The 72,089-nt window shown below is 32.0% G+C and overlaps 1 protein-coding gene and 1 non-coding gene across 2 annotated transcripts; one reads left to right on the forward strand and one right to left on the reverse strand.

Annotated features, from left to right (window-relative positions):
- Window positions 1-21,476: 21,476 nt before the first annotated feature.
- On the forward strand, window positions 21,477-24,996 carry LOC110110685 (probable mediator of RNA polymerase II transcription subunit 26b). The gene is made up of 9 exons (XM_020842282.2): window positions 21,477-22,396; window positions 22,524-22,592; window positions 22,759-22,841; window positions 23,402-23,454; window positions 23,555-23,667; window positions 23,799-23,826; window positions 23,912-24,237; window positions 24,321-24,399; window positions 24,486-24,996. The coding sequence occupies exons 1-9, from the start codon at window positions 21,950-21,952 to the stop codon at window positions 24,602-24,604; spliced, it is 1,317 nt and encodes a 438-aa protein (XP_020697941.1). The 5' UTR covers window positions 21,477-21,949; the 3' UTR covers window positions 24,605-24,996.
- Window positions 24,997-38,804: 13,808 nt separating this feature from the next.
- Window positions 38,805-38,911, reverse strand: LOC114579382. The gene has a single exon (XR_003700321.1). It is a non-coding gene; the product is annotated as a small nucleolar RNA R71 (small nucleolar RNA).
- Window positions 38,912-72,089: the final 33,178 nt, after the last annotated feature.

Consider the following 72,089-nt stretch of genomic DNA (forward strand, 5'->3'; position numbering starts at 1 on the left):
GTTTGCCAAATATTTTTGATGTTAAAGTCATTGTAATGTATGAATATAAGGAATTAAATGTATACTTTATTGAAAACTTACTGGACTCTCTCATTGATTATGAGCAAAATATGAGCTATATACATTCGGATTTAGGTGAAAAGAGAAAGGAGAGAATTGTGGTGCTGAAGGCCGGTGACAATGAGAGAAATAACTATGGAGCAAATGAAAACAATGACATTGCCTTGATGATTGAATAGTTTAAAACCTTCTTAAAGAGAAAACAAAAGTGTTACCATGATAGAAGCAAAGGTACAATAGGTAAATTCAATAAATTTCTTTTAATAATATTTTCTTTGAGTGTAGGAAGCTAGCACAATTAAGGTACGATTTCCCTAACCTCAAGAATCACCCCACTAAAGAAAAGGATGAAGAAAAGTTTCATTTCAAAACGGGCAAGCAAAGGATGCAAAATACCTTCTAGTCAGACTCAGCCTCAAACTCATCTGAACATGAACCTGAGGAGGAGGTAACAAACGTATGCTTAAAGAAAATAAATCAATTGTTAAATCTGATCAATATGAGGGGTGCTCTCACAAGAAGTCAAATGAGAGCATGTATACCTAAACAATGGTTGCTCGAGATATGAAGTAGTTCATTACGCTGGAGGACAGGAGTAGAGACAAGGTAACTTTGGGTGATAATACTACTTGAAAAGTTCTTGGCTCCGGTATAATTAGAAAATCCAATGATTTTATTATTTACAATGTTTTTTTAATATGAGGATTAAAACATAGTCTTCTCAATATAAGTAAATTATACAAAAAAAAAATGATTTGATATTAATTTTTTTAAAACATTGCCATATAACTTTAAATTATAAAACTATTTTAGAAGTTTAAAGAATTAATGATGTCTATATGCTTGCTTTATCTTATATTGATTCTACTGATGATATCTACTATTTAAAAATTATTTTGGATGAATATTGGCTTTGGATGGGATGCATTATTTTCATGAAAGGATAGTTATATTAGCTGCATTACTGTTAAATGGTGAGGCTAAGCGTTGGTGGCTTGGATAGAAAAAGAAGAAGTTTTAGGGTCATGCAAATATCTTGATTACTTAGGAGGAGTTTATAAAGATATTCAAGACATTGTTTATACCTCCATCTGCTAGGAGACATACACATAACTATTTTCTAAGATGAATTCAAGGGAGTATTTTAGTGATGCAGTGGGAGTCTTAGTTTACTGCTCGCTCTAGGTATACTCCATAGTTGATTGACATTTAGGTAGAGAAGTATTATAGGCTTTGGGAGGGACTTTAAGAAGCTCTAAGAAAATCATTAGTAACAAAGGATATTATAGGCTTTGCTTAGTTGGTTTAAAGGGTCAAGAGGATATAGGCTAATCTTGTAGCAATTTAGTAGTAATGGATTGCGAGCAGGAAGAGGTTTGGTAATGAGATAGTTTATAATAAACACTTTGTCAAGAAGAGTAAGTTTGGATCTGTTGAGTTCAAAAGGAGTCGATAATAATTTCTTTTAGATTAGATAGTGGTAGTGTTACCAGTTTTGGAGGCTCAATTAGTTTGGCACTACTATGCCAGTAGTACGGTAGAGAGAAATAGTGGTTAATACTATAAAGAATTAGGCTGGTTTTTTTCTTGTGGTCAGTATGGACACTTAATGGCTTAGTGTCCATAAGGTGGATTTTATAGACAAAATGATAGGAGGACTGATAGCTCTGGACAGTTGATAGTGGGTAGGCTAAGGACAATACTACCCTAATAACATTTTGAGGCATCCATTAGTTGGAGTTCTAGTCAATCAATAGGAGGTTAGCATTCTAGAGGTTCACAATGTGCCTTTAGTTCTGTTGCTTTGACTCTAGTACAAACAATTTATAATTCTATGTACCAAGAGGCTAGTTAGTCTCTAAATATCATGATATGTACAACCTACATTTCTTCATATGCTGGTTGTATTTTATTCAATTTTGGTGTCATTCATTCTTTTATGTTAGAGTAATATCTTGATTACCAAGATTTGTCTTCAGTACTATTACATATTTCTTTATTTATGGTTTTGGCTATAAGTTATAGTATGATAGTTAGTAGAGTTTATTTTTATGATTTAGATTTTTTGAAAGGGTTTGGTGATCTAATTTGAATTTATTACCTATTTTTATATTTATTATTATTTTAGGTATGAACTAGATGATTCAGTATAAGGCTCATATTGACTTTCTGAAGAATAAAATATATATTTGAATGGTGAGAGCTTTATGTTTCAAGGAATTAAGGGTATTATCTCTTGTCTATTTTTTTCCCTAGAAATGGATAGATTTTGGAGTAAAGGCAGCCCAATATTTTTAGCCTCTTCGAACGATGTGAGGATTACTTTGACATCAAGGAGTACTATCCTTATGGTTCAAGAATTTCAAGATGTTTTTCTTAAGGAGTTAGCTACTTTACCACTGGATACGGAGATATAATTCTTTATATATATATTTTTTGGATATTTTTTTATCTCTATGGCCTCATATCGGATATCACTCAAGGAACTTTAAGAGTTAAAGGTGTAGCTTCAAGAGTTGATTGACAAGGGATTCGTCCATCCTAGTATGTCTACATTAGAAAACATATTCTATTTATGAAGAAAAAGGATGGTATGATGTGCATGTGTATCGATTATAGGGAGTTGAATAAAGTTTTTATCAAGAGCATGTATCCTTTACTTAAGATTGGTAACTTATTTGATTAGTTGGCCATATGTTTAGTATTTTCTAAGATGGATCTACAATCTGATTATCATCAGCTGAAGGTGAGAGAGGATAATATGTCACATACTACATTTAGCATGAGGTATGGATATTATGATTTCTTAGTCATTGTTTGGAGTGACTAATGCCCTAATGTTATTCATTTGTGATAGTTTTTATACTTAAAATTTTGAATTATTTTAGATCTAATGATGAGATTGAAGTGCACTTGAGGACTGCTCAGGAGATTTTAAGGCATCACCAATTACATGCTAAGTTCTTAAAGTATATGAGTTCTGGTTGACTAGTATTTTGTTTTTGGGATGTGTAGTGAGCTGTGCAAGTATTTCAATAGATCCCTAGAAGATTCAATCTATTTTTAATTGGCTGAGGCCTATTATAGTTTCAGAGGTTCATAGTTTCTTAGGGTTGAGTGATTATTACCAAAAGTTTTTTCTGGGGTTTTCTTAGATTTTTTTTCCATTGATAAGACCAACTCAAAAGTCAGTAGTTTTCATATGCAATCTAAAGTGTGAAAAAAGTTTTTAGATGTTGAACTATAATTTGACAGATGCTCTAATTTTGATTATTTCTTCAGTTATAGATATGTTTCAAGTTTTCAATGATGCTTCACTTAAGGGATTAGGATGCATGCTGATGCAATGTGGTAAAGTTATTGCATACATATGCTGAAAGTTAAATCCACATGAGAAGAACTACCCGACATATGATATGGCATTAGTTAATGTTATATTTGCTTTGAAGATTTGTAGGATTTACTTATAATGAAGTTAGAAGTGGGATCCTCACTAATCATCAAATTTTGAAGTACATTTTAACTCATATGAATCTAAATTTGAGATAGAGGAGATAGCTATAGCTAATTAAAGATTATGATATATTTATTTAGTATCAGCATGGTAAGACAACTATAATAGCAAATACTTTGAGTGAGAAATTTTCAAGCACATCCTTTTCATTCCTTACTTTTATAAGCTTTTTGATTCAATATTTGGAGAAGATGGAAATAGAGATAACATCTGTTGATATGGATTCAAATTTGTTAGCTCAGTGATTATTCATCCTATTCTTTAGGAAATAATTCGGGTAGCTCAAAAGTCAGATTCAATGTAATTGAAATTGAGTGACCATTTTAAGTTTTGTAAAAGACCTAAACATTTTCAATAAAATTATTGTGTCATTTTTTGTAAGAATAGATTACAAGTTCCTTCTATTAGTGGGTTGAGATTTGGGATTCTATATGAGGCACACTATTCAGGCTATGCTATCCATCCAAAAAATAATAAGATGTATAAAGATTTAAAAGGCATGTTTTGGTGGTTTGGATTAAAGAAGGACATAACAGAGTTTATTTTAAAGCGCGGGACCTCTTCGTTAAGGAAAGAAGAGCATCATTGATTGGGTGGTCTTTTATAATCATTACCTACTTCAGAGTGGAAATGGGAAGAATTGACGATGGATATTGCTATGAATTTTCCTAGATTGAGATAGAGGCATGATGATATTTGGGTTATTATTGATCTAATGATGAAATTTATACATTTTATTTAGATGTGACAGACTAATCTGGTAGACAGGTTGGCACATATATATGCCAGAGATATTATTAGATTATATAGTTTGCCAAAGGTGATTGTATTTGATTGTGATGCTCGATTTACCTCTAGGTTATATAGAGGTATTTAGTAGGGTATTGGCATGAAATTATACTTCAGTATAACTTTTCATCCATAAATAGATAGACATTAAGAGAGGAATATACAAGTACAGGAGGATCTACCGAGATTCCGCATTTTAAATTTTGGGGGTATTTGAGAGGATCATATCCTATTAATTGAGTTTGCTTATAACAACAGTAATTAATCTAACATAAGTATGGCCCCTTATGAAACTTTGTATGGTAGGAAGTGCATGAACCATTTATCATTGACAGAGGTGGGTGATAGATATGTAATGGGTTCAGCTTCATGGATGACACTATAACAAATATACATCTAATCAGATAAATATTAGAGTCTATACTTGATAAACAGAATAAATATTATGATCAGAGGGGCATAATTGTTGAGTTTTATGTTGGTGATTTTATTTATAATAAAGTTAGCCTTAATAGAGGTGACATTTTATTTGGAAGAATAAGTAAGATAAGTTCAAGGTATATTCATCATTTTGAGAATACTGAGAGGATTGGTGTTTTACTTATATGTTATTATTTCTTGATCACATGTTAGATACACATAATTCATTCCATATGTCTTCTTTGAGGAAGTGGGTATTTGATTATATGATAATGATATTGAAGTTCATCCAAATCCACACTATATAGAAGAGCTTGATAGGATTTGAGTATATAATGTCAGTAAGTTGACGAGTAAATTGATTTCAATGGTCAATTGTAGTGGAAGGACAAGACCACCATAGAGGCTACTTAGGAGAAGGAAGCTGATATGAGACAATTATATCCTGATTTATTATGACTTATTTTGACTCAGAAATATTGAGGATGATATTTTACTAAGGAAAGAGTTATGATACCTCTAGATTCAAAGTTTTGTTCAAACCAGTCTGACCTAATTAGAAGTCATGCAACCTGTTAATTTTCTGCATTTGAACTCCTTTGGTCATGTTTGAGAGTGTTTTGTATGCATGTGAAGGTTTGCATGTATTTTATAGTGGATTTTAGGGGTTTAATATATATTTAAAATTTTATAAATTTACCACGGAGCACCTCGACCGTGTATTTTTGACACTCTAGCACTAAAGTCTCAAGAAAATGTTCATTTAATTCATGTGTGGTGTCATAGGTGGTGATATAATTCTTGTAGGGAGCGCCACGTGGCACCACTATGCTATAACATTTTTTAATGTTTTAATATCCAAATCCACTAATCAAACCCATTCGAATGTTTTGGCAGTGAGCCTAGTGAGAGATATAGAGGGATTTTATAGAGAGAGAAAGTTTGATTGAGCCGCTTTAGATGATTTTAGCCATTGGATGAATTCTAGAAGTTACTTGTATTGAGGTAGGTTGTATTTTGCCTATCTCAATTTTTAATAATTTGTTGTTTTTGGGTTTTTTTCAATCAAATTTATAATTGGCTTGGAAAAAAACTCAATTTTATTAGATTCTGGTAACTTTTATCTGTGTAATTTTTAAGATGTTTTTTGTATGAGTTTTTTTATCATTTTAAGTGTTTATTTTAGATTTTCCATAGGATGATTTTGAAAAGCAATGATTTTAATCGAATAAGAAATTTTTTTATATCTAAAATTAGTGCTTCAGTTTATCTAAAACTTTAGAGTATTTTTATATATATTCTCTCATAATTTGATTAATTTCAATTAAAACTTTAGAATACTTTTATAGATAATGAAATATGAAATTTTGCTCAGTAATATTTTTTATGATTACTTTTATAACCTCTAATGAAATTCTAAAATATAATAAATTATTCTTTACTGTAATTAATTAAAATATGTGCTTTTATGCTGGGTTGGGTGGTATAAGTAGGTTGAAGAGGTTTGGTATGAAAAGAGAGAAGTCCTAAAAGATCTGTTAAAGTATATATAAAGAATATTTTGGTGGCTAAGCATCATCTTCTGGTGTTATCTCCATGATATGATAACTATTAGGTGCTATATGCATCATGCTATGTTTTCAGATTTTGGTGCCAAAGGCTTATTATAAATTCTGTTGGGTGATATTTGCACTATGTTATGTATTCATATACCAGTGTGAAAGTGGATAGTGATATACAGTATTAGGTGCTATTTGCAATATGCTATGTGTTAAAGTATCAATGTGAAGGAGGATTGGGAGGTATAAGAAGGGATTTTGTGGTTTATTCATGTATACTAGAAATTTGAGCTTGAGGAATACTTTGACATTTGTTATAAGATATTGGATTATTTTCTTCATTTTAATATAATATGAGTAGTTACTTAAAGCATTCAGTATCAGTATATGTTTTAGTTTCAATTTTTTATATAGCACTTTAGTTCGTTGTTACAATATAGTATTTTCAATCCTTTTGATTTGATCTATTGATTTTTATTTTAGTCAATAATAGCTTATTGAGCTGTGTTAGCTCACTTCTATTTTTCCTTCCATTTTTAAGTTGGGAAAAAAGTAAGGAGCAAGCTGAGATGTTGATAGTAGGCCCATATCTACACTTTATGTACACTTTGGCTAGTTCAATTTTATAGGCTTAGCTTCTATTTTGTTGTCCTCTCGATTGCCAAGCGTTGTTATAGATAAACTTCAAATTATATATGTATTTTTGGATGATATAAAAGAAAATCATTTTTTGAGATATAATCTTTCACTTTATTTTATATTAAGTAGTGGTTCTATGATGTGTATAAATTAAAAGTTTAGTTTTTATTAGTATTTCTCCAACTAGATCTTAGGGTTAGTCTATGGTTCTTATCATGATTGAACACTGTTGCAACTCGAGCTTAGAAGTTTATGTTTTTGATGATAATAAATATTGTTGCTCACTTTTTGTTGTCTACCTGTATTTGTAATATATTTTTGTTTGTGTGTTTATTAACTTTTCAGGATTTTGGTGCACCATTCAAGACTCAAGATTTGGTTGATCAAGTTTGATTTTTATTTTTTCATTGTTATTTTTTTTATTTCTTGAGTCATGTCCTGTAAGGGTGTTCACTTTCTTATAACCTTGCACACACACTTGAAAAAATTATATCTATTTCAGAGTTTTCTATTTTTACTCACATCATACGGGACAATCCAAAAATTGGCTTGGACGATTAGTTAAAAATAGAAACCCTAATTAGGGCATCCTGGTTAAGGTAGCTATCATTAAGCGCATCATCTTGGATGATATTTATATCGTCTGGGATGATAGGCTCAAATAAGAAAGAATCTGCCACCAGATTTATTTAGGTATCTGTTATTTTTGGACACATCCAGGACATCATCCTAGAAGATGCAATGTAATTATGCCTAAATTAATATGGTAATTAAAGAAATAAAGTAAGATTTGATTGCTCGATCATATCGTCTTGGATGATTGGAGGATCGACCGGGATGATCAGTTCAAAAACCTTAGTTGTTTCTGGATGATCAAACATCTACCAACTTCTATTCAGGGAGATGTTATGGACGATATGTGTTTTTTAGTACTAATCATCCGGGATGATCGTGAGATTGACCTGGACAATCAGGTTATTTTTCCATCATTCAGATATCCATTTAGGGTGATGTTCTGGATAATATTCAATGATTTGTACTAATTGTACATGATGATATACTATCGTTATGGACGATATGAACAAAAACCTTCTGATCATCCTAAATCGTCTTGACTGATTGAGCTAAATTTGTACTAATCGTACAGGATAATATTTATATTTTCCTGGATGATAATGTCAATTTTTTTCTTTTAAGAGAAAATTTGGAGCTCTTCTAGTTAAGCCTTGTTAAAGTCTTTGAATGTGTCTTTGGCAGCCATTGAAGCTTCGTTCTTCTTTAGGAAACTTGAAGAGAGAATTTGAAAGGGAGAGAGGAAAGGGTGGAGTTTGAGAGAGGGAGAAGATCCGTGGCGAGGGTTTCAAGGGAGTATGGATGGGAGTCCACACGGTTGCTCCGGTGAGCTTGCATCTTAGTACCATCGGATTCAAGGTTCGTCTTAAGGGAAGTTTTGGGAAGAAGAAGATCTCTTTGGTGTCAAAGGGCATGGCTACTTCGTCGCACCGGGGAAGGTGGAAGTGATTCTGTAAGGGCTTCTCCGCCTAGCTTTGGAGGCTAAAGGAGAGACACTGAGTTTAGTGCAATACTCGGAGAGTGCCTCCAGGGAGTGGATGTAGGTCAATATTTGACCAAACCACTATAAAATTTGGTGTGTTCTTTCTAATTATTGCTTTTGCATTTAATTTTTGCACTTTAATTTTAGTGGTGAATCTTGGTTTGGTTGTGATTGTGCTCCAATATGACCTGATTGGTATCGGGTCATATTGGGTCGAGTTGTTACACTTTGTGGATGAGTTTATTCTTAGTGCATTGGACATTGTTAGCAGCTCTGCACTCTATTATTTGTTTTAACATTTATATTAGAAGAAGGAATGAAAATTTTCTAAAATTAGATATTTGGATTTTCATGTTATTGGCTAACACAATATAATTTGTTCAATCATTGGGTTTTGTCAGGTTGGGTTGTGACACTTGCACCCATCATGTGTAATGACTGTCACAATAAACCTCAAAATCAATAGTTTCATGAGCAGTACCAGTAACTTCTAAGGGTTACAAAAGAGTTGAGTTTTAAAGGTACTTTGATAAAAAAACCTATATTAGGAACCTAATCATATTGAGAATAAAGTTTGTTCTGAGTGATGGCCTTTATGATTTCTTTGTCGGAAACCAATACAATTTGATGATAATTTTTCTTTCTGAGAGCTTAAATAATATCACCAAAAGTGCAAGTTCCTATCTAGTGGCTACATTATTAAAAATTTTATGGAATACAATATATAAATGGGTTTTTAATAGATGTAACATTGTAACCAACATAAAAGCTATTTTAGACAGGAAAATCTAAGAAGCACTAGAGGAATTCCTAAATATAAGGCTCAAAGCTTGATCCTCTACCCCATTAGTCAATTTGAGCTACAAGTCCTTGATACTGATTTTAATGGTGATGCTAATTTAAAAGAAAGGACATAAATATGTTTAAAATTTGATGTTTTGAGTCTTCTATGTGAGCATGCATTGACAGTAGCTCAAGGTCGAGGTTTATGTTATCATACCTTATATTTGAAGTTCTGTACACAGGAAGCAAAGTTAGATGCATATGTTGAAAACATATAACTAGTAAAAGAAAGACAGTTGGAAGTTTTCAGATGAAATAAAAATAATTATCATATTGCCTCCATTAGTGAAGCCATGGAGTGGTTGCACAAAGAAAAATAGAAGCCTTTAGAGTGGGAGAAGGATGCGGTCAAACGTGAGGGTAGCCAATGTAGAGTTAGAGGCAATAATCAAATTACTTAAGGCCCAGCGCCCATAACTTTAATCACTATTTACTTGTATTCATCAATTGTAATTCTTAAAATATATAACTGAATGAATGGTCATTTAATGATGTATTTCTAGATAAGTTCACCATGTTATGTGTTTTGTGATCCATCTTTGTTGTACATACCCTAGTTGAAACTAGTTTGATCCTTATTCAATCTATGTTATGGTTAAATATTTTTGTATTTTATGCAGAAATTATTCTCTAAATTCGTTATTTTATGTCAAATATTAAGTGAACCATATCTGAACATGAAATTCTACTAGTTTATAAAATTTTCTAACTACGTCTTATTCAAACCTTATTCAAACCATTCAATTAGGATTGCAAGAATACTAGATAATGGGTCAATTTTTTATCACACTTGATTTCAATCTTAATTGATATTTGTTTAAACATAGCTCAAATGTTATTCAAATCGAGATAGATTAAAAAATATATATATTTTGAAGACTTGAGCGGTGTATTTTGGTCATTAGGGATTTGTCAGGCAAAACTTCGCAAGAAATGAAACATCAAGCATATTTTATAAACTCAGGTTTTGCATAAATGAGGATGCCTTGGTGGATGAGTGGCTTTAAGGTTGGAGTAGCTCCGGTGACAGATAAGATTAGAGAGAGTCACCTTAAATGGTTTGGTCACGTAAATATCGGCTTTTTGATGACCCAGGTGAGAGAGTAGTTGCATTTTAATTGGATACAATGGATCAAAAGGATTTATGTAGCTGACCTTAATTTATGGAATAAATACTTGATGTTGTTGTTGATACGATAAACTCAGAATTAACTTTATTCATTTGAGTCATATTTAAACTAATTGTTTTTGGTTGGTTTGATCCAGATTGAAAGACATCGTTAAATAGCTCCAGCTAAAGGCCAAGTTTTCTCAAATTTAATAAAGATCGTGTCACAATCTGAATTGAGCTTATACTATTTACTAGTGAACTTCGTTTTTACTTCTATTTAAACCTATTGAATATATTATAAAAATCGACGACAAATATATTTTAGTTTTGTAATATTTAAAGTATTGCAATATGAGAATCATAAATTAATTTTGACGCAATAGGAAATTAAGATGTTTGATATATAATTTCTATTTATATTCGTGTTGATAATAAATGAGCCAAAATAAAAATAATAAATTTAGATCTTTAATAAACTGTAGCTATTTCTGAACATGATCTTAACGTATTCCAGTTAACAATAATAATGGCAGACTATAGGAGCTTTTGAAGGCCTATAGTAAGATAATGGATGATAATGGCGTCACAAGTGTTCTTATAGTACTAATCAGGATGATAATAAAATTTAATCAATTTTAGAAATTTTCAAATTTCTTGTACATATTGTTAATCCATAAAAAAAAAAAATTAACCATAAAAATATATTGTAAGTGAGAATATGTGTACTAATGAATGTGAATAAAAATAGTTTACAACTATAGAGAGTGTAAATATTTGCAAGAACTTAAATGCAAAAATATAAAATTTGGGCAAGTCAAAATTGTATGTGATTAGGCACTGCCGTGAGGGATGAATTGATTTATTTAAAATATTTTTTTAAATAGTAATGATAATTTGCAGTGGAAATAAATTGAACAATTAACTTTTGAAAAATTTATTTTAAATCTTTAATTTCAATGACTTGAGATGAAGCAAGTTTAATAAAATAAATTCATAGGAAAATTTAATTTGAGCACTAAAAATATTTAATAGCATTTTTTTTTTTTTCATTTTGAAATGAAGAATGGTTTCAACAAAATTAGATCTAACCAATAAAGAAAAATTTGCAAGAAAGAAGATAGAGCAGAAAGAAAAGAAAAAGCAAACTATAATTTTTATAATGGTTTGGTCAACCTAACTTACGTTTACTTTCTCTGAGTATTTCACAAACCACTCATTCTCTCTCAGCAAGGCAGAGAAGTATTTCTCCTTCAGAGGGATCGAAGAACACCCTTATACCTTTCTATTCCAGAGAAGACATCCTCCTTTTGCACCCAACATAACAGAGATGCCTCACCACTTGCCTTTAGCTAGAACAAGAGTACCCTTTCCTAAGACTCTCACGAGCTTTTGCACCCAAGATCCTTTACTATATCACAATCGAGAAAATAAGGACATAGACTTGGAAGAACAACGATTGTGGATCTTTATCTCTTGAACACCCTTTAAGGAGATCCCTAACAATTACTCATAACTCTCTTACCTTCTCTTCCTCACACAATAGAGCAGGACTCTCTCAAAACTCCCTTGTTCTTTCCCAAGAAAGCCCGAGACATCCCTCTTCTATACCAATATTAATATAAAAGAGTATGTATATATTAAGTCATATTCAAACCCTAAAAATTGTGATATAGTTAATTTGACAAGCATATCGTATAGTCTGATCCAAGATCATATAATATGATCTAAAAACTATGCCAACTTATGAAACCAGATTGTCATGTCTGAATGAATTTCATCCAAACAAGTTTTTGCTTTGTTTGGATTGTATGATGTATATTGTATAGTATGATCTTCACAATAAAGGTGACTCAAAGTATTGGATCAGCCTGTCTGACTAGATTTCGAACAGACATGTTCTCTATTTATTAGTATTATATGATGTGCATCGTATAATACAAATCAACTCGAATTTGTACCATTGATTTTAGATTTCAAAATAGGTAATTCATTATACAGGGTGTTAATATTCATACTATTCAAACATGTCCGTCCAGTATGATCAATTTAAATTTTGAATAGATATATTTTTAGAAATTCAGGATTTAAATGATTTGAATTCAAATAGCTGATTGTCCAGTACGATCTGTATCATACTGCACAATAATTTATCCTAATTTTCAAGCTTACTTTTTTGTTAATTAATCTCACACGATTTTTAGAATTTACCAAAATGTCACGTAGATCATACAATACAAAATGGTTAGAAAATTAAATGTTTTATTAACTCTGTTTGATTTTATGATATCCCTTGTGTGTGTATGTGGTTGTTTAACCAACTTTATGTCTGAACATATAAAAGACTCAAGAAAAAAAAAACAATTATAAATTGACACACTCACTTTGCTTCTTGATCTTCATAGTGCTAACAAATTTTCTTTGCTTTAAACCTTTTTAGCCATAACAAGCCTTTTGACTTGAATTCGACACGTGTGCTTCCTACAATTAATTAAAAAAATTTCTGCACACATTGGTTGATTAGTAGTTAATGTAATCAACAATGTTTATAATATCAAAACCCTAGCCCACAATAGGCTCATAAGCAGTGGCGGAGCCAGAAAATTTATTGAGGGGGGGCCTAAAATATTTTATTAAAAAAATTTCTCAACTTTTTTTGTTCTGGCTTGAGACCGGCATAGACAGTTTTAATTTTTTTTTTCAATTATTATCCAAAAATGTAATTCTTTATAATATTAAATATAATTCTCAAGTGATCTGCTCCTACGCCGCATACGAGCAGAAAGGCCAGTCGTTGTAGCTGCTATCCATGAATCTTTGAATTTGAGTCTATTGGTTTTTTTTTTCCAAACCAAGCAACACGACACTTAATTTAGTTGTTTTATTTTATTTTATCTTTCTTATTTCGGACAATTTTAAAAACTACTTGTGTTTTCTATGGTTATATATTTTCGATGAAGAATCCTTTCCTTCACTGGGTGGACGATCACTATGCTTAATCTTTGTTCCATGCTAGAATATTTGTAGAGATGGAGTATTAAAATTTAATGTTTTAGATTTATATAAATATCTAATACTCACAAAAGTAAAAAAAAAAAAAAAAGTTGGAAGGGACACAAAAAATTTTATGAGAAAAAATAGAAAAGGAAAAAAATTCATAAGGCTTAGCTTAGTTGAAACTTTTTTACTGCAACCTATTATTGGTTACAAATAATGCCTCTTTTATAATTGAGGAATGTGTTGATATAATGATGAAGAAGTCTAGTGCAATTTTGATGTTGATTTTGAAAGTCAGAGTTTGTGTCAATAAAATTCAAAGGCCTTATTGGTGATGACATGCATCGACATTGTAAATCTCATCCTTTCCTTCACAGGGTGCACAAACACAATGCTTTCTCTTTGTTCTATGCTAGAATATTTGTTGAAGGAGTGAGAAGATTAAATGTTTTGGCTTTATATAAATATCTAGTACCCACAAAAGTTAAAAAAAAAAAAAAAAGTTGGAAGGGTCACCAAAAATTTATGAGAAAATTTAGAAGAAGTAAAAAAGAAAATCATAAGGCTTAGCTTAGTTGAAATAATTTTAGTGTTGCCTATTATCTGTTAAAAATGATGCCCTTTATGTAATTGAGGAAGGTATTGATACAATGATGAAAAACTCTAGTGTAATCTTGATGTTGATTTTGAAATTTAGAGTTTGTGTCATTAAAATGCAAAGGCTTTATTGGCGATGACGTGCATCGACACTATGAGTAACAACAAGCAATAAAGTCAGCTTGCATTAGCCTTAGTATTGACAATGTGCATCAATCTTATAGGTGATGGCTTCATCGATGATAAGCATCAGCTTAATAGATGATAGCGCATGTCAATTACGTGCATCGACCTTATAAGAAACTACATGTATCGAGTTTGTTGGTAACATTGAGTGACAAAATTTGTGGACATTAATTTCAGTGTCAAGAATGTGCAATAGTTTTATAGGATATGGCATGATTGACATTATTAATGACAAATTTATTAGAAAAAATATTAATAAGGTGAAGATAGATGGTTAGGAGACTATAGTCAAGTAATGATGGTCAATAGCCCATAGTTGGGTAATACTATTTGGAAAATAGTGGTTCAGAGATAGTAGTTAGGTGAAAATTGTCAAGAGACAATAGTCAAGCAATGGTATTTGAATAATGGCAGTAGGACAATGATTATTGAAAGACCATAGTCAGGTAGTCGTGGTTGAACGAAGGTGATTAGATGGTGTTGGTTATTGGTGGTAGGTGTTATTGTCGATTGTTGTATTGACAAATCCCTCTCCAACTCTAAGTTTAGATTTAGCTCCAAGTTCTCTTCAACTCTTCATGTTTAGAACGAAGCTCTATTTATTACTTTTACTTGAGTGATATTTTAATAATTTTAGTCAAAATCTTCATTTCACTCCATCAGATTGCCAATATTAATTCCTTTGATAATAGAGCATTCTTTTAGCATTTAAGTATCTTAGTGACTTTAAAATTCAAAGATTGTGGGCTTATTACATTTCTCTCATTGAAATGCATGATTTGACTATAACAATATAATATTTGGAGATCTTTTGATACTTCAATTAATGTCATGATATTTCTAACTATAATTCAAGTGCTCGATCTAAGCTCATTCGAAATTAGATCAGATCTCTTTTGGTGCTATTAGGTTTACGTACCTCATCAAGATATTTAGTCTGGTTATAAATATGTTGAAATGATGATCTCTAATTTAACTTAAGAAATTTTTGATCCAAACATTGTATTGAAATTCATGCTCGATTGAAAAGATTTTCTAATGATTTATCTTTTGAAACCTTATTTTTAGATGTCAAAGTCTATGTTATCTAGAAATATATATGAAATTTGCTACAAAATTTGGGGCCTAAGATATAATTTCGAAAAAAAGTTACAATGAATGAACACACCCTATATTATAATGTGGACCTCCCTAGAGTATTGTGAATTGAGTAAAATACTCTTAATCATATTTTTGATCTTCTCTTAAGGTTGGTGCCACGATTGAAATAAAATATATTAAAAAGATTTGGCTCAATTTTCTCAAATTGGCTAAAAATTTTGTTGTCGAGGTTCGGCTAGGCTAAAAAAATGTTATAATTCAGTCAAAAGTATCAAAATATTGTTCTAAGGACCCAAAAAATATTAGAATAGACATTTTGAGCCGAAATAGGTCCAACTTGGGTTGGGTAGGCCTATTGTTATGCTCTTCAACACCACATGTTGGGCATGCAGCATGCGTCCCTCCTACACATGAGAATTGAAGAATAATTTATTATTTCATACAAAAAGAAATTAAAAAAAAAAGATTCATGAAGTTTTTTTAAATAAATGTAACAAATGTTATATAAAACTAAAAATATAATAAATGGTTAAAAAATATAAAAAAAATTTATAACCCCGCATTCTTTTCTTTTTAAAGTATAAGTACTTATATAAGTGTTTCATAGAACTCGTATGTAGAGATGGTGTGTGTATCTATTTTGTAAGCTCTAGTATTCCTTTATATCGAGGCTTGATATTACCATGCATAGGTAATGCATATTCCTTCTGACAAGCCCCAATGCTTATCTACTAAGAGTAGGGGTGTCAATATTTGACACGACACGAAAATCCGACCCGGACCCGACCCGAAAAATTCGGGTTGGACCCTACCCGATTTCAAAACGGGTCGGATTCGGGTTGACCCGACGGGTTGCCGGGTCAACCCGTTTGACCCGAAACACGCAGTCCGAGTCCGAGCCAGCCCGCGTCCACCAGACAAACTCACACACACAATGCATACACAAAGACTCGAACCCAAGACCTCTTAGTTGGAAGCATAAGCTCTTAACCAACAGACCAAGATGAGCTGTATGGAGTTATGAGTGACATCCAAAATTTACAATCCTTTTGATAGGGCATCAATCTTTTCTTAGATGTATTTAATCAAAGATTAGAAAATTTTTAGCCTATTTTAGGTGTTCAATTTTACCCTTCAGAGAAATTTATTGTCCTTAAATTTTATTGTAGTGAAATTATTGTGTACGCAATCCGAACATGTTCGGATGTGCGTACATCCTGCTTATTTGTTGCGTATTTTTTTATACATAATTTTTTCGTGGCAAAATAAGTAGCAAATAATTAATACTCAATAAATACACAAAAAATATGCAAAAAATACGTAGAAAAAATTATGTATAAAAAAAAACGCAACAAATAAGCAGTGTGTACGCACATCCGAACACGTTCGGATTGCGTACAAAATAATTTCTCCTATACTAGAGGTGATGATTTATGTGTGGTGATGTAGTAATGAAGATGAATGAAGTTCCAAAAAAAAAAATCTAATTTTTTTGTATGTTGATTTTTCCATTTTGGAAAAAAAAATTCTTGCTTGTTTCTATACTTCTTTTCAAAATTCTATTTCATTTTTTTTGTTGAATGATCACATGAATCTATATGTTTCTCACAATAATTTTTTTCCGTTATATTCTATTATTTATTTATTTTTTTATCTTGTAATTTAGAAAATATAATGTATTTATATTCAGTGAACTTTTGTGATCACATTAGTTGTCAAAAAATTAAAAAAAAAAATTATAAAATGAATTAATCATTGACTTTGAATTTTAACATTTTATATATCACTTGTTTAATAAGTTAAAAAAATAACCCTGATTTATCTCTCTCTTACTTGTTGTCATTCACTTCAGAATGTATATCAATAAGCAGTGAGGGATGGCTAATTTTCATTGAAAAGTACCAAAGGGTTGGACAACACTCCCTCCCCATGAAAGTAAGTTCTCCAATTTTTTTTCTCAGAAAACAAAATCTAATATTGATTCATTTTTTTAGGCACATATTGTGCACATGGACAATAATTTTGAAATTCAAAAAAAAAAAAAAAAGAGAGTCGAAATTTAAAATAAAGGAGAATGATTTAAGAAAAAAAATGAATTTTATATCCCCATTTGTCCAAGCTAGCCATGCTAGCTTTCTAATGAACCCCAACACATAGTAAAGAAAGAGAGATACAAATCTAAAGCTTTCTACATTTATATTTGATATATTCTCAAAAAATTATCTTGATCGGCACGAATCTCGAGGCAAAACCCAACTCAGAAATTTCAAAATTTAATTTTGGGAGCACCCGAACTCCGATTTCAGCGAGCTTATAGTCAAACTGAGCGTCTCGGAAATACAAACCCAACGACACCAAATTCAACTCAATCTGAGTCCAAATGAGCCCAAATCAAGCACCCGAAGCGCTGTTGGAAGGTTCAAACCACAATTTGAGTTATTAAATGGTCTCCGATTTTAAAGAGCTTATACTCGAATCGAACGGCTCGACGAGACAAATCCAACGAGCCCAAGATCGCTTAAATCCGACATCATTAACGCCTTCAAATGTCCAACAAATGGTGCGTGATCGAAGGGTTCAACATCAACCGTCCATTCGACCACTCCCTATTCGCCCCTGATCTCACACCTATTTACAAGCCATGCCACTCCAGAAAATCTATAAATTGAGCCCTCATTCTTCACTAAGGGGAGGCAAGTGAAGAGAGAGAAGAAGAAGAGAAAAAGGAAGAGAAGGAAGAAGATCCTCCTCGACCACCGCCGGAGCTCTTCCCACCGCCTGAAGACGCCGGAACTCTACCGGATTTTTGGGAAACGCCAGAAATTTGCAGAACTTTGTAACTTTGTGAGAAGTTGATTGCAAACTGATCGTCTTGATTTGTAAGACGGATCAACCTTTGTACTTCAAAAGAACACTAGTGGAACTTTACAACTGGGCGAGGCCCCGTGGTTTTTTCCCTATTTCGGGTTTTCCACGTAAAAATCTTGGTTTTCATTTCTCTTTTCTTTTTGTGTGCTGAATATTCGTGCAACGCTCGGACGCGAATTCACAAACTCTACCGCCTCATATAATCTAGTACGCAACAATATTAGAAATTAAAGTTTGAAATGTCAAAATTTGGGCTAAAATTTTAAATTTTAAGCTTAAATTTAAATTAATAATTTTCCATATCAAGGTCCTTTGTAGATGATTATGATTATTTGTTTGATAACAATCTCCTTGACCTTATTCTCTTGATGAATTGAAGGCTTTGATCTTGATATTGTAGTTTAATCTTTATGACTCTTTTATGCATATGATTGTGAACTGGGGTTAAAAGAAAAAAATGTGAATCGGGGTTGGGAAGCTTTTTGTGAGGAACTCTTGCTGCTATTATTAATGTTGTTAGCGAGTTTTTTGCCAGCGCTAAGTAGGCTCAAAATAACAAATGTTATGTACAGGGTAAGTGATTTTTTTTTCTATCCCTCGTTTGTTAGCCAACTTTATAAGCTGAGGGATATGGAAGATGATGATTATTATAGCTTTAGTTTAGCACCCATTGACCATCAAAAGATTTTGAGACGACTTTGTAAACCTTTCAGTGGGGCTGTTTGGAAAGAAATAGATATATAGGTAATTAATTTTCTAGTGATTTGTTTGACCCAATTTTCAAAAACATGGCATTATTTCATTTATATTCATATTTTGTCAAGTAGAAACATTAGTGAAGTCACTAAGGACCAGACTATTTTGAATTATTCCATTAAGGTGGGGCACTCTATTAATGTTGGGGAGCTTATTCATTCATCTCTTATGTATATTATTAGCACTACAGAAAAAACATCATTTTCCAGCAGACAGTTTAGCCGAAAAATTGGCCAAAATCCGTCGAAAATTAGCATTTCCGGCGGAAATATTTTTGCCGGTTTGACGCGCGTCGTAAAAGGCCTTCCGACGCAAAATAATACGCCGGAAACATTTTCGGCGTATTTTCATCTGGAAAATATTTTCGGCATATTTTTTTCTGCCGGAAAGTCAAGAATTTTTTTTTAAAAAAATATCCAAAGAACTAGACCAGCCCCGCCTAGCCAGCCCGTCCGCTGCACCCAATTCCGCTCCGGTTTAGCCCAACCGCCAACAGTGAGCCCGCCCACGTGAGAGCCTAGCCGCCTCGCCAAGGCCCGCCCCCGCGTGAGAGCCTCCACACTCCACACTCTTTTCTCCTCCAAGTTTAAGGAAGGTTAGGGAAGACCAATATACTTTTTAAAAAGATCTTAGCCTATCTTGTTACAAGCAATCATATACTTGGAGGAGAAAAGAGTGTGGAGTGTACATTTGTACTAATCGAGTGACAATTTATCTTATTTTGTCTTTTGTATCTTCTCTTTTATGCAAGAAATAAAGATTTGTTTACTTTGTATTTTTGTAATGTCTTGCTAATTTTTGAGTTTTGGTTTAATCTTATGAACACATTAAAATTATGGAAGTTTTCAATATATCCCGTTCTTAATTTAATGCATACAATGTCCATGTGTATAGTTAATATTTAGTATGATATTTTACCTTGACAGAAAAATATTGAAATAAATAGTAGTATTATAATTGAATGTTCGGATGCCTAGACATAGGATGTTAAACCTTTTAGGTTTTATGGAGATATTAAAATTGTAGGAAGGCTATAAACCTCCCTTTTAACCCATACAAGATTGATAGAAATTTATGAATATATATATGCTCAGATTCACATCAATATTTAAGAGTCTCATTAGAAAAACTTTCTTGTTTTACATACATTAGTCTAAAATAATTTTAATATATGATATCTCATTTATCTTTTGGTTTTTCTTTGTAAGTGGCAGAATCCAAAACCCTTGATTTTCATTCAGTATGATAAATCTTGCATCTTTAGTAGACATAAGTAGTTTAATTGTAATATAGCAAAACACTTTCTCGTGAGATTGACACTCTCTCAATCACTTTATTACTTGATCAACATGTATACTTGTGTATCTAGTGGACAATATATATCAAATGAAATCTAAACATTAATTGACCCAATGTATATTCTATTTCATACACACATTCAGTTAGCCACGCCCCACATCAATATATTATAGCTAAATTCATCTTTATATCAAATAAAAATATTTTTAAAATTTTAAAAGGATTTATAAATTAAAACATATTATGATTGAATTCATCTCCATATCTAATAAAAATAAGATTAAATATTTTATAGAACTGACCGATTCTACAAATCGGTACTGGTTCTACCAAATCAGGATCACTTCCACAGTTTTCTGGTCGAACCGACGGTTCAAATCGGTTCGAGCCGGTTTGATGCAAGCATTGTTTTCAAATTTATTTGGACACACAACTTGGCCGGTTACCAATTGAATTGACCGATCCAATCCAATTTTCAAAATGTTGGAAGTTTCAATTGTCTGTACTTGACAAATGACCCCTTATTTATAGACAATGATTAATATGGACATTATAGAATTGGCTGCATAATGCAATCACACAAATTATATAATAGTTATATTTCTTTAATCAAATTAATATAATTTCTAACGAGATGTTTTTTTTTTTTTAATAAAATCCTATATTTTTTATATGCAAAGCTCTACTGATACATGTATAGCAACTTAGAATTCTACATAAAAATATAAGCATTTTACATTACATATAATATAATAAAATCACAAAATTGGATTGTTTGTACCAAATGAAAAATTTGAATTTTCTTATGCTCCATACGAAATACAATAAGAAATAAAGCAATAATCAATAAATATGAATAATTTAACTAGTTATTTTATATTAGTTTAATTACGGGACATTTTCTATTTAATAAGCCCCAAATAGACGATTTATCTAGAAGAAAAATTCAAAATAAAATAATAAAAGTGCTTCGCTTATAAGATGAATCAGTTAAGCAATAAATAAATTTAAAATTTAAAAAGTTTCAAAATCCCGATTTTGATGTTCCAACGGAAAATCGTTATTTCAAGAATTATTTTTTGATTTTATTTGGTGTTAAGAAAAAAATTATAATAGAAAAATTCCGAAGTGCTGGTAACTGGGTGGGCTTTGGGTGCTCTGGAAATTGTGTCGCATTCTTTTCACGAGATTACCCCGCGGTCTCTCGACCTGGTATTCCCTTCATCTCTCTCTCTCTCTCTTAATTCGGTGTACGGGATTAAGCCAGAGCGAGGGAAAATTTTCGGAAAGATAAATTTGAGCTTGGAGTGGAAGATGTGGCCTTAGGATTTTCCGAAGAGCCTGCATGCCGTTGCTGATTGATTCTGCATTTCGGCGGATTTGCTGGGTCAATTGCGATAAAAAAGGACTTGCTGGTGGAAAGATCGATATGTTATCTGAACTATAAATTCGAACTGATCATTCTATTTTGCCCGAAATAACTACTTCGAGGCGGTGATTTCTCTATTTTTATTCTTTTCGATCGAAAACTGCTTCTGATCGTGGAAGGGTATACAAGTATTTGAAAAAACTGCTTCTGGACGTCGAGTAGTTTGTGAAAAAACCCGTTCTTGTTTCATTTCTCTTTCGCGGGATCTGTGCGATCGTTGTTCGTAGCCATGGGGGAGTCGTCTTGCTCGCTGGAGTACTGGAGGAAGTTTTTTCGTACCGCTAGTTCTGATATTTTTGAGTTGATCGAGAAAGCCATCATCGTGGCGGCGGTTGATTGTCCTAAGGAGTTTAAGTGCAGAAGAGATCAGATTGCTGAAAGTCTCTTCACTTCCCAACTTTCCAAGTGCTTTGGGTGCAACCGTGTTGAAGTCCAGGGATCTGAAGATGGTCATTATGTGAGGGAGGAGGAGTGTAGGAGCGTGAAGAGGGAATTAGGAGAGAAAGATAGTAAGGTCGATAGCTGCAACTGTGACCCTGAGGATTTAAGCAGGGTTGGAATAAGCAATTATAGCTATGATGAAGCAGAGGCGCTCACAGAAGTGATAGAAGAGGAGAGACAAATGGTTGGAGAGGTTCTGAGGATAAAGGAGATCCTATGCAACAAGCAAGAAGAGGTTTCTATGCCATTTCCGCCCTCTCGAGTTTTGAGTGTTCTGTTACTCAATTTTTTTGTGATACTTCAGTTTTTTGGTTTTGGCGTGTTTAATTATACTGTTAATGACAATTCTTGTTCTTTTGCAGTCTGATGATGTCTTGTATGAATCGTTGACGAAGCTGCAGCTAATGCAACTTTCTGTTGAAACACTTAAGGTATGGATTATATTGTCATTCCTGGTTCTCTTTTTTGTTCTTTTTCTTTTGAAAATGAGTCTCTTTTTTTTTATCTGTTTAAATTTGCATATCTTAGTGCAGGAGAATCAGCTCAATTTAGGCTTTTTTTCTTTTGTTTATAAGATTGCATTCTCTTTTATTATAGGCAACTGAAGTTGGAAGGGCGGTGAATGGTCTGCGGAAACACAATTCCAAGAAGATTCGAAACCTTGTTCGTACTCTCATTGAGTGAGTTTCTCGCATAATTTTAACCAATCGAGTCAAACATATTTTCTTTCCCTTTTTGTCAATGAATTGTGTTGCTTACTTGTAAATTTATTCATCAACTCTTTGCCCTTGTTTCTGAAAGATTGGGTTTGATTTTTTGGCCGTTATGATTCAGTTGTATTACGCTTGATTTGTTAAGAATATCTGAGATCGCTAATTTTCTCACATCCTCTGCCTATATTTTTTAGATAATTTAGCATCTTTCTGTACATTAGCCTAACAGTAGTGTAAGTGTGATGTCGGTAACTGTCTGGGCTTTGATTTTCTGCAGTGATAGGTTTAATTATCATTTTTCTATTCTCTAACCTGAATTCTGCTTTTCATGCGCATGAGAGGATGACTGTACTTGCATATTGTTTGGCTTTGTTTGTATTGAGTGAAGAATTTTATTCTCTGTCAAACAGTTATGTGCTTACCTTGAAATAATTATGTTTATCAATATCCTATCATAGATTTATTTCACATGTTAACCATTTTTTTGAGTATTGCTTCATTTCATCTGTATTTTTTTGTTGTTGCAGCGATTGGAAAGTGTTGGTAGATGAGTGGGTTGCAGCTACAGCTGCAATTGCTGGTAAGAAGTTCATAACATGGGATTAAGGAAGCTATTTTTCCTTTTGTGCAACTCTCTTGTTCAGAAGATAGATGAACTTATTCTTTGAATGTACCTTCAGAAAACTCCCGTGTTAATACCTCTGCCGGGGATGAGGAAGAGGGCCTACCTTCTCCTCCAATGGATGAAGGAGCACTATTCGTCACTCAAACTACAACCATCCAGCTTTCTGAGGTATAAAAAAAAAAAAGTCTGGCTTCCATGCATTTACCACTTACTTTTTAATGATGAAATTTTGAAACAGTTGTTTTTTAATGTATCTGACTTGTTTCTATGTTTTCTTTATGCAATTTGATTTTTTAAAGGTCTTTGATGGGATGGATGAAGATGGAAGTAAGTATTATAACTTTTTTTTTACGACATGTACATCTTGTTTTCAGCCATGTATTGAGCTTTACTTTATGATTTTTTTCTGCAGATTTTAGGGTCTCAGAGGACTTCGATAAGACCAGAGATGCTGGACGAATGGTTTCTGAAAGCATCAGCCCAGTGAAGACTCAAGAGCCGCCTCAAAAACTGGATATTACAGAAGAGAAAGCACAGATGAAGAAGGAGTCTGTTGTTCGGCAAGAAAAGCCTCATGCAGTTCCTGGTGTGCCACCAAAGCCTCCAGGCATTGTCAACAGGTTGGGCAAACCATCTACATCTGATTCTCGATTTGCCGGACCATCAAAAGCAGCTTTTGAACAAAGACCATGCAGTAGTCGTTTATCTGGAGTCCAGCCTTCGAACACTCCAGAAGATGTAAGTGTAGTATTAGATCTGAACAACTATAAGTTCGGGAATTATGCCTCTTTTATTATTTATATTATCGATTTTTGATGCAGAAATCAAATAATTCTGAGGAGGCAAAACTGGAGGTTGCGAAGAGGAAGCTTCACGAAGGATATCAACGGATAGAAAATGGTAGGCTGCTATATATGCTGCTCTTAACTTGATTGCTTCATTGCTGATGCCGATACATTAAGCTAAGTTATATTCTTTTGGTGCAGCGAAGAAGCAACGAAAAATACAAGTCTTGGAGCTCCATGATCTACCAAAGCCGTCACAAAACCAACGGCCACTAACTCGGAAGCCCAGAAACCAATCTAGGAACTGGTCAAAGGCTTGAGAGTAGTTTGTTTGCACAATGGCTGGAATTTATACTCATCTCATGGAGCAAGAAAATGACATCTAAATAATTGCAGCTTGCTCTGAGGGACAGGAGCTTCATCGACTGTATTTCTTCGCAGAGGCCATAGTATTAGACATTTTTTGGTTCTAGTTTCATGATCTGAATAGGCCAGTAGTTCACAAGCACAACATTGCTCTAACCAAATTTTCATATTGGTTGATCCTTGAAGCTAAATATTGTAGAAATGACACTTTTTTTTTTTAATCTAGAAATGACACTAACAACTTAGCATTCATGATTCAACTACTCATGATTATTTTTCTCCATGAGCTTTCTTCCTTTCTGTGATGATGTACATAACCAATGATTTTAATGAATTTTTCAAGCCATCATAGTTGCACATGTCACTTTTGCTTATATATCAATCTTCCTTTTTGTTGAATAATGGTTTCCTTTCTTGCCTTCCAGCTTTCATCTACCTGACTCCTTATAGTGAAATCTCTTATATTCCTCAAATGTATGTGTTAGTTTAAATTAATCTGCCTTCAGTCAGTTTTAATAAACTAATTAAGTTGTTTTATTATGGCTTGACAAATATGTAGAGCCTAAGAAATAAATTTGATTATAACACAGAAAAATTTATGTTCAGATGCCTTTTATAGTGCCTGAAAAATTAAAATGTATACATTCATTATAATAAGTTATTACTAACAAAATTTTTTATAGATCTAAAAGATTATGACTGTTCACTCGAACTTCTGATTGACAAAAAAAAAAAAAAAAACTGCGTAAGAATGGCATGTTATAACAAATAGTTTTTCATTATAATTTTTATAAGAATTTATTCGGGCTTCGTTTCTAATATTTTCTTTTAATTTTTTTTTTTAAATTGTGATAAAAATTCTCCCGCAGAGGAATCCATTAAAATGCACAAACTAAAAACCATTTTACAAAATTGCATATTCTCAACCATTTCATGGTCATGGGCATAACATTTATAAATAGTCCATTTTCATGAAAGTAATGACAATTTATATTCATATAAAATGATACATCATAATAGTCAAAATATTACTCAAGAAAGTTTGAGTTGACCTCTAATAATTTTTCATTGCAAATTATTACACTGTATAAGACAATAAATTCTCATATCATATTGATAAATCAATGTGACCATCATTGTTAAATGACTGCTCAGCTGCCATCATCAAACCATTGTCTAATTATCATTGTTGGAAAATCATTACTAATCCACCATCTAATCACTGCCATCAGAATTGGCTGACCTCCATCATCAAACACTAACTACTATCTTTCAACTATCATTGTATGGATATGGTCCTTCAACCTTTGTCAAACACTACAATCCTTTAATTATCATCACCTAACTATGGTCTTATGATCATTATCACTCAACTACAATCCTTTTATCACAATTACCTAACTATAATCTCTGATCTCTTTGGTCTGAATATGGTTCATTGACCATTATTGCCTGACTATGATCCATCATCCACCATCACTTAGCTATGATTTCTCAACCATCATTATAAAATTATGATCCTCTAATCACCATAGCTTGATTATATTTAGTTGAAAACCATTAATCAATTATAGTTTCTCAACTATTGTTTCCATAGTATTATTATTCAATGGCCACCATTATGTGACTATAATCTCTTAACAACTGTCCCTAAACTACGATCCCCCACCCAACATCACCAACTAAGGTTTACCTACTACTTTCTTCCTCCTACCAGCATTGTCTAATTATGATCCACCAACCATCATCTTTAACTATGATCTATCAATCACCATTGCTTGAATATGATTTGCCAACCACAATCACTTGATTAAGGTTTCCTGACCATTATTTCCCCCTCTAACACTATTACTCAACTACAACCCTTTGACTATGGCACATTGTTACAATCCCTTTGACCAACATTACCAGATTATAGTCCCCATTGCTACCTGATAATAATCCCTCGTGCCACATTGTAGAATCAAATATTAGAAGAATTATATACGTCTTCCAAAATAACTATTTAACTAGAGCATACCAATGAACAACATAAAAAATATTACTACATTTTTGTCTTGTCCAGAGCCTTGTATCATAGGATCCTTACCCTTTCTTGAAAATAAGTAAAACCACGTGAAGAGTACATAGCTCAGCAACTAAAATATTTCAACTAAAATCAATGCAGATAAAAGAGAATAATATGCTATAAATTATATAAGAAAATATATGCATAAATGTCTATATTGATTATATGTATCAATATATCCTTCTATAATTCATCATATTTCAATTTATTAGATTATCAGTCACAATATCAATAATAGTCAACAATACTAATGCAAGTAATAATATTAGTATCATGATTAATAATGTTAAGCATTGTTAATGTAAATAAATAATATTAGTGACGGTCATAATATCAGTACCATTATAACCTAACCTGATATGACCTAATAACACACAAGTCAAATCGTATCCGTTTGTAGCAAGACTAACCCTAATGATCTAGTTTAAGAAGTACTGAAATAAATCTTCTAATTTATATACTATACAACCACTATTGAATGCAATATAAAGCAGGAGACTACTGAATCTTAACATAATTTTTTATATATTATCTAAAAAATATATAATATGAAATATATCTACAACAGAACTTTGCAACAGAGAGCATAACTAAAATAAAAATCAAGCCTTTAAAAATCAAAACTAACCAAAATGTACCTATAATATAGATCAGAGCATACTATTCAAACTGCTCAGCTCACTCCATACACTTTCTTGGGCCTGAAAATAAAAATAAAAGAAAGAATGAGCTAACACGACTCAGTAGACTATCGTAGCATAAAATAAAATTTTATAACCAAAATCAAAAGAATTGAGAATATTATGCTGAATCATATACTGAAATTAAATGCAATTCAATAAATACTTAAATGAACTGAATTATAAGTAAAAACTTTATAACAGAATCCCACCTTGGAAACCCATTGGCTCCAAAATAACAGCACTTATGTAACAGAGTCTCATCAGCATAAGATAATCCAATCTTGCTCGCCCACTAGCATCGGCATAATAGAATCCCACCTCGATCACTCACTGACGCTTACATAAAACAATCTCACCTTGGCCGCCCACTGGCACAGGTATTACATCACAACACTTCATAATATATTTTTCAATGTATTTCATAAATTAAAGTGTAATTTGGTTGAATTGAAAATTTTTTAAAATGTACCAATAATAGACAATATGAATACTACTGAGTAAAAATACATAATTTTCAAATATAACTAAATTACCACAAATTGTGTAAAACATCATTATGAAGTTTTAATTGAATCGAAGGGCTATTTTTAAATGTAAAAATAAATTTCTAAGTAGGCAAAAATTTCTACTTTTTAAAATCAAATGGAGAAAAATTTCTAGAATATACTCAAAATGTTTGTAATCACAATCTCTATAACATATCAAAAGTTAAATGCTAAAAGTTATAAAAAAACAAAGTTATCATCATTTTTCAATAATAGAAATACAAATTTGATTAAAAAAATACAAAATTATTGAAATCTTAAATTGGCAAAATGTAACCTACCTCGAGATAAACAAAATTTTCAACTGAGCCAATGGACAAATATTGCTCTACGATCATCAAAACCAAGCTTTTCTCTCTCCTTCTCTTTTTCTCTTAATTTCATTTTTTTTCTTGTTACAGAAACATGAAACTGATGGGTTTAAGTTGCTTAGGAAGTTATTATGTGGATTTAGATATTTAGGAAAAATAATAATTTAATAATAATATTTTAATAATTTTTCACTATAAATTTATATAAATTCTTTTAGGGATTTTAAAATTTATTAAAAAATATTCATAAAATAACTTATTTTATTTAGAAAATCTTGGTGAAATTGGTTTGCAAAATGGACACTTGCTTAAAGATATCTTGCTCTTGCACTTATGACTCACATTCAGTTTCCCCTTATAACTCCCAATTAATGTACTCCTTTTAACTCCCATTGAATCACATGAATCAGTTGCCCCGATTTCTTATAACTATTAATTAATCTTCAACTCCTTATGACTCTTAATTAGTGAATCATGTGGATAAATATGGTATCACATGAGGTTAGTATATCATGTATCTGATATCATTCAGTACTTCATTTAAAAGGAAATAGAATCATATTAAATCATTCATAATGATCAAATTTATAACTTACCTAAACTTGCAGGGTGAAAGCTTATGAAATCAAGAGATAATACATTTTTGATAGATTTAGGAGAGATACAATTCATAGAAATCAAAGTCATTGAAAACAGAAGTAAGTTATTAGTCACTTACAGTGAAAAAATTAAATTTATAACACGAATGGATGACAAATATGATCCAAAGACCTTTCTCTCTCCTATCTTCTTCCCCACTTTCAATTTCTTCATGGCCAAGTAACCAAGTGAGGGAGTTGGTGGGGTGAGACAAGGATATACATACATACATACATACATACATACATACATACATGCACATATGTATTTCATGGCCTAGAGTTGCCGCACTCACCAGATCAGCACCAAAGCACTCAATTTTAGAATTTTCATATTTTTCAAGAAAATTTATTTCTCGTATTTGAATTATTACACATCAAACCATGATCATCCTATTATAGTCTCCTAACAACTATTACTCGACTAAATGTCACCTAAACAAAATTGCTCGACTATGATATTCTAACAATTATAACCTAACTATGGTTACCTAATCACAATAATATGACCACCATCACCTGACTAAATTTCTCTGATAATCATCACTTGATTATGATTCTCCAAGCTCCACCACCTAGAATGAGATTCAATAGAGCGTAAAGGCTCTAAGCATTCTAGAACACTCGAACATAATTAATGGGACACCGTTTGATCATTGGTGTTAAACCACTATCCAACTACTATCATCAGACCATTGCTTAATCACCATTGTTGGACCATTGTCCAACCATGTTTTTTAAACCATAATCCATTTACATCCATCAGAATTGGATGACCTCCAACATCAAACTCTAACTATGATCCTACAATTATCATTTCTAAAATATTATCTTTTAACCTCTGTCACCCAACCTTTTGATTACCATCACCTAACTTTAACATGAGATTCAATAGAGCATAGAGATTCTAAGGATCCTAGAACTCCACTCGAGCACCATTATTTGGCCTCCATTTGACTGTTGACATTTTACCCAACTGCCTTCATCAAACCATCATGACATTGAGCTCTTGAAAAAATAGATAAAAAATAGGATTTGGGAGTGTATTACAGCATCAAGCCATTCTGGAAAGAATCTAGTAGAATATGGAAGATTCTCTAGGGGCACTATGGTGCTGGAGAGGTGGTCCATCTTGGTGTTAGTTAAGTTAGTAGTGTTTAAATAATAAATATCTTAAACTATTTTGTAAATCTCATTTCACTAAGTCCAAGCTAGAGAAGAGAGGAGAGGAAGGGAGGGGAATAGAGAAGAGATAGATAGAGAGAGGGAGAGAGGATTTGGTGGCTTCTAGAGCTTCATTCATTGGATAAGTTGGGAAAATTATAGAGCATGAGGTAGACTTTTGAATCCCTATTTTTTATTTTAATTTCTAGTATTTTATACAAATTTAAGGATGCAATTGTATTTTTTGTAAAATTTTATGAAGTTTTCACCATGTAACTTTTATATATTGTTGCATGTTCTACTTTGAATGTTTTGATAGTAAGATAAAATTTTCATCAGTTAGTTTTGTCCTAAGTAAAATTTTGATTAGAAGATCCGAATGATATTTTTGTAGAAATCACCTTAGTTATATATTTGTCTTAAATTATTCATGTGAATATTCCTTTGAAGTTAAAAATTGATTAGGATATGTTTAGTGTATATTATGTTTAATTTGGAATGTGGCTTTTATTTATAAGATTTGCATTACACAAGTGTTGTTTTAAAAAATACAATTTAGTTACTATTATAATTGCATTCACACTATTCATAGTATGACATTTGAGATGTTCTGATATGTGAAAATGTTAACTCTTTGATATGTGAGAAGGGTTTTATATGTTTTGTTCTTGCCCCATCATCTTAGAGTAATTATGAGAGGGATTTTTGCCCCACTTGCTGAAAGTAGGTTTGGGAGGTTATATAACTCTATTTTATTTTGATTCTAGCCCAATTTATTATTGTTGGGTATGGGAGGAAAAATGGAGACATAAGTGGAAGCGGAGTTATAAGAATGCATTGGGGCGTGCACATTTTTAATCATTACATTATTTTTTTTATTAATGAATGTTAGAATGTTTAAAATCTTATGTAAATTATGAACTACAAAAGTCAAGTACAATTGAATGTTTGATGACAAGTATTCTGTGAATTATTTAGAAATCTCTATGCAAGTCAATTTGTAAGTAAATGAAAATGTTAAGTATGCCATAGTACCCTAAAAGTTATGTTATACTATTTTACTATCATACTAGTATTTTAATGATTCTTTATTGCCTTTTTATTTTCAATTTTATATTTTAACTTAAATATTAATATAGTTGTAATGAGTTTGGATAAAATAATTACTAAGTTAGTTGTGCTCATTCCATCATTTCTAATATTTTTAGAAAAAGGTAGAGGCCCATAATAGTAGATTAGGTTCAGCGGCAAGATCTTTGTGATCTAATTAGCATGGAATTGGTTATTGATACTTCAAATAAAAATTTTCTTCTTATACATGCAAGATAATATATTTTGCTGAACTCCATCCTTTTAATGCTAAATAAAACTTTACAATAAAATCCTAAATTTTCTAAAGAGAGCTTGATATGTAAGTGGTCATATACCCCCTCACCGCTTGGAGGTTCTCTTTCCCTCAAATTTATTTTGATTACACACTTATGTTATCTTTCCCTTTTTCTCTTACATAAAATCATTTCTTCTTATCTTTCTCTCATTCATTACTAGAAAAAGAATTATGCCTTACCTATCAACATGCTTCTTGAAGCTGCCACTTTAAATCAGTCTAATGAATTTCAAACTAATATGAATAATTTCATTAAACATCATAAATAATTTTTTATTCTATCAATAAAATGTTTAACAAGTTTAAAAATAGATTTTGAATTCTTTAGGATTAACTACAAAACTTGACTAGTAGGCTCCATACCCCACTTGAGCATGAATATAGACACAATTAATCATAAGACTTATAGCAAAACAACAAGAAGTTAGATAAAATATTAAGGTTTTCGACAATCCTTATTTTAAAATAAAAATAAAAGCCCCAACTTTTGATGGAATGCATGCCATAATAAGTTATAAGACTACTTGACCAAAATGAATGATATTTTTTATTGTCATAATATGGATGATTACAAGCAAACAAATTTTACCTAAATGAAACTTATACGTCATTCTAAAACTTATTATACCAACATTTAGCCAAAGAACCTAGGAAAGGTAGAAGTTAACAGATTTGGGTTGAGATGAATGAACTTCTTAAGGCTAAATATTATCCTAGATTCATGCAAAACATCAATATAGCCAACTACTGACCCTTAAATAACAAATTATGCTTATGATTGACTATATGAATACCTACATATCCCTCCAAAAAAGGATAAACTATACGGGAAATGATAGGAAACTTTCCAATAAATTGATCATCCTCCTCTGACATGAAATTAAAAGAAGTTAAATTACAAGATACTTATGCTTTAGAATATTCTTTTCACTTTGCCCTGATAATTGAGAAATAAAGGAATGTGACCCCCTCTTTAAACAATTAAAGAACTCATTTTACTTAGTTTCCAAATCCAAGTCTACTAGTACACCATCTACCTCAACTTCCACTACATTATCTATTAGCACTCACTAACCTAAGACTCTCCTTGAACCCAACCATATGAGCACCAAGGATATTATCCAGTTTAAATGTTATTAAAGGTCCATACACAAAATAAATGTACAATAAAATTTATTTTAAAAGAAATTGAGTCCCTTGAACTTTAAATCATAAAAATATTTCGGATGATAATTTTCTTTAAAAAATTAAAGATGTTTTGGTTGATGCACTTATGGCTATTATGAGATGCCTTTTATTGGATAAAGTAAATTCAAAAGACTAGTATCAGCATAATTATTTTCAAATGATAGCTTAATGAGAAGTGATGTAAAGTTATTATTGATAGAGGGAGTGAATTTAATGTTATCTCCATTAATTCTCTCATTTAGATAAACCAAGGGCTTGAATCTTTTAAAGGTGTTTATTAGGTAAGAATATTGGTAGTTAGAACTTACACCTACCTACTTTTGAGTTTACATATAATAACACTATTTCTTTAATGTCTTATAAAACACATTTCAATGTTATTTATTATTATAACATAAAGGAATTAATTTATTTGGCAGATATTGCCAATCAATCATTCCTAAATGCTTCATTCATCTTTTACAAAAATTTTATGATTTACATGAATAAGTAATATAGTTAATTAAATTAATTAATACTAAATATACAAGTGCAATATATTCTAGATGTTCTTCTAAGAAATATTACAGAGGATATCAAATCTTAATTAATTTTTTTCTAGAACTATATCCCACCAAATATAATAAACATCATTCTAAGGCTTATGACCTATTCAAAATTTTGGAGAAACTTGAATCAAATGATTATCACCTTAAATTTTCTTATAATATGTGTATTAGTCCTATTTTTAATTTCAAGGATATATTGCCATATCAAAAATTATGCCTCAAGATTTATAAGACAACCTTATTGCAAGAGATAATAGTTTAATTCTACAAATTCCTTATACTCCATAGTTCTTGGATATTGATGACATCATTTCAAAATAATTCTCTCCACCAACTGACACCTCAATTAGATTCTTATTCATATAAAGAAATTAAATTTCATTTTAGGACACTTGGATGACCAAAGAAAAGATAGAGAATCTTGCCGTAGTTTGTTTGATGAGTATATGGATTTATACTCTATAAAGTAGAGTATTTTGAGGTTTGATGGAGCTAATACAATAATAAGATAATGGCTAATGATAAGGTTACAAACAAAAGAACTATATCATGATTTTGACTGTTAATTATGTAAAACTCTCCACATAGGCCCATGGATGAGACATAACCCCTTTAAACCATAGGGGAATAAAAATCTTAAATATAAGGTTCTTGATGGGTAGTGGATCATACTAGTCAAGGAAGCAAAATATTTTATAAATTGCTTGATTTTAGGACCAATCTACTTGACTTGAATTTCCAATATAAATTTTCATGTATTTAGATGCTTAAAATTTTTATTTAATTTCTCCTCTTTTCTTTCTCTTTATATTATGATAGGTTATCAATTCATATAATAATATTTTATTTGATCCTAAGACTTCCTAAAGTTATCTAGTTTTAGAAAAAGGCTTATAAATAGGACATTGATTTGCACTTTTTTATTCATAGGATAATAGTAATTTTTTCATATTCAAATTTTAAGTGAAAATGATTGATGTCTGCTCTACCATTTTTTGATAGAGTTTCCTCTTCTTTCCCAACACAATTTTCTTCTCCTTCACTTAACCTTGATCCTTGATTTCCTCAACGCAAAAATATATCCAAGATATTAAAAAATATTCCAAATATTCCCTCACATCCCTTATAACCTTCCAAAGTCTTAACTCCCCATTAACCCTAAGTACCATATCAAAAATCCCAATATAGAGATAAATTTTGATATGAGCAATCAAATTAAAAATTCCATAACTCTTTTTGATCTTAAATTCATAAAGGCACCGTTGTTAGTTCCCCATCATCCCAAACAATTGATATAGTGTTCCTCCCCATTTTTATCCAAGAAAATATTTCCTTTTGATAGCTTAAAAAATTTAGTACCAAATATAACCAAACTTTGAATAGCCATTTCACTCTACCCAAATAACCCTTCTTGTTCAATCCAAATTTGTCTAGTGGATGATGCTCAGCTTTACTATCAAATTTATTTTCTGAACTAAGAATCTGTAAGTGAGAATAGAGAGCATAGAGAGAGTAAAGAGAGCATAAAGGAGGGGAGTAAGCTAATATAATCTCCACTATATCAATAAGTAAATATAGAGAAATGTCAGAGATCTAAAGTCTCTAGCAAAAGGCAGGAAAATGTGTGAAGGTTTAAATTGATCCTCAGCACTTCTTATTTACAAGATTTTGAGGGCTACAAGAAAGGCCATACATACAAAAATAAAGATAAAGGATACACAATAAATCCTTATATTGTTATATGTTACTCTAAGGAACATGTCACCTCTTGATTATCTATAGAAAGGAAAGCCTAATAGTCAGGCAAGCTTAAAAGGGTCGATTAAGCATAGCGTGAGTCTATAGGTGAGTTCTGGGAGGAGATAGACCCATAGATGGTGACTCATTAGATCAGGTCAATGAATGACATAGGGAGCTCGAGGTCACATTATCATGAAAGACAAGCAGTGGCATTTACAGGGATGAAAAGTCCCTTAGCCTTGTAGTGATTGCCGAATGGAGTGTGGAACCCATGAGATAGGAAATTTCTTATAGCAATGTCTGACAAGATTAGATGAAGAGGACTTGGTTGAGATGAGTGGAGATTTATTTGCTTGATGAGGAACTTCTTGGTCATTTAGTGTAGGTCAAGCTCCTTGGATGATGTGTATGAGTGATGTCTATTATTCCTCTTAGGCGAGTTCCTCTCTAGCTCCAAGCGAGTCTTCTAAGGTATATGTTCCTTAGAAGGATGACTCTCATCACAGCCTCATAACTACTTATCAAAACACCTGAAAAAGGTAATCTTGCATACACACTTCCCAAAGGGATAACCAATCAAGTATTTACCTTCATATAAGGATTTTATAGGACCTCATTAGGCTAACTTAGCTCTCCCTTAGCGATGGGCACTTTCTTAATGGAATTCATTATTTTAAGGCTAGCTCATCTTTAGATTTCCAACTATATGATCTCCTTTAATAAGTTACCCATAATGATTACATAGCATGCCATTACTACATCAATTTCTCATTGATGGTGACAAATAATCTTCTCCCCAATAACATTTTGGCTATATGGTAAGGAGATATCATAGTTTTGAATTTGTTGAGAGGGGATAACTAAAAATCACATTATTTGTCATTAGGGTATCAATTATGATAAATTCATCTATAGTATTATATTGGTGGTTGCTTTTAGGAAATGCAATCAATAGTGTAATTACACCATCAATTTTCTATGTTCACCAAAAGAAATAAAAGCATAGCTAAAGAATGTGCATTAACTTAAATGATCTAAGAATATATATGTGAGTATATATAAATAAATAAATAAATTATAAAATAATAATAATAATAATAATAATAATAATAATAATAATAATAATAATAATAATAATAATGATAATGATAAATAAACACCTTATGTTAATGTGATTATTGTCGATATGGCATATTTTGGGATAAGAACCCTTAAAATGATGGATGGGTTTACCTCTCCTAAATTAATTAAGTTGCTAGAGGCTGGCCTAGTTTAAGGATTTTGCTCTTATTCTACCTAAGACTTTTGAGGCTACCTTAGTGAAGTGAATAACTTGAGTGGGTCTCAACCTATTTCTAGGCTCCATTGTTAGCCTCTTCCATAGTTCATCCATGATCAATTCTCTTACCTCTTGCCTTTAATAAGTCATTTAATTAAGCTTTAAAGGTGTTAACAATCCTTTGTGTCATGGTTACGATCATTATTAAATGTATACTACTTTATGGGATCCTTATCTTTATGTTGGTTGTTAAACATAGCCCTAATATTACATATCTTTGACTACTTCTATCATGGATATTTTAAGGAGGGTGTTTGTTAGATATTAATGGAGAGATGGAAGTGATATATCCTTCTTTACTAGTGCAAAGAATCTCTCAACTTAATGTTACCTCTAAAGGTAATAATCCTATAATTAGGGTCACTAGTGTTATGGTTGTTATTATTTATGGTTGAAGTGATAAGTGTAAATAAAGTGTTATTTTATGAGTTTTATTTTTAGTAAAAATACATTTTTTAGTTGTCTTGTGAAGGAAAAATACATAACAAGGCACAAAATTTTAAGTTCCATATAACACCGTAATGTTGGAATAAACAACACCGTAGTGCCCTTAAGGGATCATTGGAGCGCCACAACTTTGACGTTGCAGTGCTAACTTCTAGTTGGACAACACCATGGAATCAAATGTTTAGCTTTGCAACATCATATTCTTAGTCATCCAGTGCCACAGTGTCATAATCTATAATGCCTTAGTGCCAAAATTTCTCTTTTGAAACCACATTATTCAAAAATCACCAGCACCCTAGGGGAGCAGTTATAAATTCCAAGAACACAACCTTTTAGTGAAATGACATGATTGTTCACTAAATAAATAATTCAAAATAGTAGTATAATAGAGTTAATTTATTTGTTGGGCACAGTGGCACTAACCTTTCAAGCACCGCAGTGTCAGTTGCATACTTTATTTTTTCCTATAAATACACTGTGCTATGTTTGTAAAAGAGTTCAGTCACTTATATAATTTTAGTACAATTCAAAGCGCTTCTATAAATTTCCCTTAGGGTGATAACTAAGAGAACTTAGGGAAGTACTTGATACCATCATTTGAGTTTTTAGCTTGTGTTTGTAGAAGTAATTCTATAAATTAAAAGGAGTGTAGAGGAGATCCATTTAATCATTTCGATGATATTTATCTCTTGTATTTTCTTTCTATGATGCTTTTAATAAAAATGAGTTTGATTTAATTGTACTCCACATATGGCTAAATTCTCTAATTCTGGATTGATAATGGAAACATCATATATAGTACTAATGTTTTTTCTTATTCCTTAAATTATTAAAATGATATTTTTAATATTACTAGATCTCTATTTAATACATGTAGCGGCCATAAATGCATTTAAAATTAGGTGAAAAGTGGAGTCTTGATGTAGTAAAGCAGACATAACTAAAAATTTTAGATTATTATGCATTATACTTAGGCATGTGGTATGAAATGTACTAAATTCTTAAGAAGATGATATAACTATAGGAAGTCGATAGACTTCCTTTGTTCAGATAGCTTCATAGAGATTTAGGGATGCATATGCACTAAATAACATTAAATTTAAAGATATTTATAAGGAAAAATATTTTATTTTTATTCATCAATCCAAAATATTATGTTTAGTGTATTTATTATCCTTATCTAATTTTATTTAAGTTATTAAATCTCCATAACATCCATTTTTATTGATTAAGATAATTATTATAATTTTAGAAGATAGTACTAGTGTTTGCAAGTGAGCATATCTTCTTCGTAGGATCGATACTCTACTCTATCACTATATTACTTAATTCGGCATGTATACTTATATACATTGAGTGAGATTTTTATAATTTTTTATATAAAAAAACCTAAACAATTTTAGTGATTGATAGAGCCCTAAATTATTTCACTATTTTATAGGTTACTCCATAGCCCTTATCAAGTTTTGGCACAATTGTTAGGAAAGTATTTCACTCTTTGCAAAATTTTAACAGTATTATAGAATTAATTGTATAGTTAGACCTACTTATTCTTTCATGATTTGCTTTGAATCATGAATTATATATTCTATTTTTTGTTGGTTGCATACTTTATATCTATAAAATGGATCTTATGTCATTCGATCTTGAAATTGAGAAATTCCTTTCTAAAATTAAAAAAAAACAAAAAAAAAAAGTTGAAATGATTGGACTAGAGTTAGAGAATAATCATTGTAGACCTCTTTAGGATTATGAAAACCCTTTAGTAGACAGAATTCATTGGAGCATAATATACCTACAACCAAAGCTAATAATGTTTCATTAAAATAAGTAATCATTCAAATGGTTCAAAACACTCAGTTTGGGAGAACTCCTGTAGAAGATCTGAATTTACATTTAGTTACCTTCTTAGAAATTTGTGAAACATTTAAGTACAACGGTGTCAGTGATGATATATTAGACTTATATTGTTTTCCTTTTCTCTTATAGATAAGGCTAAAATGTGATTAAATTCTTTATCCCCAGGTTCAATGATTACTTGGAATGAGTAAGCTCATAAGTTTCTTGCTAAATATTTTTCACTTTAAAAAATTGCCAAACTTAGAAATGACATAACTTCTTTTACTTAGTTTGAAGGAAAATCCATTTATGAGAATTGGGAAAGATTTAAGGAAATGCTTAGAAAATGCTCTCATCATGCATTACCTGATTGGTTGGTCATTCAAACATTTTATAAAGGATTAGTAGGATCTCTTAGAGCTATAATTGATGCTACAACTGGAGAATCATTAATGTCCAAGCCATTTAAATAAGCTTATGAATTAATAGAAGAAATTATAACTAATAATTTACAGTGGTCTACAGATAGGGTAAATCCTAAAAAAGAAGCTACAATTATGAATATGGTGCTTTATAAATCTTGACTGCACAAGTTATTGTAATTTCTAAAAAAATGGATAAATTAAAGATTAAAAATAGAGCAAATGGATATGATAATTTTAAGATCGATTTTAAAAATCTTCACAGCATAACATTTTGACACGTGGTAGCACAATACTATCCCTCAAATTATGAACAACTTTATCACAAAAGTAATAAGAGAACACCCTTAGAAAATATTATTTAATAATTAGGAATCCATGTATAAAATTAATCTTATACTCCTAAAAAATTGAATATTAAATAAGGCAACTCATTGGGTTGATTAATTATAAAAATATGAAAGAAAAATATCATAATATCCAACTTAGAAGTGGGAAAAATATAGGAGATCCTTACAAAGATAAAGATTTACATAAAAAGGATGATAGTGAAGTTGAGAAAGAATAAAATAAATCTTTCACAGAATAACCTAAACTTATAAAAGAACTTGAATGAGTAATTAGGAGAGTTGAAGAGAGACTAACTCCACCTTTCCCTTAAATATTTATCGAACAAAATCTAGATAAGGAGTTCTCAAAATCATTAGAAGTGTTAAAAAATTGACTGTTAATATACCTTTGTTAGAAGCTTTAGAACAGATGCCCACATTTGCAAAATTCATGAAGGATATTTTTAACAAGAAAAGGAAGATAAGGGAATTTAAAATTGTGGCACTAACTAAAAAGTGTAGTGTTATAATTCAAAATAAACTTCCTAAAAATTTAATGGCACTAGAGTTTTATCAATTCTTTTAACTATCATAGACACATTTCGTGGTAGGGCTTTTTGTGTTTTGGGATCTAATATTAACCTTATACAGCTTTCTATTTTTAAATGACTAGATATTAGTGAGGTTCAACCTACCTCTATTACTCTTCAATTAGCTGATAGATCTTTAACTTAGCTTTGAGGAGTAATAAAAGATGTGTTGATTAAAGTTAATAAATTTATTTTTCCTATAGATTTTATTATTCAAGATATGCAAAAAGATAATAAAATATCTCTCATTTTAGGAAGACCATTTTTTAGCCACTGGAAAAGTAATGATTGATGTGTAAAAATGTGAATTGACTATGAGATTTCAAGATTGGGAAGTTAAAATTGATGTGCTTAAAATTGTAAGATTTTCTCAAGAGAAGAATAAAGATTGCTTCAGTGTGAATTTAGAAGATACGATAATAAAGAATCTTAAAGAAGAACTATTAGAAGGGGGATTATCAAAAGAGGAAAAAAATTGAAGAGAATAAAGTAATGTCAGGAGAATATGTAATAAGGAATGAAAACTTAACAAAAAAAAAATTGTATTATTGGAAACATTCTCTTTCAAAAAAATTTTAAAATCATCTATTAAGGAAGCTCCTACATTAGAGCTTAAGGCTTTACCTTGTCATCTCAAATATGTTTTTTTTTGAAATAACTCTTCTCTTCATGTAATTATTTTAGCAAATTTAGGCCCACATTAAGAAAGTGAGTTGATTAAGGTGATGAGTAAGTTTAAAAGTGTTTTTGGGTTGTGTCGGTGGAATTTTGAAAATAGTTTTTTGAAAAGTTTGGTTTTCTTTAGGAATTGAGATTGGATTCTAATTCTAAAATAAAATTGTCCCATTAGAAAAAGTATATCCCTCGAAAGGTGAAAATAGAATTTCAGAATGGGATTCAGATTTAAAATTATGAATCTCATATTGAGTATTGTGACTGGATGCTGAAGAGAACTTCGTATGGCCCCAAAGGGCCAGGGTGAGGTTCAACTAAATATCTAGCTACAACAATCAAGAAGTGTGATCGTTAAGTTCATATCCAAAGCTTTATCAAAGAAAGATATATCTCCCTAAAGGGAGAAAATACCATTCAATGATAATTCTTTGAATGTGATAATAATGATCATCTTTTAATTTTTCCCAAAGGAATCTAATATAAATTTTGGAAAATCAATTTTTTTAAAAATCAAGTGAGTGTGTGGTTCTAAATCTCTTACGAGAGCAAGCCCTCGTAGTTAATTACATCGTAGGGAGACAGAGTCCCCTACAAAAAACTCTCGATTAAAATAGTGGCAAAATTTTGTTAGATTTTCTAGGAGTGATGTCAAAAAGTGGTGAATTTTGGAAGCACATAGGTGAATGGATCAAAATTGAACAATTATTATCGAAATCAAGGGAAGAATAGTAGGGGATACTTTGAGATTCCGGAACCATCCGGAAGTGTCCCAACTTAATATAAGTGTTGGGATTTATATTTTAGGATTCAAGGAAGATTTAATTAGAGTTGAGCATTTTATTAAAAATTTGGGGTTATATTCCCAAAGGTCGAGTTCTTATAATCAAAGATCTGTCCCAGATCCTAAATCTAATTTTGGATGCTGGACCTTAGTCGTTCAAACCTAACTAATGCAGTGCAGAACTTGGACTTACCCCGACCTAGATTGGGGAGCCAGTTAACCACTTAATCAATTTAAAATATATGAATCCAGTCTTTTATGAAAGAGTGGTAGGGACGTTTTATTTAAGATTTGGAGAGATGGGGCCGACATCTAAAGATTTTTCTAATTGACCCTTTTGACTTATGTTGATTGTAAAATGTTAAGGACTAATGCAATTAAAATTTTGACACTTTTAAATATGTTTCTAATATAATGCATGCTAGTTGACAACTTCAAATCAAATATGCATGAACTTTTAAAAACATGCTTAAAAAATAATTTTTTAGAAGACTGGGCTTCCCCAGGTCCGGCACCCCATCCTCATAGGTCAGGCGGGGAAGGGTCTAAAGCAAGGAAAGAAGAAGTGCAGAAATATGCATGTGACCCCGGGGTCGATCCCCGGCTAATTACCTAGATTCGTTATCTTTCTATGTTATTTAGACTAGCTGAATTTTAAACTTTAAATTGTGAGTATAAAACTTTTTACACCCTCACGAGTCTCACGTATCGACACAATCGCCAAAAAATTAGAAAAAGTAGGTAATTCTATACGCAATCATCTCAACACATCAAATATAAATAAATAAATTAATAAATATCCATAGGCAAAGTTGCCTTGCTTATTACAAATTAGGATCTTGTAGAAAGTAAAGTGGCCGGGCACCACTGACAACAAACTGGATTCTAAACCTAGTAGAGATGCAAGTGGTTTTGAGTGGGATACTTTGTCTTCAATTCTTCAATCTTCTTCTCCTTCGGGCTCCTTTCCTTTAGGGTTCTTGAATTCTTCATAGTAGGCTACCCAAATGGATAAGAGGACACTTCCTTTGAGGGGAAGGCCACTCTTTTCTCTTTGGATAGTGAAGAAGTGATCCAAAATTGGATATCCAAATAAAAAAGGGCTACTTCTCGAAGGGGTATCCTTTTCTCTTTGAAATCCAAGCTTTGGACCTATGTATCCCAACTCAAAACTATACTTTTAGAACACTTAATACTTGCACAAATTATAATTATATAAAAATAGAAATTCTAGACTCTCTTGTAGGGTTATCCTAAGTAGTTAATAAATCAAAAATATTCCCAAGCAGTTATATATCTATAGAAAAGTAAATAAACACACTGGCTACGCTCTTTTTATTACTTGGGTGGGGGGGGAGGCTTAGTAGCTGAAACACCTGTGCAAGCATATTTATAATTAAATTTTATTGATTTGGCCCCCCTTTTTATTGCCCTACATGAGCGTGGCCACCTGCAGAAAACTATATGAACATCCAGATCACTCCTATCCTAAGGGTAATCTAGTCGCCAAACATATCAATCATCTACAGAGTGTCGTAAAAAGTAAACATACACAATAAGATAATTTCATCCACAACATGTAGTAAAATCATAAAAAATCTGGAACACAGTGGAAAAATAAACACCGGCCTAACCTAGATCTAGAGTTGGTTGTCCTAACAAACCATCTAAAGTGTGTGTAAAAGGTCGTGTGGCTAGGATAGACCCTAAGCTCAGTAGTTAATTAAAGTTATCTAAAATTTTAGATTTGTTAAGGTTTAAAGGGAGATTTAAGTTAGAGTTTAAATATTAATATATTAAAAATTTTATTTAAATATATTTTAAGGGTTAAATAATAACTACTTTTATTTCACACCGAGGCTGTGAAGTTTATTTTACTCTCCTTGGGGCTAAGTTAATAGCCTCATAGGCCTAGGTTACCTAGTAGTAATCGGCGTTGATTAAGTTAATTTAAATTGGTTAGAATTAAAAGAGTGGATTAATATAAAAAAAGAATTAATTACTAAATTTAAAAGATTGCTTGAGCATTTTTATAACCAGTATGAAAATTCTGGAGTTTTAATGAATTATCGGGTTTTAGGAAATTAATTATCTAGATATGTTAACTAAGAGGTTAAAAAATAATTTCCAAATTAGAGAGAATTTAAGAGGTTTCATATTTTTAATAAATAATAAACCTTATTATGAGTTGTTAGACTGGTGGCACACTCAATTTGGATTTTTCTATGAAAAGTTATGATTTTTAGAAGTTTAGACCCTATTTTGACCTAAGGTTGACCAAATTGTTAACTTTTTGACTTTGACTAGATTTTGAGGGATTAAATTTTTTAGAAAATACTAGGTTTTAATTAGATTCATTAACCACTGAGTTTGATTGATTTAGAATTTTTTATAATTAGTTATGAATTTTGAAAATTAAAGCAATTATTGGATTTATTTAATTGTTTCAATTAAGGGTCCATTTTAGTGATTTGAACCCAAATGAGTCCTAAACTTCTTGAAATCAACTCCAAAGATAAAAAATAATCTAAGGAGGGATCAACAAGTGTTTAAAGAATTTTTTTGGATATTTAATAATTTTTAATTAATTAAAGTTTATTAAATATTGATTTTAACTAAAATTAAATTAAGGTGGATATTAATGTTGAATTAAAGGGATTTAAATTTTCACTGATTAAGGGTTGATTAGGGTTGATTAGAGTTATTTTATACAATTTTAGTAATTAACAAGAATTTTTAGTGAATTAATTAAGCATTAGGTCATTTCTAAAGGGGAAAATTTTTTGGCTCCTAATTGGTGGACCAAATGGGCACCAAATCCAATGAAATTTAGACCATTAGATCAACTAATCTCAGTTCCTAAACACACCAAATTTGTGAATAAATGGAATTGTATAAGGTGGCTAACCAAGCCACTTAAGGTGATCCCTAAGTCACATTAGAAGAATCCTAGGGGGCTACTAGGGTTGAATTGGGGTAAAATCACTGGCCCAGACTCCTTATGCTACACATCATCATCACATTCAAAATCAAATCCTAAACCTCATTGGATAGATCATGGTTCTAAATTGGATTTGAGGGTCAAACCATGACCCTTAAACCAAAATTGGCATGATAATGCCCTTGGACACTTCAAACAGGGGAGACAAAATTTGGACATGTCAGGGACATGTCCAAATTCATTCTCCCAAAATTCCAGGCTATGGTGAATTCAATTTAAGTAGTAAATATAATAATTAATAAAATACTAATACTAAAATTAAACTTAATACAGATGCAATTAGAGCCTAAAATTATAAGGCTTTTATAGATCTCCCTGAGAAATTTCCAATGAGCCTAAAAAACACCTAATTTGATCAAGTGTGCAGAGAGATCAATTTTTTAAAGTTCCCCTTGATTTCTGTGAAATCAAATCCTTTAATTACCCAGTCAGCCAGCGCTTTACATGCGGCGCGTCACGATTGGCGGGGCAATTATTGGTGACTGACTGGATAACGGTCAGACTAACCACAGCCATCAGATGAGCTATCGGACGGTCGGGATCAAACCACCTCTAGAACTGAGGGATCTAATTCTAACTGTTAATTGAAATCAACGACCAGGATTATGTCTTCAACCTCCCGCGTGAACCCGAAGCCAAAGGGTTTCTCTGGCATGATCCGAGCAATCCTGCCGGTGAACTTTGATGAAATTTCACAGGAAGGATCAGGGGCATAGAAAGCTTCAATCCAATGTTGAAAATCCGTTGGGTGAAGGTTTCCTTCACACTTGACTGGACTACCTATCTAGGGAGCTCAGGATCGAGAAATTATTGCAGAGAATGCCTCAACGGATGAGCTTCCCTATCAGGAAGCTTCAGGGGATGAAGGCGAACAAATCTCCTTCAGATGCCGGGATCAGAGGATGGCTGGAGGTACGACTTCGAGCGCGGTGCCGAAAGCTTTCACCTGAGTTTGCTCAAATAGATTGACGGGATGGTCTGGGAGGCTGGGAAATGAGAGCGGAGGAACGAAGGAGCTCTGGGAGTGATTTCGAAAGCATGGGATTGAATGGCAGCTTCTAGGATGCACTTCCCTATTCAGCCACTTCCTAGAAGCTTGGATGACGAGGATTGATTCGCCTGGTCCTCGAATGTGCTCTAGGTGGAGGGGGACATTGTCATAGAGGGTATGGTCCACCCAATGCAAGTGGCAGTTGGGTTCAATTTGACTTGAGTTCAAAGATGGCTTGGGTCCATGTGGTTTTGGCTACTTTGAGTTAGCCCAAAAATTGACCCAAGTCAACCCAAGGCTTGGGCCAGCTGGGGGAGGTGTATTGGACCTAGGGCCACCTAATGGAGGTGTTGGTCAGGTTCAATTGAGCTCAGGATAGGAGTTGGATCAATACCAAGTGGTTCTGGCTACTTTGGGTTAGCCTAACTCTTGACCGAAGGTGACTTAATGGCTGGACTGGTTAAGGGAGGTGTATTGGGTCAGGGGAGAGCCAATGACACCTTGGTTTGGGTTCAATTTGATTAGGATTGAGAAATGGTTCAAAGGGGGCCTCTCTTTGGGCACTTGGGTCAAGCCAAAAGGCTAACCCAAGAGGGCCCAAGGCTTGGGCCTCCAAGAGGGATCTCTTGGAACCCTAAGGAGTCATCCCATGGGTTCAAATGGGGTTGAAGTGGTTTTTGTCAAAGGGTTTAGATGAAAGGAGGGGTATATGGGTCATTTGGTCAAACTTGGTTGACTTGGTCAACCAAGTTGACCTAGGACTAGGAGTTAGGTCCATTGAAATCAATTTGTTCATATGAACCTAATGGATGGGGTATCAAGGTGTGGAGGGGTCAGTTGGGTCAAAATGACCATTTTAACCCTTAAGGGGCCTTTAGGCAAAAATGGGTTGACTTGATCAACCAAGTTGACCCAAATTTGGAATTGAGTTCAAAAGGTCTAAAAAATAATTTGAAAACATTTGGAGAAGATTTCAAAGGTTGATAAGTCAAATCAAGTTGAGTTTAGGCCAAAAGTCCAAAAATCCCCCTTTTAGGTCATTTTGGTCGTTTTGGTCTCAAGTCAATTCTCAGTCAAATTGAATCTAAAAAGATGTGGATTATTGCTTAACAAGTCAATATTAAGGTCTTGGTAGTGATCAAAGGGTTTGGAGGGGGCTCCAAGATCAAATTCCACTGGGTAAAAGGTCCAATGACATTGATTGTAAATATTTGAAGGTTTTGCAATCTTTAAAACTAGATTAAGTTTATGGTGTTAAAGTCCTCCAACAGAATTCAAATTTGGAGGGTTGGCACTAAAGACATGTCACATCAATATGAAATTAACAAACCCTGAATCAGATGCTAATTGATTGGGTTTCAAGGTGATGGAAAAATCACCTAGAAAGGGATTTAGGACCTGAGTCTTTAAACTTGGATTCTGGGTTTGAATTGAGTTAAGATCTAGATTGGTCCTAAGGGACTAGGAAGATCCTAATATCTAAAGTCCAAAGTAACCTAAGGTCCAAAGCTCAAGAAGGGGTTAAAAGTGACCTCATACAAAAATGAGGTCAACAAGTTGATAATTACTGACATTAAAGGGATTAGTTCTTCAATTTGCATGCATAGATTTTTAATGAAAGCTAATTCAATATCAAAAGCTAACCCTCAAAGAAGACTTAACCCTTCTATGAAAGATGTTGTTTAAAAAGAAATTCTTAAATGGACGGATGCCATAATTATTTTTATCCTATTTCAGATAGTTCTTGGGTTAGTCCTATTCATTGTATTCCTAAAAAAGGAGGAATAATTATTATAACAAATGAACACAATGAGCTTATACCCATTAGAATTACTTCAGGATGGAGGATCTACATAGATTATATGAAATTAAATAAAGCCACCAGAAAAGATTATTTTCACTTTCCGTTTATTGATCAGAAGTTAGATAGGTTGGCAAGAATTTTTTTTAATTATTTTTTACATAAATATTTAGAATATAATCAAATTCCTATTGCACTTGAAGATCAAGATAAAACTACTTTCACTAGTCCTTATAGAACTTTTGCTTTAGGAGAATGCATTTTGTTCTAAGCAATGCTCCTGCAACTTTTCAAAGATGCATGATGTCTATCTTTTCAAATTTAATTGAGTAGGGTAGTGAAGTTTTCATTGTTGATTTCTCAGTATTTGACACTACATTTGATTCTTTTCTTGAGCATTTAATATCTATTTTGAAAAGATGTGTATAAATAAATATATTATTAAAATAGGAGAAGTGTTAATTTATGGTAACCAAAGGCATTGCTTTGGGTATAAAGTTTCTAAGAAAGGATTGGAAGTAAATATTATGAAAATTCAGGTAATAGAAAAATTATCCCCTCCCAATTTGGTTAAAGACACTAGAAACATTTTAGGTCATGCAAGATATTTTAGAAGATTTATAAAACGCTACTCTAAAATTTCTCCCTTATGTCAACTATTAGAGAAGGATGCCCCTTTTATATTTAATTCTGCTTGTATTTAAGCTTTTAAACACATTAAAACAACATTTGATTATCACTCTAGTGATTATTGCTCTTGATTGGTCTTTATCTTTTATAGTAATGTGTGATGTTAGTGACATCGAAGTGGGTGCTATTCTAGGAAAAAAATAAGATAAGAAATTTTATGTCATTTTTATGCTCACAAAACTTTGATTTCTATATAAAGTAATTATGCAAGAACTAAAAAAGAACTATTAGCTGTAATTTTTGATTTTGATAAATGTATATTATATTTGATTGGAACTAAACTAATTATTTACGTTGATCATGCCGCTATCCAATATCTTGTGATAAAGAAAGACACTAAACCAAGATTGGTAAGATGGATTCTCTTATTACAAGAATTTGATGTAGAAATTATCGTTAGAAAGTGTATTATAAATAAAATTGCTGATAATTATTCTAGACTTTCTATTGAAGAAATACATAAATGAAGATGAGATTAATGAAAATTTTTTTATGAATAATTATTTACACTTCATGCAAACAATTCATCTTGGTATGCAAACATCGTTAATTTTATTGTTAGTAGTGTACTTTCTTATGATTTAAATCCTATTTAAAAGTGGAAATTTTTACATGATTCCAAATTTTATTTTTGGAATTAATCATATTTATTTAAATCTTACAATGATCAAATTATGAGAAGGTGAGTTCTTGAAGAAGAAATAGAGTCAATCATCAGGGAGTGTCATGATTCACATTATAGAGGGCATTTTGTAGGTTTTAGAAGTGATTCTAAAATCCTTCATGTAGGATTCTTTTGGCCTACTCTATTTAAGGATATAGATGAATATATTAAGAAATGCGATCAAAGCCAAAGAATATGAAATATTACAAAAAGAAAAAAAAAAGAAACACCTTTAAACTATATTCTAGAAATAAAAATATTTGATGTTTGAGAGTTAGATTTTATGGGACCTTTTGTACCATCCTATGAAAATCAATATATTCTTATTGTTGTGTATTATATTTCAGAGTGGATTGATGGTAGGGCAACTTCTAAAACTGATGCTCAAACTATGATCAAGATTTAAAAAAACTTATTTTCTCAAGATTTGGAATGCCAATAGTTTTAACTAGTGATAAAGGAAGTCATTTTTATAATAAAAATAGAAATAGTATTAAATAAATATAAAGTCTATCGTAGGGTAGCAACTTCTTACCATCCTCAAATTAGTGGTTAGGCTGAGATAAGTAATAGGAAGATTAAAAGAATCCTAGAACAAAGGTCAATTCAATTAGAAAAGATTAGACGATTAAGTTACACTATACATTTTAGGTGTATTGAACTACTTATAAGACTCTTATTGGTATGACTTGCTACAAATTAATTTTTGGAAAGGCTGACCACCTTCGTTTGGAATTATAACACAACCTTTTGGGCAGTTAAAGAATTAAATTGTAATTTTAAAATGTTAAAAGAAAAAAGATTGATGCAGTTGAATGAACTAGAAAAGATAAGAAATAAAGCTTATAAAAATGTAAGGATCTATAAATTTTTTTTTTTAAAATAACATTTCAAAAAGCTTGTGAGGAAATAATTCATACATGGACAGGATGGTTTACTACTTAATTCTAAACTTAAGCTATTCCCTAAAAAATTAAATTCTAGATGGTCTAGACCATTCACTTTGGTAAGAATATTTCCTTATAGAACTGTGAAAATTAAGGATAAAAAACATTCTTTTAAGTAAATGGCCACAAATTGAAACCTTATTTAAAGGGGTACATTGGTTGATTGTATAATTTAATTGAATTCGTTCATCTTGAAATAAAATAATTTATATAGTTTGGCTGAAGACTTAAAACTTAGTTCTTATGGGAGGCAACGAACTTGATATGCTATATATGGTGCTTATTGTACTACTTATCTTGGAATCAATATTATGTAATGTTATTTTAACACATTGCATGCGTCTTTTATTATTTATATGAAAGCATATATAATGTTAATTGTTGTTTGTGTCTCTTTTATTTATATTTTATTGAATTTTTCCTTATGTTTTCTATAAACTTTTTTTTATTCTAATTATTTAATTAATCTTAGTAAAATGATAATGGAAAATTATATAAAATTAAGATAAAAATAAAACCCTAGATCATAATTCAAATGAACATTATATACTTTATAAAGTAAAAAAAAATATCTTTTTTTTTCAGCCAGATCGCGTTGCTTTTGACCCATCTCCAGGGCTCCATTCGCCGGCTCCGCTTTCTCCCGATGTCCTAGCTTCAAATCACAAAGAGAAAGAAAAGTTCAGGACATCATCCTAGCCAGATCGCGTTGCTTTCAACCCATCTCCAGGGCTCCGTTCATCGGCTCCGCTTTCTCCCGATGTCCGCTAGGGCATCGTCCTAGCCCCTCCGTTAGGGCTTCGCCCTAGTCATTCTCTGACTTTTCTCAGAGGCATTGAACCTTTGGAAAGGACCAAACCGCGATGCCTTGGGAGTCTGCTAGGGCCTAGCCATTACCTGGCGACGTCTTTCTTTGTGACGAGGTTTTGCTTCGGCTATTTTTTTGTCCCGTGGGTTTGCTCTTCTCTCTGGAAGCGTTCTGATCCGGGATTTCTCACTGGTAATATTCATTCAAAATCTTTCAAAGAGGTTTTAGCTCCTTCGAATTTCCTCAATGAATCCCTTGATTTGAAAGTTACTACCCTAAGGGGGTTGCCAGCGCTTTGGACTTCAGAGAGTGAGGTGCTTCATCTTGATAAGCTCTTTAAATATGCGTTGGTTGGAAGTATCTGCTTCGCCGGCCGGTGCTTGATGTGTTTAGAAATTTTTTTTAACCTCATTCTTTCTGGCTAGTTCTCGGTTACTGTTTTGAATCCGAATAAGATTTTGATCAAGCTTGCCAATGACCTCGATTATGGTAGAAGTTTTACTCACAGATCTTACTTTGTGTTTGGGTGCTTTATGAAGATTATAAAATGGACCCCTTATCTTGACTTGTCAGAAGAATCTCCTTTCGTCCCCATGTGGCTTTCTTTCCCTGAACTTCATCTGATCCCCACCTTTCTCCCCGCGCATTCTCTTCGGCTTAGGTTCTATCTTTGGTCGGCCTATTCAATCGGATAATGCCACTGCGGTGGGCTCTCATCCTTTTGTGGCACGTATTATTATGGAAATGGAATTTCTAAATCTCACCCCGATTCAGTTTTGATTGGTCCTAATAATTTGGGTTATATTCAAAAGGTTGTTATGAAAGGTTTGCCTAGTTTTTGTTCTCATTGCAAAGAGGTGGGTCATAAAAACTCTGATTGTGTTAAATTGCATCCTTTGTTGAGGAAGGTTGCAGTGTAATTATTTGTATTTTTTTAAATAAAATTTTAATCTTGTTCAATTTTATTACTTCTTGACCATGATATATTATCCTTTATTTTACTAATTTTAAATTGTTAGTTTTTTACTTTAGTTAATCAATTAATCAGAATTATAATATTTTAATTTACTTGAGGACAAACAAGAGTTTAAGATGAGAAGAATTTGATAAGTGTAAAAAATGTATTATTTTATATATTATATTTTTAGTAAAATTAAAATGTATTATTTTAGTTATGTTGTGCTAGAAAAATTTAGAAATAGGAATAAAATTCTAAGTTACATATAGCATTATGGCGTCGAATTAAACAACACTACAATGCCCTTAAAGGCACAACAGGAGTTCCACTACATTGACATTGCAATGCCAACTTCTCTATTAGACAACACCACAACATCAAATATTTAGCCTTGTAGCACCATGTTTTATGTCATCCACTGACGCAGCGTAACAATCTATAACGCCTCAGTGCCAAAATTGTTCTTCTAGCACCACAATATTTGAAAATTAGCAGTATCAGGCATAACAGTTATAACTTCACAAGGACATAACCTATCAGCAAAATAATATGACTGTTCACTAAGTAACTGATCCATATCAGCAAGCGCCACAACATAGCCAAAATAGTAGCATAGCAGTATTAGCTTATTTATTGGACACAGCGGTGCTGACCTATCAAGCACCATATCATCATTTTCTTACTTTATATATTTTTTTAATAAATAGTCATTATGTTATGTTTATAGAAGAGTTTAATCACTTAGATAACTTTAGTACAATTTAGAGCACTTCTATGAATTTCCCTTAGGATGACAACTAAGATAATTTAGGGAAGTACTTGATATCATCATTAGAATGTTCAGCTTGTGTTTGTGGAACCAATTATGTAAGTAAAAAGGAGTGTAGAGGAGATCCATTGAACCACTATGGTGATATATATCTCTTGTATTTTTTTTTATACTATTAAATAAAAAAAGAGTTTGCATCAATTGTACTCTATGTCCAGATAAATTCTCTAATTTTGGATTAATGATGTAAATATCATATGTAGTACTATTTAGTTCTCTTATTCCTTAAATAATTAAAATGATATTTTTAATATTACTAAATCTTAATTTAATGCACATAGTTTCCATATGTATTGTTAAAATTAGGTGAAATGTGGAGCCTTGAGGGAGGAAAATATGCATAACTAGAAATATTGATTTCGTAATTATCATACCTAGGCATATACTATATTCTTAATAAGATGATATAAATATAGGAAGTTGGTAGGCATCCTTTGTTCCCTACAAGCTAGATAGAGATCTAAAGATGCATATACTCTGAATAGCATCACAATTAAAAGAGATTCATTAGGAAGAATATGTTATTTATATTCATCAATCCAAAATATTATATTAATATAGTGTATTCATTATATTTATCTAATTTTATTTAAGTGATTAAATTTTCATAATATTATTTTTATTGAGTAGAATAATTGTTGTAATTTTAATAGACAATACATGTGTTTACAAGTGAGCATATCTTTCTCATGGAATGAATACTCTACTCTATCCTTATATTACTTGATTTGTCACATATATCGCAACACCATTATGACAAGCACCACAACATTATAATCATGAATGCCGAGGTGCCAAATTTAGACATTGCAGCATAAGTTTTTATATTTTCCTACATCACAGAGATACTAAGGTCAGCTTTGTGGTGTGACACATCGTTGTTATGCCCAAATTCATCACTATAGAATTGGAGCCTTAGAAAAATAAGTACTAGAGCGCTAAGACTTAAAACACGTTAGCGCCAAAAGACACATTCAAGCGTTGCATTGCTTAAATTCTATAGTGCCATGGTGGACACGTTTCCTAGATGAAAAGCTGCATTGACTCAGCTAAAAGATGCACTGTTTCACTATGACAAGTCAGCCATCATTGTAGTAGAGCAAGCATTATAGCTATGATATGCTAGTTTAATTTATGCCGCCATAGTGCCACCTTGTTGAGCATCATGAAGCCTAAGCCCATCCCTATACTTATCATAAAACTTTTTTAATTCTGTTGTTTATAGAGTTCTTTTACTTGAGCAAAAATTAATTAGTTTTAGTGTGTTTCTTTATGATTCTTCATGTTTTTTTTTTTCAAATCATTAGGGATATGTATGTAGGAGCTATTACTTGTGCTCAAATTAAACATAAGGTGGGCTGACCAAGTATTTTCTTATTTTTGTTGAATTACATCAAGAATCAACCCCAAGCCCTTATCTTTTTTCTTTAGTCATAGATGTTCTTACTAGACATTTGCAAGAGGATGTACCATGGTTCATGATTTATGCTGATGATACTCTTCTTGATGATAAGACTAGAAAGGGAGTTGAAGGTAAACTAGAATTATTGAGGTCAACCTTAGAGTCTAAAGTTTTTTATTTGAGTAGATCTAAAATCGAGTATATGGAGTGTAATTTTAGTAGTAATAGATATAGTGGGGATTTGAAACTTTAAGAAGCTATCAAGTCATTAATAAGTGTACTCATTTTAGATATCTTGGGTCTATTGTTCAGAGCGAAGGTGAAATAGATGGGGATATCATTAGAAGAATTCCAGTTGAATGGTTGAAGTGGTGGAATGCTTCAGGTTTGTTGTGAGATAGAAAAGTATCACTCAAACTTAAGTAAAATTTTTATAAGATGCTGGTGAGACCTATAATGCTTTATGGCGTAGAAAGTTGGACATTAAAAATGAAGCATAATATTAAGTTAAGTGTTGTTGAGATGAGTGCTCAGGTGGATGAGTGGATTTACTCGTAGAGGCAAGATACTAAACGAGCATATCTATAAAAAGGTTGGAGTAGCTCCAATGAACGATAATATTAGAGAGAGTCGCCTTAGATGGTTTGGTCATGTAAAATGGTGACATTCTGGTGACCCTATTAGGAGAGTAGATGTTTTAGATTTGCTCTATATTAAGAAAGGTAAATGTAAACCTAAAAAGATTAAAAATAGGGTGTTAGCCAACTTAAAATAGGCATGGGGTTTAGTCATGTGCCTTAGTTAGTTCATTATCAACATTCAATAGGGTGGTAGCCAACTGAAAATAGGCAAAATAATTTTCCGGGTTGGTCTTACCTTTATAAGTGTTCGGCTAAAGACTTTGAATCTTACCAAATAGAGCTCATTAATGATCTCAATAAAGATGGCTATAGTCAAACATCAAGCATCATTTCTCAATCCTTCATGGTGTGGAAATCTTGCCACCACTTTATGGATATTAAGTATCATCAGTTATTAAGGCTGAAGACAACATGCATAGACTTAATAATCATTAAGGTGGTGGGCCTGTGCAAAGTCTCTTCCTGACTTCTTTTTTTTCTTGATTGATTCCTAGTGAGTTTTCATACTAAATGCTATGGATTGATATGCTTCGTGGGCCTCTAAACCGATTAGACAAGCTGACTGCCATGCTTGTAGTCTTAGTTGACTCTTCCTAGTGTGCCTTCAGGACCAAGAAGGTAGACATGTTTCCTTAAATGTTGGTTTAGTATTAGATTAACCAGGTCTTGTGAGTGAGTTTAACATGGTGGCATCAATTTTTTCTAGTTGATTGTGGCATCAACTTTTTCTAGTTGATTCCAAGGTTGATGAAACTTAGATTTTGTTTGGTTAAGCTTTCTTAATGCTTACTAAAACAGCTTTCTCGTAAAAGAATTTTTGGACTAAAAATTTTTGTATTAAAAAGTTGCTTTAGAAAACACTAAGAAAAGTGATCCAAATAAAAACTTAGTTACTTGAGGAGTTTATTCCAGTTGATCCATGATGTTGACTTTTCCCAATCGACCAAGTTACTTGAATTGAACCCAAATGATTTTGGTTATACAATTATAATAACATCTTTTTTATGATTTTATGATTGTCGTAATTGTTTTCCAATATGCCTAATCATAATTGGTTCTTTCTAGGGGCCAAAATATAAAAAGGAGTCGATTTTTAATAGACATAATTACAAGAAGCGGACATATAAACAAATTTAGGAAGTAGCCAACACGGAAAATAGAAGGACGTATTGAAAAATCGAAACTTAATTATCCGGTTCAATTAAAACCGGAAATTAACTATCCGGTTTCAATAGAAAGCGATACTTCGTTATTCGGTTTCAATAATTATCTGTTATTAATAGAAACAGGAATTCTTTTTATTTATTAATTTTGTCCTCCTCCCTAAAAAAAAAAAAAAATTCTCCTTATGCTACATGGCAGGCTAGTGATATTTTAATGGATGGTAGTCTGGAAGTCCTGATATTATTAACTTCTCAACCAACTTTTTCTTCATCTCTACAATCTTCAAACTAAAGCTTCTCAAATAGATATTATTTTGACTGCATTTTTATATTTAATATGAATCCAATTAAAAATAATTTATCTGGAATGAAGTTATTACTGTTATATCTAATGGTATTCTAACTAGATCATTAAAAGAGATTTTAAGGACAGTATTTCTACTAATGAAAAATTATCCAATGACGCCAAAACTCTGTTCGATGCACTTAGAAAATTACAAGCTTTGCAAAATAGAATTTAAATCTTATAATTCTTTTTATTTAACAACTATTATGTGATACAATATTTTTTTTTGAATTTTATCTTTTATATATTTTATTAGTTTGCCTTCCGTAAAATTTAAGACCAATTCCGCCCTATTTGCTCACATCTCACTTGTATCCTAAACATAAAAAATAATACATTAAACTATCAAATTAGAATGCAATGCTTACAACTATCAAATTATAATTCAAAAAAATTATAACCAATCTCAAAATATCATTCAATTATATTCTTAAAGATGTCTCAAAATTACAACTAACAAATGATTTACATGATCGATCAACATATTTTTACATTAAACAAAATATTTCAATAAATAAAAGTACCTTCAAAGCTCGAAGAAAATTTCCAAGAGAAATTTAGCTTCACTCGTTTCCTGAGTGCATTTCTCTAACTCTAGCAACCCTCTCCATTCGGCAAAATATATAGAGGGCTTAATGGATTGAGTAAGCAAGGGTGGAATAGAAGGAATAACAGAAATCTCGGGCCAAAGTTTGCCGGTGATTGAAGCTGATTGAGAAAGCACGGGCAGAATAACTGATCATGGGTGGAATAGGCGAGTGGAATAATTGATCACGAGCGAAATAGGAAGAGCAAATTACGATTTCTAATGAAACCGGAGAAACCAATTTATCTTTTTAAAGAAACCGAAACATCAAAATCTGATTTCAGAAGAAACCGGATATACATATCCCGGATTCAATAGAAATAGGAATTTGTTTATCCTGTTTTTTAAACCGGATTTTGATGTTCTAGTTTCACCAGAAACCGGATTTGCAACCTTTGTATTTGCTCATTTTTAAATTAATTATTAAATCTATTTCTTATACATATTTTGTATAAAATATGTTTCTTTTTATAATTTGACGTCAAAATTTTTGGTTAATAATTTGATAAGGAAAATCGAAGACTTCAGTTTTGTGGAGAAACTTTATAATTACAATGAATTTTAGATGAGTTATTAATGAAGATCAAATAATCAACCTTAAGTAAGCTAAAAGTATGATATGAGTTGGGTGTGTTGCACCCACTTCTAGGGAAGAATACTTTGACCATGGTGTAAATGAGCCAAGCTCGCTCAAGAGTAAATGAGCCTAGTTAAGTTGAATTAAACTCGTTAAAGAGCTTGTGAGTTGACAAGAACGAGCAGAAAGTCAAGCTCAAATACTACACGTGCTCAAGTTAAAATTTGACTAAACTCAGCTTGTTGGATTGAGATGTACATTTTAAAATAAAATTTAAAATAATAAATTTGGTGTTTAAGAAAATATTAGAAGTTGTGCAACACCTGCTGCAGTCATTTTAAAAGCTGGAGGAAAATTTGAATGTAATTTTTGGTCTTTTAATTTTTTTTTTTTTGAAAATTGTGCAAGTAAAGCTAATGTCATTTCATTAACTAATGTTTCTTTTATATCATTTCCTTTATTGAAGTCGTTTTCAAGCCTGCCATTTCCTCCTGCAAATTTTTTTCTTTGCAAAACCGAGTTGCACGTCTGGTCTCCACCAGGCTCCATTAGCAACTTCCGTGAGAATGACTTTCGTCTTCTCAAGTTGCCGCCGGCTTCTCTAATGCCGATGAACTTGTCTAACAAATTCAAGTTAACGGGCCAAATTTAAGCACACAGCTATTTTAATGAGTTGTGCTCGAGCTCAATACTTAAGCCCGACTCTAACTTGAGTTAGAATTCGAGCCCAATATTGATCGGACAAGCCATGCTCTAATTAGATGTGACTCGAGCACAGCCTAATTCGTAAGCTCAATGATCTACTCTTTCAATAATGATTTAGTGGCACATTTGATAAATTGTTTCATATTCTGCGTAGCCCATCTTTAGGCGATAAATATGGGCAGTAAATTCACCCATTTTCAGGCACGGTCTGCATTATACATGCATTATACATGATAGTTTTTTTATTTCTCTCTAAAATAGCTTTGTAGTTAAAAAATTTTTAATTCAAAAAATTTTTAATTCAAAAAATTTTTATATTGAAAAGCTTATTTAGAAAGTAGTATAAAAGTCATCTCAAATGAAACCGGCTTCATTTGGGACAATTTTTTTATTACTTTGTATAGCTAGTTTTTAGTAAATTTTTTTTTTTAAAACCAAGGATAAATAGTGGTCTAAAGTTGTCCCTAATGAAGCTTTAATAAAGCCATAACAACCACAGCTTTAGGTACATTAAACCTAGTTATTTAGGCTTCATTTGGGACAGCTTTTTTATTCCTTTCTAAGTCAATTTTTTAGTAAAAAGTTTCTACCTCTTGATTTTTTTTACTAAAAAATTGTTTTAAAAAATACAAAAAAGTCATCTCAAATGAAACTATAATTTTAGAAAATACCAAATAGTTTTAGAAAATATCAAATAATTCCAAAATTTTTATAAAATATTTGAAGAAGTTCATCTCACATACCTGAGCTTGTTTTCGAAGGTGTGCATATCATGTTACATATTTTCATTATTAAAAAACTAACTTTTTAAAACAAAAAGAAGATATAATTTTTAATTAAATTTTTAATTAAGACTTAGGCTTCGTTTGGAACTGCTTTTTTATTGCTTTCTAAAACAGAGTTTTAGTACAAATTTTTTTTATTTTTGTGGAGAAACTTTATAATTACAATGAATTTTAGATGAGTTATTAATGATGATCAAATAATCAACCTTAAGTAAGCTAAAAGTATGATATGAGTTGGGTGTGTTTCACCCACTTCTAGGGAAGAATACTTTGACCATGGTGTAAATGAGCCAAGTTGTGCAACACCTGCTGCAGTCATTTTAAAAGCTGGAGGAAAAATTTAAATGTATTTTTTGGTCTTTTATTATTATTATTTTTTAAAACTGTGCAAGTAAAGCTAATGTCATTTCATTAATTAATGTTGCTTTTATGCCATTTGCCGCCGGAAAGCTTTCTCCGGCCAACTTCTCTAATGCCGATGAACTTGTCTAACAAATCCAAGTTAACGGGCCAAATTTAACCCACATCTATTTTAATGTGTTGTGTTCGAGCTCAATACTTAAGCCCAACTCTAACTTGAGTTAGAGTTCGAGACCAATATTAATCGGACAAGTCAAGCTCTAATTAGGTGTGACTCGAGCTCAGCCTAATTCGCAAGCTCAATGATCTACTATTTCAATAATGATTTAGTAGCACATTTGATAAATTGTTTCGTATTCTGCGTATCCCATCTTTAGGCGATAAATATGGGCAGTAAATTCACCCATTTTCAGGACACGGTCAGCATTGTACACGCCATAGAATTCAAAGATTTAGATTTTGTTTGTGATAGCTTTTTTATTTCTCTCTAAAATAGCTTTCTAGTTAAAAAAAAAATTAATTCAAGGAATTTTTATATTGAAAAGCTTATTTAGAAAGTAATAAGAAAGTCATCTCAATTGAAACTGACTTCATTTGCGACAACTTTTTTACTGTTTTGTAAATCTAGTTTTTAGTACAAAATTTTTTTAAAAGCAAGGATAAATAGTGGTCTAACGTTGTCCCTAATGGAGCTTTAATAAAGCCATTACAACCACAGCTTTAGGTACATTAAACCTGGCTATTTAGGCTTCATTTGGGACAGCTTTTTTATTCCTTTCTAAATCAATTTTTCAATACAAAAATTTCTACCTATTGATTTTTTTTTTTACTAAAAAACTGTTTTAAAAAATATAAAAAAGCCATCTCAAATGAAAGTATAATTTTAGAAAATACCAAATACTTTTAGAAAATATCAAATAATTCCAAAATTTTCATAAAATATTTGAAGAAGTTCATCTCACATACCTGAGCTTGTTTTCGAAGGTGTGCATATCATGTTACATATTTTCATTATTAAAAAACTCGCTTTTTAAAACAAGAAGAAGATATAATTTTTAATTAAATTTTTAATTAAGACTTAGGCTTCGTTTGGAACTGCTTTTTTATTGCTTTCTAAAACAGAGTTTTAGTACAAATTTTTTTTTTAAATTTTGTAGTAAAACTCCGTTTTAGAAAGCAATAAAAAAGTCGTCCCAAACGAAGCCTTAATTTGAGTTTCCTATGCTCAAATGTCAAATATTGAACATAGCTAAATATTTTAAAAATTTATCAAAATTTTTTGATATTTTTAATAAATTTTCACCCAAAGGCAATAATTAAGAAAGATATCGAACATTTTTCAGTATACATTTAATATCTAAAGATGTACTTTAGCCTACTTGAAGATATTTGAAAGCTATGCCAACTCATATTAACCATGGGTTGCTGATTCCTCGAATTTCTCCAATTATTTCCTATTTTCTCTAAGATATTCATCTAATTTGAGAAAATTGGATTTGATTTGACTTTTAACTTTGACTTTGACTTCGATTATCCGATTGATTTTGATATTCTTTAAAACATCAAGTTTAATTTCCTTTTCTTTTTTCCTCCGCTAGGGTTTTTTCCCTCGCGACGGCGGCGTGCAGCTCTCCGCGCGGGGCCGTGGCGTTGGCTTACAGGGAAGTTCTATTTTTCTTACTCTGGTTTTGTATTGTTTCTGAGATTTTGTTGGTGGTTTGTTTTCCGGCATGCGCCGGATGGCTCCGAATCTTGTTGATCATGGATTTTTAGGGGTTTCGTCTTCCTCTCGGTCTTTTCTTCAAGCTTTATCGGGATCTTCCTCTAGTAATGAATTTCCTAAACTCAAGGTATCGTCTTTTCGCGGTATGCCTTCCTTGTGGATATCGGATGATGAAATCATGGCTTTGGCTAAAGCTTTGCAGTTTGCTCTTGTTGGTTTTTTTCCTACGAAACACCCGTCTCTTGAATCAATTCGTAAATTCTTTTTTAATCTTAAGCTTACTGGTGATGTGTCGGCAACTTTTTGGATTCGTCCCATGTGTTAATCAAACTAGAACAAGATTTGGATTATTGTCGTATTTTCTGTCATAGATCCTATTTGGTTTTCAATTGTTTTATGAAAATTACAAAATGGTCTCCCTTTGTTGAAATTGGGGTTGAATCTCCTGAGATTCCGATCTGGGTCTCTTTCCCCTCCTTAAGGCCGCATCTTTTCTCTCCTAAAATTTTGCATGGCTTAGCTTCCATCTTTGGTAAGCCTCTTAAAATTGATACGGCTACGGCTGTGGGCTCTAGACCATCTTTAGCTAGGGTTTTAGTTGAACTGGATATTACTAAAGCTTATCCTGATCGTATTTGGCTGGGTTCTGAAAAGCTTGGATACGTGCAGCACGTTGTCATGGAAGAATTCCCTGTTTTTTGTAGTGCTTGCCATTGTTTCGGTCATGCTGTGGGTGAATGTAGAAATAAAGCTGTTGTTTTAGATGCTTCTGTTTTACCTAAATCCGTTTTACCTGATGCTAAAACTGTTTCACTGGTTTCTGTGGAGCCGTTGGATGGAAATCAAGATGCTGTGTTTGTGCCTACTTTGGTGAATTTTGATTTAGCTAGAGAAGAATCGGTCGTTCCTAACGTTGACATTGATGACTCTGAACTTGTTTTTAAAGTTTTATCTCCTAATGCTTTGCCTTTCATACCCCCTGCTTTGGATCTGGAGGGGTCGTTGGGTAAGCCTTTGTTAACTGATTCTATTTCTGAAGAAATTGCTGTGGTTAACCCTGCTGTGAATTTTTCTGTGGATGATGGGTGTTTGGTGAATTCGATGGCTTCTAATCATTTGCTGGGTGGTGAGGCGGTGCAGCCTGTTGTTTCAGTGGAAACTTTTCCTGTGACTGTTGAGCATGTCGAACCGATTCGAAACTCTTTACTTGCTGCAATACCGGCTGGTAATGTGACTCATTTTATTCCTGTGTGTGGGATTGATGGTTGTGGTCATATGGTTGAGGCTTTGCCGGAAGATGCTTTGGTGCCGGAAGATAGTGAATTGGTGGTTTCTAACCCTACTTTTCCTAAGAATGTTCCAGTCGAGTGCGGAGGTGGTGTAGTTGATGGTATGGTGATCAATTCGCAAAACTTGGTAAATGTTCCAGTTAAACTATCGGGTGGGATTAGTACACACAATGCTGATTGGTTGAATAATTCGTCTGAAGTCGATTCTGATTCTGATTCGTATTCAGATTTTGGCGAGGAGTTCAAATTGGTTCGTGGAAAAAATATTAAGGTTGCTTCTCGGGGAAAATTTTGGAATCGAGGTGGCAGGAAAAGATAATTTCCTTTTCTTTTTGGCTTATTTTTTACGGTTGATTGGTTTGCTCGATGTTTTGAATTGGAGATTGCGGGGCAATGATGTGGCTGGGGCTCCTCCCCTCATCAGCTATCTTGTGGCAACCGTTGGTGATCTTCACTAGTCTGGATGGTCCTTGCGCGGATTCGAGGTGCTGGGAGTCCCGGCTATCTGCTGAGCTCTCTTTTTGGATTTTATCTCCTATATTGTTAATCTGTTTTGATGTCGGTAGCTTTTTTGGGGTTTCTGTGAGCCTTCCTTTATTTGTTGTACCTCTTGTTTTATTATTAAAAAAAAAAAGTTTAAAACTTCAATCTTCATGCATTAATTACAATTTTAAAACCCAAGTAATTTATTTATTTTAAATTTTATTTAGATGATAGATTTGAGAATTTTTAGTGAAAATATCAAAATAATTTTAAAACATTTAACACCAAAAATTGGTTTAATTTGGTACGAATTGTTCGTGATAGAATTTCTTGTAAAATATTTTATATATATTTGTATAGCGTTTAGGTCAAGCTATACAAATTTTTTATCAATCAAGGCTGACCAACTTTTTAGCCTCCCGTTTTGTTGGTCATATGCATTTAGAATTCCATACTTGTATCAAGCGCATAGTTAGAGTAACTGCAAGTCACTTTAGTCTCTAAATTTGAATAATTTACATTCAAGCTTACAACCACTACTTGTGTTTAACTAACATGGGTCAAACAATACACCCCCATCTTTTGAACATACAAGTTAACTTGCCATTATTTGTAGAGCTAACTATTTAGGGCCTAACTTCTTAGGATATTCTATATAGCATTATAGGATAGCATAACTTAGCTCTCCCTAGGCCCAAGTGACATTTTATGCCCCAATACCTTTTAAAACACTAATGGAGACCATGTTGATCAACCTTATTTTGCAAAACCTGCATGAATCTCTTCTTTTTGAATTATTATCTTAACAGCACTTTTACCCAATCAGCTAATCTATTTTTTTATTAGGTTTCTTTTAAACTTCACCCTACCAATTTGTTTGGTTTATTATTAATATCATTATACTATTTTGACTATATTATCCACCCTCCTAGTCATACTCCTATGGCTAGAAAATATCCTTTACTACTCACACTCTTTTGACCAAGTTCACTCCCATATAATCAAGCACTTTTGGCTATGCTAACCATGATTTAATTGTGTTCTTTGATTAGATCTATCCTCTAATTTAATCTGTTCTTTTGACCAAATTTAATGTCAATCTGGTTAAAAAAATGACTAAGAATACCTTTAATTTCATCAAACTAATTTGGCTAAGTCATAAGCCCTTTTGACCTTGCTACCCTTGACTGAATGAACTTTTTTTTAGGAATTTTAGAAAGTTTATTCATATCCTATTTGGTTGAGTTCTATCCCAATTTAGTCACACATTCTTAATTGAGTCATTTTATTGTTCAATCATACTCTATTGTTGAATAATTTTAGTTTTTAATAGACACTTTACCTAATTTTTCATTTCCTTTCAAAGTAGACTTTCTCTACTTTGACTTTTTGATTCATCAAAATATTAAAAATGAATACCCAAGTATTGCAATCAAATAATCTATGTTATGATGTATTATTTAGTTTTCTCTCGTATTTTTTTGCTGAGTTATGATAGCTATTTAGCACATTTATATTTATTGTACCCTACTTAGTTTAGGAAAGTTTTGTATGTATAATAAGGTATAAGAAATAGTTTTTAATGTAGTATAGAGTCATATTTAGGATTGCCCAATACTAGTGGGGACAATAAATAATCACAACTTCATTCACTAGTTCAAAATGGAAAGTAATAAAGTTAAACAACGTAGCAAGAACTTGGAGTAGAGAGAATCCAATATTCATACCCTATTGTTTAGTTCTATTTTGCATATAATTAGAAGTTTCTAAGCATGTATACACATATCTTAGGTGTATTTTTTGTTTTCTTCTCGATATGTATATATAGATTATCAGCATGACCCCTAATCTTTTATAGCCATCATAGCACAATAGTAATAATACTTTATTTTTTTATGGATATAGACAATTTTCAATAGGCTTTAATGTTAAAAGGTTTTCTATAAAACTATAAAAATTAATAATTAACTTCAAATTAATTTAGGAAAAAACTTATCATAAAATGAAGGCCCTTTCAAACTACTTTTTTATTGAAAACTATTTTTTATGTACCTCAAGGATGAGTTAGAGAATAATGTTTACTAACGGACATGACCACAAAGTGCAAATTAAATAACATTATTAACATGACCAATTCAACATGCATATAAAAGTATCTCTCATTTATGGAAAAAAACATTTATAAAAAAATCATATTCCTTAGGGTCCTCTTTTGTAGGCATGAGTTTTTAATATGATTACATGTTAACTTAGTTTATTAGGTAGTGGTTATTCTAGTCCATATAGAATTGCATGACCAAATATCTAATTACAAAAGACAAGGTTATCTCATTCCCTTAGTTCACTGGGCAGTGGCTATCCTAGTCCACATAGAATGGTAAGACCAATTAAGCATCTCTCATTACATAGTGTTCCTTTGATTTTAACGAGAGAAAATCATGATAAAGAAAAGTTCCATTCATCAGGAATATCTCTTAGAGGTGTCCCTTAGTGTAGCAAACTTAACATAGTTTGGTCTTTTTGGGAGACTGATAAATCTAGATTCTTAAATTAATTCACCTTAAATTAGATTGTATAATTTCTCATGAGTATTTTACATATTTTAATATGAAATTTATTGGCCCTATCCCACTAGACATTTTCCCTTTTCTCTTATTGCAAAAAAATTTATATGAGAAGAATACCTTTATATAATTACCCTTCTTTCCCATAATAATTTGGAGCACTCACAATAAGGCACCATTGTACCAGGCGGATAGGAGTACATTTGAACCTTATTTCTAGGTATATGAGCAAATGGGTCATCAATGATTGTATCTTATTTATATTTATATTATCAATTGAAACAAATGGGTTAAGAAGAAGCTTCCTTATGGTGATTATAAGTGATCCATACATAACTAAGTCCTTAGAACCCATCAATTTGATCATGATTAATCCTTGGAATGTGAAAAGTTCACAATTAGCTTATTTGGTAAAGCATTGACCCAAATAAAATTAGACCTCCCAAACTCACAATGGAATGATCCATAAATCTCAAAATAATTTTAATCTTTAAATCACAATTGGCTCCATGAATTTGCTAATTAGATAACATAAATAATTTTTGATGCAAGGCTAACCCTTAATCAGTAAGATAAATTGAGCTAGATTTACTTATCAAACTAGAAGACTAATGGCTTTTAAGCTTAAAATAGGATGTATCAAGATAGAATACATTCTATATAACTAATTGATTCATCAATTAAACCAATTTATCTCAAGTAATCAAACTTAACCCATATGAATTCAAGTGTCAACTGAACCAAAATATATTTGAACATAAAATAGGCCTAACTAATTGAACATGGAACTCACCTTCGGTGAATGTTATATGAAAAAATCTTTGTCAACCATGTTCGACTTGGATGATTAGATCTAAATAACCCATTAGGAAAATATACACTTTCTAGAGAGATTCAGCCTAATTAATTGGCAAAGTTTAACTAAAGCTTTAATAATGATCCTAGAAAAGAGATGTTAGGGTTCCAACTACACTTTTGTCTCTTTGGTTTTTCTACAAGCTCTCAAACATCGTACCTAACAAACTGGTTTAATTCCTTTTACATGGCTAAGATCCAGAATTCATTAGAAAGGGCTTGATTGATGCTGGTGGGTTCAATAATTGAGATAAAGGTAGAGTGATTTACTCCCTTCCTAAGTTCATACCTAGGTCTAACACCTTCAGAAGGGTCTCATAAGATTAGTTCTTTAGGATGACTCGAAGAATATCTCCAATCTCTATGCAAAGTGATTTGAGGTTGTACCCTTTCCTTCATATGTGCAGTTTCTACTCCTTAAATAATCTCACCTACTCCATTAGTGTTTTGAGTCTCTACCATTTTCTCCAAATTTGTAGTTTCCACTCCTTGGGTAATCTCTCCAACTTTATATTCTTCCTCAACTCTAGAATTTTTATGATCAGATTTATCAAACACTACATGAGTAGTCTCCTCTACCACCAATGTCCTTTTCGTAAACACTGTAAGGGATTTCCCCACACTTAAATATCCTAGGAACACTCCAATAGATTTTGGATCAAATTTTTCTAAGAGTAATTTTCCATTGTTAAGAATGAAAACCTTACAACCAAAGATATGGAGGTGAGAGAGGTTGGGTGTCCTACCCTTAATGATATCATAGGATATCTTATTCAGTTTGGATCTAACATTCACCATATTCAATATATAATAAGTTATGTTTACCACTTCAGTCCAAAAATATTTTGAAAGTGAATATTGAGTAAGCATGGCTCTAGTGACTTCAACGAAGGTCATATTATTTCTTTCAGCTACCTCATTATGCTGAGGGGTTCTAGGAGATAAGAAGTTGTGAATAATCCCTTGATCCATATAGAAAGTTTTGAATCTCACATTTTCAAACTATCTAGCATGGTTACTATGAATGGTCAAAATCTCACAGCCTAGCTTTTTCTGAATTCAAGTGGAGAAGTATCTAAATTTATCAAAAGACTCACTCTTATGTGATAGAAATCTAATCCAATTGAACCTCGAGTAGTCAACGACAATCACAAATCCATAGACTTTTTCCTCTAAGCTGATAGTGCTAATGGGTCCAAACAAATTCATGTGAAGGACTTCTAAAGGTCTAGAGGTGTTAATATCCTTCATAGAATAAAAAAAAGGATTGGACTTATTTTCTCAGTTGATAGGCATAACACAGGTGGTCCTTAGTGAACTTAAGCTTGAGGACTCTTCTAATTGGGTCCTTTTGGTTTACTCTCCTAAGGATTTTTATGCTGACATGATATAATCTCCTATGCCACAACAAAGACTCATCAACTATAATTTTTAAGCAAAATGAAGCAGGACATTCAACGTTATTTAAATCACATATATAAACATTATTAATCTTTTTTTCCTATAAAATACTGTTGTAATTCAAGCTAATAATACATTTGTTTGATAAAAATTTTATGATAAAATCCTTATTGCAAAGCTGACTAATACTAAGCAAGTTGTTTTTCAAGCCATTAACAAGAATAACATTTCAATCAAAAGGTACTTGGAGTTACCGATTATACTTGCGCTCACCACTTTCCTGGTAGTATTGTCTCCAAGGGTGAACTTACCTCCAACCCTGGCCTCCAATAAAATTAATTGATTATCATCTCCAATCATGTGTCGTGAGTATCTACTGTCCAGGTAACACATGTTCTCACAAGATTTTTCATGAGAGCACACCTAAAAAATTATCAAACATTAGATTTAGGAAACCAAATAAGTTTGAGTCCCTTCTTATGGAAAAAAGAATATAATATATGTGTCTTATGCTGTAAACCATGTAATTTAGGTCTCCACACCTAATGTATACTATGATGAATAATATAAATGTGGGAGATGTGTCCTAGCATGCCACATAAAAAATATATAATACTAGAAAAAAGGTTTACTAATCTATTCGGGTTATAATACCTCTTCCCATATTTCAAAACTTTTGGATTTAGATCTAGATTTAAAGATTATTCAAGTATGGGTTGAATCTTATTTTCCTTAATTCAGCTTTAAAAAAGAATGTAGCATTTTCTAAAATAGTATTATCAACTTTTAAATAGTGCTTCCTACTCTTAGATTCATCAATATAAATTTTGAAATTATTTTCAAAGTTCAGTGTGGGATGCTTTTACAATTCATGCTTTTTATTTAATTCATTAAACTCATCCAATAATTTCATGTGATTGCTATCAAATGTAGAGTGATTCTTAAGCAAAACTTCATGCTCTTTTTGCAAGTTTAAAAATTCTAATTTCAAGCTAGTACGCATTTTCTTAAGTTTCCTATATGATGAATGAATTTTCTTAGAAACTTCAAGTAATTAATCATAGGTTAGTTCAAATATATCTTCTTGGTCAGACTGACTAATATGACCATTCACATTAAACACAAGTTTACTGTTTCCTCCTCAGCTTCAGTCTTATAGGAGTCAGATGTAGAATATGACCAAAATACCTTTTGAAACCACTTCTTGTCCTTCCTAAACTTGGGTTTCTCCTCACCCTTCTCCTTGCTTGGATGAGCCTTAAGTATAGGGTAATTAGCTTTCACATATCCCGGCTTCTTGCATTCAAAATAAATAACATCAGAAGAGCCTTTAGAATTCTTGCTACTCTTACATTTGCTTCACTTTTAAGGGTGCTTTTGTTTCTTCCTTAGAAATTAGAAAGATTTTGAATTGCCTAGTGATTAAGGCAACATCATCACTTTTAGACTCGGAAGAATCAGTATCCATAATATTAGCCTTTAGAGTCATAGTTTTCTCTTTCATTTTTTCACCAACATCATGTTGTATTTGGTTCACTCCTTACTTATAAGTAATGAGTAATCTAAGGAAGTTATCAATAGAATAAATATTCAAATTCTTAGAATTAGTTATCATAACAATCTTATCATCAAAGGAAGAAGGCATGCATCTCAAAATTTTGTTAACTTTTTCATAGTTAGTTAGCTCTCTTCCTAAGGCATGCAGGGAGGTGATAATTTGAGTAAACATAGTATATATTTCAGATATTAATTCACTAGGTTTTATGTAAAAGATTTCATAGTACTGAAGCAAAATATTCAACATAGATTGCTTAACTTCACTTGTGCCTTCATAAGTAATAAATAATCTATCTCATATTTCTTTACCAGTGGTATAAGTTGAGACACACATGTAATCTTATAATTTCAAAGCACAGAAAAAGTAGTTCAAATATTTTGCATTAAGTTATGCTAGATCTCTATAATTGAAAGTCCATTCATTAAAAGAAAGTTTAGTTTTGATTCCATTTATTCAATGTGATGGTGCAAAATAACCTTCTTTAACAAGCATCCACATAAATTATGTTAAGAGAATTACTATTTGAATGTTTTACATTCTTGCAACTTGTATAGTTTTGATGATTTCAAATATTATTGTTTTATTTATAGTTATCTCCCAACACTTTTTGGAATAGTTATTTTTGCTCTTGTGTGTACTAACATTTCAGGAAAATCAAAATCCAGACTACAAAGACTTCAAATCAAATTCAGCATGAGATACTTTGTGTATTTAAAAACTTGTATTTTTGTTTGAATTAAATTTGAGAGGGAGTGATTGTAATTGAGTTAATACACACACACACACACTTTAAGAGATCTTGAGAAATTTGTACTGATCGTACGAGATGATCAAGTCAGTTATCTCCTCGTAAGAGCAATGGAACGAACATGAATTGAAGAAAAGTTATCTAAGTCCCGATCGTCAAGGATGAAGAGTATTCGTTCCAGGATGAGTTGCTCTCTGGAGCATTTTCATCCAGGATGAAGAGTATTCATCTCGGGGTGATTTACTCTCTGGAGAAATTTCATCCCGACGAACCCATAATTCGTCCCAAGAGGAAGTGAACCGGACGAACTCATAATTCGTCCCAGGAGGAAGTGAACCAACTCTGAAAATTAAGTGTCATTTTATAGTTTTAGGGAACCGACCTATGGAATAACAATCGTACTGGACGAACCTAGTTCGTATGGGATGTTGTGTGTGTACGAAGTCATTTTGTACACATATACATTAGGTTCGTTTTCAACGCATTTAAGTAAAATCGTCCAGGATGACCCACGATCGTACGGGATGATCCAATTCGTATTGACATGAAAATTTGTAAATTTTGGATAGTTTTTTGTGTCTTTCCTATAAATAGTCCAAACTAAATTGCCACATAATCTTTTTTCCTACTGATCTTCATGTCTATTGAAAGAAGAGTCAAGGAGAGAGTGTGAGAGAGTGTTTGAAGAAGATTTCTTATCATTGGAGCATGAAGGTTTCACTTGGTACTCAAAGGTAGGAGTCTTTACTCTTGGTTTGTGATTACTTCACTCTTTTCTCTCTTCCTTCTAAAATTCTTGTGAGAAGATATGTCAAGGAGATCCGGTTCTTTACCGACACTTAGAGATTGTGAATAACCGAAGGGTTCTCTGCCCACACTTGGAGAGTGTGAATAGCCGAAGGGTTCTCTGCCTACACCGGAAGAGTGTAAAAGGACAACAGTTCTCTACTAATACTGGAGATAGTATAAAAGGACGAAGATTCTCTGCCAACACTGGGGATAGTGTAAAAGGATGATGATTCTCTGCCGCACCGGGTAGTGGTGGAAAGAGTGTTTGTAAAGGCTTCTCCGCCTTGCTATGGGTGTAAAAGGTGAGTAAGTATTGGTATTAGTGCAATACTTGGAGGGTGCCTCCGGGGAGTGGATCTAGGTTGGATTTTGACTGAACCACTATAAACCTAGTGTCTTTATTTTTCCGCTACCTTTTTTATTTTTGTGTTTTTACTTTTAAAAAATGTAGTTTAAAAATGTTTTCTACAAAATTCATTAAAGTTTATTTTTTTATTTTAAAATCAAAAAGAGGGATTAATTTTTAATTATCAATTCACCCCCCTCTTGGTTAGCCGTTGGGACATAAACTTAGGTTTAACAACCTAATTCATAGTAATCAAGTATCAACAAGTGGTATCAGAGCTTTGTTTCAAAATCATAAATTTAGACTACTTTTTGAATAACGTAGATGGCTATATTTGGAAATCAAAATACATCCGAGGGTTACTCTATAACTAGACCTCCACTGTTTTACAATATACCTTTTGATTTTTGAAAAACACGCATATCTATATTTTTACAGTCACTTGATTATCGTATGTGGAACTTAGTTCAAGAAGGGTATACAAAACCAACTAGATTAGTTGACGGAGTTACAGTTGAAATAACTTTTATAGACTGAATAATAGAAGAATGTGATTTAGCACAACTAAATGCCAAATGCTTGAATAGTTTCTTTTGTGCTTTAAAATCAGAAGACTACATGCAGGTTTCCACTTGCAAAAGTGGAAATGACATATGTGATAGACTTTGTATAACTTATGAGGGGACTAATGAGGTTAAGCAATATAGACTTAATATCTTGTTGCATGATTATGAGCTATTTTGCATGAAACCAAATGAATCAATTTCTGATATGTACACAAGATTCACACAAATAGTCACCTCTTTGCATGCACTGGGTAGGGAACTAACGAATGCTGAAATGGTTAATAAGATTCTTCATTATTTGCCTACTACTTATGATGCTAAAATTACTGCAATTACATAGTCTAAAGATCTAAACATTTACTCTATTGACAATCTTCTTGGTTCGCTAATTGCTTACAAGCAAGGAGTTAGTCAAAGAAAGATTGATGCAGGTGAACCACGAAGGGAGAAAAATATTGCACTAAATATTGAAGAGTCTGAGAGTGAACACTCACAACCTGAGGATGAAGACGACATCACATTGATGACTAGATAATTCAGAAGCTTTCTGAAGAGGAAGCAGAAGAGACGCTAGTATTAGAATAGAGGTAAATTTAAAAGAAATGCCAAGGTTTCAAATCATGTGATTTGCTATGAGTGCAGGAAACCTGGTCATATCAATACTGAATGCCCAAAACTCAAAGCCACTCCTAGCAAGGAGAAGGCTAAGGAGAAACCAATTGTAAAGAAGGGCAAGAAGAAGTTTCAAAGAGCTTTCTGGGCGGACTCAGCTTCAGATTCATCAGAGACTGAGAAGGAAGAGGAAGTCATTAATCTATGTTTAATGGCCGATAATCTTGATAAGTCAGATCAAGAAGAGATATGTGACTTAACCTATGATGAACTTTTTGAAGTTTCTGAACACATGTATGATGCATATAGGAAAATGAAGAAAATGCATGCTAGTCTAAGTTTAGTGTTTGAAGAATTACAAATGGAACATAAAATCCTTAGGAAATATCTTACTTTAATTGATGACAATCACATGAAATTACTTGATGAGTTTGATGACTTGAATAAAAAACATGAAAATTTAAAATCATCCTATACTGAACTTGAAATTTTTTTTAAAATTTTAAGGATGAATTGGAGAGCAAAACTTATAGATCAAATTATACAAATCGAATTTT

Source organism: Dendrobium catenatum, unplaced genomic scaffold (assembly GCF_001605985.2).
Source record: "Dendrobium catenatum unplaced genomic scaffold, ASM160598v2 fragScaff_scaffold_361, whole genome shotgun sequence".
NCBI lineage: Eukaryota > Viridiplantae > Streptophyta > Magnoliopsida > Asparagales > Orchidaceae > Dendrobium > Dendrobium catenatum.

Excerpts from the sequence above, each read along its gene's own strand:
- LOC110110685 (XM_020842282.2), top strand. The coding sequence starts at position 21,950 with ATGGGGGAGTCGTCTTGCTCGCTGGAGTACTGGAGGAAGTTTTTTCGT. Across the intron at positions 23,455-23,554 it reads AGCTACAGCTGCAATTGCTG|AAAACTCCCGTGTTAATACC; the intron begins GTAAGAAGTTCA and ends ATGTACCTTCAG. Across the intron at positions 23,668-23,798 it reads CAACCATCCAGCTTTCTGAG|GTCTTTGATGGGATGGATGA; the intron begins GTATAAAAAAAA and ends GATTTTTTAAAG.